The sequence below is a fragment of the Apium graveolens genome, chromosome 8, assembly GCF_009905375.1.
Source record: "Apium graveolens cultivar Ventura chromosome 8, ASM990537v1, whole genome shotgun sequence".
Classification (NCBI taxonomy): Eukaryota; Viridiplantae; Streptophyta; class Magnoliopsida; order Apiales; family Apiaceae; genus Apium; species Apium graveolens.
In genome coordinates, this window is record NC_133654.1 from 70,778,345 (window position 1) to 70,850,433 (window position 72,089).

Consider the following 72,089-nt stretch of genomic DNA (forward strand, 5'->3'; position numbering starts at 1 on the left):
ACGAGCCCAAGCTCATGGGTGGGGATATCGAATTTTATATTCCCGTAATTTTCTTGATGCGTACGCGAGTACCTTGTTGTGCTGTATAAGAGCACCCTAATTCCTTATGCGAAGCATCATTACAAATCACAAAATCTCCTTTTTCCATCCGGCAATGCCAACATAGGGGCCATCACCAATCTTTGCTTCAGTTCTTGAAAGCTGTTCTCGCATTTCTCTGTCCATTCAAACTTCTCAGTCTTACGAGTAAGCCGAGTTAAAGGGCTACTATCTTTACAAACTTGAACGCACCTCCGGTAGTGACCGACCAATCCTACCTCCGGTAGTCGCCCTAACCATTGTCATCAATTCCTCAGTGGTCCTTTATTCATTCTTGTCAGGATCCTCCACGGGATTCTTCTCAGCAACAATCCCTTCTAGGACAACATCCTCAACCGCTACATCCTCAATATGAACATCATCCGCTCCTACGTTAGGACGCTCTATCGGATCCACAATCTGATCTCCAATAAGTAATAAAACATCATCGCGTTGTTGCTCCTCAACCTCAGGGTTCGAAGTCCCGCTACCATATACGATAACGAACTACGCTTCTATCACGATATTTATAAGGGTTCCCATAAGGGTTTTAACTGTCAGTACTACGTTAGGTAGCCCGACTATGAACTTGGCAAGAGTTATTATTATCTTAGTGAACTTATTATCTTAACGTCACATCATCTCTGAGGTTTATAACGCTTAGCTCTGATAAATTTACATATTCTTTGCCATAATTACAATTCATAAATATACATAAGTCTGGTACAACAAAAGTTGAAAGCCTAGCCTATTGGTAGTTCCTACCTCAGCTACAACGACATCAACGCCTACAGAAAACTGCGGAATATTTCCTAACCCTCACGAATTGGGAGCTTGATCCTGTTCATCTTGTCTATCTGTTGTTGTGTGATGAAAGAAGAAAGAAAGGGTGAGCAACAAGCTCACCGAAATAATATGTATAATAATTAACAATATATGAGCATTCTCATAATACTCATGAAAGTCTTTGTCAAGAAGAAATGAACCAAGCTGATATCTTAGCGCGACCAAGTCGCAAAATATTTAGTATATATATACATATATACTTTTCACAATCTTCGAAATCCTCTGACATGTATAATATACACAGAGTTCCAGTTTATAACTGTATAAAAAATATCGTTGCAAGGTGATCTCATATATCTAACCTTGTCTCAACGTTTTTCCGAAAATCTTTGACATGCATAAGATAATCATTTACTAGATATAAGTTCAAAAGATGAAGTTACAAGATACTCCAATATACTTATATCTTTCGAAATACTACTTGAACTACCACCGTTCAAGTTATAATTAGTTTCAAAAGTTCATCACCTAGATGAGACTACAAGATAAGACTTGAATAGATTCAATCTTTGAAATATTATTGAATGAAATGAAGTTACGAGATACTTCATTAAGTCCCAATATATATCCATATATATATCTCTCATACATTTCCTGAAAACCTCTGTCATGTAAAGTATGAGCAGAGTTGTAATATCCAATGAATTTTGGAAAGAAAAGAATTTTGGCATAAACCCGATATCTTGCTGATCAGGCAAAGATACCAATAAGTAACCTTTTCTACTGTAGATAAATGAATTCCTCGCCGGCCATCACCCTGACCGCATTAGGACCTCGCGCTAGACCGTTACCCGGCCACTCACGCGTGGATGGACTGTCACCCAGCCTCTTACACCTTCATAGACCGTACCCCGGCCTGTCACTTATGCCGACTCAATTAGATGGACTTACTTCCCAAACGTTGGGCAAGTAATCAAATTGTTTTCTCAAAACAACAACCTCGTTGCGAATATAAAATACACCACAGAGCCGGATCCCTAAGATTTTTGAGCGAGTATTCAAGTCCCCTTCGAAAGGAAGATCTTAAATTTGAAAACGAGTTTTGGGATCCGCTCTAAGTTTTAAAATCATTTTGAAGACTCGAAAACATTTTTAAGAATGTTTAGAGTAATGCTGATTTAATGAAATAAATCAGTCCCAATATATTAGAAAATATCAGAATATTATTATTTAAATAATATTCCCATAAGGATAATCCTTATAAAAATAATTGAAGTAAAAGTTTTAAAACTTATACTTGAAATGAATAATAAATAACCAAAGATATACTTATACGAAAGTATGATCTTTATTTGAATAATCGAAAATAGGTTTGATTATCGAAACATTATTCTTTAATAAAATAAAGAATATTATTTAATAAATAAGCGGAGTCATAAGTCCTCAAATGAATATTCAAAATAATATTTATTAAATAAAATAAACGGAGTCTTAAGTCCTCGAATGAATATTCAAAATAATATTCATTAAATAAAGTAAGCGGAGTCATAAGTCCTCGAATGAATATTCAGAATAATATTCATTAAATAAAATAAAGTTATCGAATAAACCTTATGCGATTAATAGTTTTGAAAACTATATCAATATATATATATATATTATACTCGGGAACATCGACTCCCGGTTTAGAAAAATGTTCACCTTTGAGTCCCCTATACTAAGGGTATACGCAACTACTGCTTATCTCTAGCATAGGTATTATGCAACTTATAAGCAATTGAATCAACAATTAGATATCAAGATTACGAAACAGACATGCATATATACCATATCACATGCTCCAATATATCTCAAGATTTGCTAATAACAATCATGCACTTATCACAAGATAATGCATATACATATATTTACATCACAACAACAGTATAACGGGTAGAAAACTTGCCTGAGTGTTCCGGGGTAGACTTAAGCTTAGAGTGGGTCCGATAACCTATGAACAACAACATAAGTCGGAATTAAACCCTGGTCGCTTAAGAAACTAGACTTTAACCAATTGAACCCTAACGTTCACTTATGGTAACTTATACGCTTAACGAATCACATAAGTCATTCGAGTACCCTCGGCTCCACCATTTTTAATAAATTAACCATTAAGAGTTTTAAGCTGATTCTTTCGCGAACACCTTACCAACTTCCTAATACACTTTACATAAATGTTTCATACTCCAATTAATCATTTAAGGGCCTTAACCAAGGTTTCAAAGTAAGGCGAGGGGTAATGGTTCGGTCCCGAAACGCCGTTACTTAAAACGGTCGTTTCTCCTAAACCGTACATCGGATTCAAACAAATCACATATCAAAACGAAGCTCGTAACATGAGCTATCTAATCATGGCAATGGTCAAAACCTAACAGTGAGTTCACGGGTCCTAATGTTAAGAACAAAAACAGTCTAGGGTAATCGGACATTACGACGGCTATGTTTACGCCATTACCAATTTCGTACAACTCCAATTCAATTCACAAACAACCCACAATCATCACCATTCCACCATCATTCAACCACAATACAATATCATTAAATTATAATACAATGTCATTCAACCATAACTCAATATCTCAACTTATTCATCTAAACCAAGTCAAAAATGTGGCCAAGAACTTTAAATCCAACAAGTATCACTCCTAACTCCAAAATCAACAAAACCACTTACTAAACAAAGCTCTAAACATGATTACACAGCCATTACACTAACCCATCATCTAAACATTAGGAAATCCAAACAACAAAACTTAAGACTAAGATCATGAAGAGTTATACCTTCCTTGAAGCTTTTAATCCATGAAAGATCCTTGGAATGCCCACAGAAGCCTTAATCTAACCTCCTACAAGCTTGATCTTTCAAAAAAATCAAGAACACAAAAATTAATTTTAAGAAAGTACTATTCACCATTTTTTTGAATGATTTATAGGAAATGCTAGGAAAGGATTTTGAAGCTAAGATTCCTAGGAAGTATGTAACTTAACTAGGAGAAGCTAGGATAATTACCTTGTAAATTAGCAAGTGGAGGAGCTTGGACTTCCCATTTCTTAAGGAAGAGGCCGAGAGCTCTTGCTTGGAAAGGTGGTTTATTTGTGATTTGTTTGGTTGGTTGTTTTGCTTTTATTTTGTTTAATTATCTTTTAACCATGTAAAATTGTGTGGCTTGAAATCAACCACCATTCATTCCCTTTTTGTCATGCTTAGGTCATCAATCCTATGTCATCTTCCCATGCTTGTCCTCTTCTTATTGGTTTGATGACATCATCCTCACTAACCTCTTTGATTAGCTCCTAACTACTTGGCTAATGACCGCTGATCTGTTATGCGGTTCGCTTAACTTTCATTTTTGTTTATCGTTTGAGGGATCATACCCGGGATCTTATTACTTAGGTTTCCTTAACCTTTCTCAATACATTATATTCCTTTTATGATCCTCTCGTATAATCCTTGAATTTAAATCCTTTTTATTCTGTTACCTTATACTTAATTCTTTCTGTATCTGGTAGATTTCCGGGAAAAATCAAAGTGTTCGAATTTGGATTCTGACGATCTTTACATACATTTATATACCATTTTATAGAGTACTAATAAGATCTCAGAAGATCAATAAAAGAACCCCTACATAGTGTAGTATGAAAAGTTTTCTTATTCAGCATAATCAGCAAAATCACTATTCATAAGGGTTTCAAAAATTCCAAAAATTGGGGTTATTACAAAAGATGTTGTTCTCTGCTGGAGCTGAATGAGTATGAGTGTAGAAGATATAAGATAGTATTATTTCCAAGTCCAGGACATCAATGTTGAAAGCTGATTGAAGATTTTTGGTTATGGTTAGTTGAGTTATCCTCCAAATTGATACTTCTCTAATATAAATTTGACTGTCATGTTTAGCAGCCAAATAGGGGGAGATTATTGGATATAAAAGGAGTTAAAGATTAAAGATAGATTCATCTATGACAATAATGCAGAGGATGATAACTCAACATAGACAGGACTTGCAAATAATCCTATATCCATTGAAACTAGTCCGAAGATAGAAGACTTGTCATATACACAATGATCTGGAAAGCTACAGTGAAGAAGTCGTCAACAGAAGTTCGAAGGAAGTTCATTAATATGTTCATTCATCAAAGGAATAAGGTTGAAGATATTCGAAGTAGCAATCTGGATTGGTGTGAAGGTCATAAGGGTTTCAGTGAAGCTGATTTGATATGGTAGAAGACTTGACAGTGAATTGTATAGTCTAAAGTACGAAGGCCTGAGAGCGGAACTAGTCGTCTGTGAACCAGACCATTGCACTAGGCATCAGTGATCCGTGAAGGGAAACTAAGTACTATCATTCGAAAGACTGTCAAGTGAGATTCGTATTCAAGAAAACTGTTCGAAGATTGAAGACGAAGCTTAGAAGACAGGAAGACATGAAGTGGTATAACTCAGGGATTGCATAGATCAAGTTTAAGGAAGTAAAAGAGGTCATGTTCAAGTTCAAAGTGATTGTAGGTCAACTTCCATGAGTTGCAAGTCAACAAAATGGAAGTGCATAGCAAAGAGGAAGATTTGTCTAAGGATGGAAAAGTTTCTAAGGCAAAGAATTTATATAAATCGACTACTAAAAGGAAGAAATCGACTTCTGGCATTTCAACAAGCCAAAATCAAATTCTAGGAGTTTAACCAAGTCTACTAGTCAATTTTTATAGCTACTAGTCGAATTGTGCAAGGCAGAAAAGTTACTAAGGCATGGGAAGTGCAAAAATTGACTACCATATTCTACTAGTCGATTTTAGCATCTAAAAATCAACTAATAGCTACTTGGTATTTTAATCTAAGTCAAAATTCCCCTTGGCATGAAAATCGACTTGTGGAAAGCCTAGAAAGTCACTAGTCGAATTCCTTGAGGTACAAATCGACTTCTGAGGTGTTGGATTAGAAATCAAGGTAATTTCTTCTCTTGAACTCCAATTCGACTACTGAAAATCAAGGCAACTTTAATTCGACTTGTGGATTTCGACTACTGCACATGTTGAGATCTATTTACTTGGATGAGAGCTTGCCACATCTCCCAGTCTATTCACCTACCTATATCTATCAGTTCAACAGTGAATTGAAGATAACTAACAATCAATTAACAATCAGAAGCAATAGTGTTGCTCTCGCATTTTGGAGATTCGTTCTATCAAATCATCAATTTGCAAAGTGAAGTGCTGCTGAATTTTATACAGAATTCAAGTCTTACAAAGGAGCACTCAAAAACATTAAAGCCTTATATTAATAGGTTTTATTACATTTTAGAGTGATAGTGATACACATATTTGATAAGTTATCTTTTGTAGTGTGTAGAGTTATTGTAACACCCCCAAATCCGGGGTCGGGGATCCGGGTTGTCACGAGTTCCATTTCCCTTAATAACACCCAATCTTAACAATTACTCAACTACTCTGTACTGTGACCCCACAATAAACACACACACCACACGTTATAGTCTCAGAGATGAACATCCAAAAATAACCACAAGTCATTTTATTCCATAATTATCTGCCAATACACCTTAAAAGGTTTTCTGAATAAATTTACATTTCTTTGCCATTATTACAATTCATAAATATACATAATCTGGTACATTAGAAGTTGAAAGCCTAGCCTATTGGTAGCTCCTACCTCAGCTACGGCGGCATCAATGCTTCTAGAAAACTGCAGAACGTCTCCTAATCGCTTGCGAATCGGGAACTTGGTCCTGTTCATCCTTTCTATCTGTTGTTGTATGATGAAAGAAGAAATCAAGGGTGAGCAGCAAGCCCACCAAAATAATATGTATAATGATTAATAGTATATGAGCCTTCTCTTAGTACTCATGAAAGTCTTGGTCAAAAGAAATGAACCAAGTTGATATCTTAATGCGATGAAGTCGCAAAATATTCAGTATATATATATACATATATACTTTTCAAAATATTGGAAGTCCTCTTCCATGCATAATATACACAAAGTCCCAGTGTATAACTGTATAAAAAAAATATCATTGCAAGGTGATCTCATATATCTAACCTTGACTCAACGTTTTTTTGAAAATCTTTGTCATTCATAAGACAATTATTAATTAGATATAAGTTTAAAAGATGAAGTTACAAGATACCCCAATATACTTATATCTTTCCCAAATACTACTTGAACTACCACCGTTCAAGTTATAATTAGCTTCAAAATTTCATCACATAGATGAGACTATAAGACAAGATTTGAATAGATTAAATCTTTAAAATATTATCAAAATAAAATGAAGTTACGAGATACTTCATTTGATGTAAACATCATTTTGAAAACTTGACCCTGCCAACACTCAACAATCGCCCAACCGTAGCCTTTCTATCGAAGTGCTCTGGGTAGTGTTGCAGAAATTATCCAATTGGATGATGAACTCATTACGGGAGTTTGCCACGCCAGGAAGACCACTTACGATGATCAGTCGTAGTAGTACAACCCCACCATTTTCTACATGTAGAGGAGAACCTGTCGGATTTACTTGTCAACCAAACACTGAACTTCTAAGGAATGGACCGCCTTAGCGGAACTTCCAGGCCATTTGGGCCAATATAATAAGGCTGGGCCGGCGCTACTCGGCCACTTACGCCACTCCTAGTTCAGATGAAATCCATGACTCTGAAACGTAAAGCTTGTCCCCACTTTCCCCAAGTAGAAACTTGTTGATACGGCTCCACCAAGAAGTCGTATCTATTTGGAAAGGAGAACTCACCGATATTTCCCAGGCGATGCCTGTTAATGGATTAACTTGTTCCAAGAATTTTACTTCCCGAGTGTTGGGTAAGTAATCAATTCATTTATCAAAACAGCAACCTTGTTGCGAATATAAAACACACCACAGAGCCGGATCCCTCAGGTTTTGAGCGAGTATTTAAATCCCCTTCGAAAGGAGGATCTTAAAAAAAATGAGTTTTGGGATCCGCTCTAACTTTTAAAAAAATCATTTTGAAGATTCGCAAAACATTTTTAAGAATGTTTGGAGTGAAGCTGATTTAATGAAGTAAATCAGTCCCCAGAATATTTAGAAAATGTCTGAATATTATTATTTAAATAATATTCCCATAAAGAATAATATTTATAAAATAATTGAAGTAGAAGTATTATAACTTATACTTGAAATGAATAGCAAATTATCAAAGATATACTTATACGAAAGTAATATCTTTATTTGAATAATCAAAAGTAAGTTTGATTATCGACACCTTATTCTTTAATACAATAAAGAATATTATTAAGTAATAAGCGGAGTCATAATACCTCGAATGAATACTATAAATAATATTCATAAAATAAAGGAGTCATACATCCTCAAATGAATATCCAAGTAATATTCAATAATAATATAAACTGAGTCATAAGCCCTCGAATGAATATTCAAATAATATTCAAATAATAAAATAAACTGAGTCATAAGCCCTCGAATGAATACTCAAATTAATATTCAATTAAGTAAAATAAAGGTATCGAATAAACCTTATTCGATCCATAGTTTTAAAAACTATATCCATATATATAAATATATATATATATATATAATATACTCGGGAACATCGACTCCCGGTTTAGAAATATGTTCACCTTTTATCCCCTATACTAAGGGTATACGCAACTACTTACTTATTTCTAGCATAGGTATTATGCAACTATAAGCATTGAAATCAACAGATAGATAACCAGATTACGAAATAGACATGCATATATACCATATCAGCATGCTCCAATATATCGCAAAATTTGCTAATAACAATCATGCACTATCACAAGATAATGCATATACATATATTTACATCACAACAACAGTATATCGGGTAGAAAACTTGCCTGAGCGACTGGGGGTTACGAATGGCTCGGGACGAGTGTGGTAACCTATAAACAACAAGTAAGTTGGAATTAAACCAAAGTCACTTGTAAATCTATACTTTAACTAACTTAGACTCCAACGCTTGTTTTGCGTTTACTGATTCTCTTAAGTCACTCGAGTACCCTCGGCTCCACCATTTTTAATAATTTAACCTTTACGAGTTTTAAGGCGATTCCTTCGCGAGTGTCTTACCAACTGCCTAACACACTTACCATAAATGTTTCATACATTAATTAACCCTTTTTGGTCTTTAACCTATGTTTCAAAGTAAGGCGAGGGGAAAAGTTTCGTTCGCGAAACGCCGTTACTTGAAATGGTCGTTTCTCCTAAACCGTGCATCGGAATCGAACGAACTACATATCAAAACGAAGCTCGTAACATGAGCTATCTAAACATGGTAGTGGTAATAATCTAGCTGGGGGTTCTCGGGTCCTAATGTTATGCACAAAAACAGTCCAAAGAAAATCGGACGTTACGACGGCTATGTTTACGCGATTACCAATGTTTAAACTACTCCAATTAACCACCAACCAACTCATAACCATCAATACAACAAAACTTCACCTAAACCATACCACATCAGTCCATAATCTCCAAGGTTTTCAACTCAAATAACCACAATCAAGACCTATGAACTATAATCAAGCTTCAATTACCAAAAATACTTCCAAATCAAACCAAACTACTAATAATCACAATCCATGCTTCTCATTTCACAACACCAACCATTAAATTTACTAACAAATAAAGTAAAGGCTAGGGTTTGAAGTTTATACCTTCCTTGGGAGGTGTTAAGTTGCTAGGAAGCCTTAGGGAGCCTCCTACAAGCTTGATCTTTCCAAAGAAATCAAGAACACAAAGTTAGGCTTTGAAGTTTCTAAAAGTCCGATTTAAAGAACTGTAAAAATGAGGGTCTTACCATGATTATTTGGACGAGACTTGTGAACAAGAGTTGTAGACCATCTCAATACCTTTCCAATGAGCTATAGAACACAATATTTGAGTGAGAAATGAAGGAGATACAGCAGTTTTAGTGTTCTGGTTCTGTTTTGGCCGAGAGCATGAAGAACAATGCCTTGGTTTCTTTTTGATTTTGATGAAAAATGATTTGCTTGGCTTGGCTGGTTTGATTTTTGTGTTTGTTTTAGTAAATTACCTAGTTGCCCTTGATTTTGTGTGGTTAAAAAGCCACCACATCTCCTTCCTTCCCATGTCATGCTTGTGTCATCCTCATGATGTCATCCTCCCCTCCTTGTCCTCTTTCTATTGGTTGGATGACATCATCCCCACTAATCCCCTTGATTAACTTCCTAATCGTTTGCCTAATGACCGCTGATCTGTTATACGGTTCGCTTAACTTTCGTTTTCGTTTATCGTTTGAGGGATCATACCCGGGATCTTATTACTTAGGTTCCCTTAACCTTTCTCAATATATTATATTCCTTTTATGATCCTCTCCTATAATCCTTTAATTTAAATCCTTTTTATCCTGTTACCTTTTTCTCAAATCTTTCCGTATCTAGTGTATTTCCGGGAAAAATCAAAGTGTTCGGATTTGGATTCTGACGATCTTTACATACACTTATATCCCATATAAAGTACTAATAAAATCTCAGAATATCCATATCAGAACCCCTACATAGTGTGGCATGAAAAGTTTTCTCATTCAGCAAAAACACTATTCATAAGGGTTTCAAAAATTTCCCAAAAATTGGGGTTATTACAGTCTCCCCTCCTTAAAAGGATTCCGTCCCGGAATCAGATAGAAAGTGAATAGGGATACTCTCTTAGCATTGCACTTTCTAACTCTCGAGTAAATTTTCCCACATTGTGGTTCTACCATCAAACTCTTACTAGTTTGATAACCCTTCTCCTAAGCACTCGTTCTTTTTTACTCTATACCCTTCCTGGTTGCTCCATATAGGTTACGTCTGGTTGCATGTCTATGCGCTCATATGCCCCTATTTGTCTGGCATCCGAATTACACTTCCTTAACATTGATACGTGGAACACGTTATGAACTTGCTACAGGTTCGGGGGTAGGGCTAGCTCCTATGCTAACTTCCCAAACGTCTTAATATATCCAAGGGTCCAACAAATTGTAGACTTAGCTTTCCTTTCTTTCCGAACCTCATCAATCCTTTCCAAGGGTTTCCAAGGGGATACCTTTAACAACACTAGGTCCCCTACTTCCTATTCTTTGTTCTTTCGTGTCAAATCAACATACTTCTTATGTCCATCTTGGGCTACTACCAGCCGTCCTCTGATTAGATCTATTATATCCTTGGTCCTTTGGACTACTGCGGGTCCGAGCATCTTGCGCTCTACAACTTCATCCTAACATAAGGGAGATCGACATTATCTTCCCTCAAGGATCTCATAAGGCGATACCTCAATACTGACATATGATCTATTGTCGTAAGAAAACTCAACCCGTGTTAAGTGATCATTCCAATTTCTTTCAAGTCTATTGCACAGACTCTCATTATAGCTTTTAGCATTAGAGCTTTTGCTTCTCACTACCCATCCTTTTTCCCAGTTCGTAGTCGCTACTACCTTCCGTTCCTAATATTATACTAGTTATACTTTTGCTCGTTAGCGTTCTATAACCTTTTAATAACCACGACAACCTTAGTATCACGAATGTGTTTCCATTCCGCATATTACCACTACTTTATTACTCCTTTTTCAGTTGTTTCTATTTTCGAAAGCTTAATCCTTCATATAGAAGTAAAAGAATTTATTGAGAGATCACTATGATCATGAACACTTGTTATCTCGCATAGTTAGTACAGAAGGTGGCCAGCCTTTAGTACTTGACAAGCAATTAAACAATAGTTGGTATCCTACTAGGCTTCTATCACACAGATAGACAGTCATTCGGCAATACCTCCCCTTCTGGAAGGGTTGTTCTTCTCAACTTACATGAAATGTAAAGAAGAGAAAAGAACGAACTGAAGAGAATTGTATATATAAAAAAAATATACTGCCACAAAATATCTGGCTTGGAACCTACCTCTGAACTATAGAGGTTTGTCATAAGAGAACAAAACATATACGTATTTATATCAGCATCAAGTATTATAGCATCGTATTTCCCATGCCTAAATATTTCTATTCTGTCCATCATTCTATGGACCCATGCTCTTCCTCGAGCTTATACACAATCACCTTTGAAACTCCTTCGATTTCAAAAATCGAACCTGGGATCTCATTTTAGACATCACCGTTACTAGAGTTCTATGCTTGCACCGCAACCTTCCTCATATAGTAATACGACTCTCTTTTCATAAGAGGGAATAAATATTCAATAGGTAGATACTCTACTTAATTAGTCTATCAATGATAACTTATACACTACCACGACCCGTTTAGTGGTACTCAATCTCAACATCCATTCCAATACAACTCTCACGGTTGTAATCAGCTCGTTACTCGCAGAATCATTGCTGCCTTACTATGGTCCACCACTGACCCACTGTCATCATTCACTTTCCATGAAATCTTAATAGCTAACCATACGGAGTCCATACATGTCGTATCAAATCCTTCTAAGGAGGTAACATAATCACCATTTCTGATTCATGAAGAACACTCCTGATCTCAAAGGTTCGTTTAGTCCTTTTGAAACATGGTCCGGGCTCATTCTCAAGATAGTACCTTCTAAGATAGATAGCCCGCTCATGGCGATTACACGAATTAAACCTTTACCAACTACTATTACGACTGGGTATTGCACAGTCATCAGAAGGAATGTCAATCTTCCAAACCATAATACAACCTTCACAGTTTTAACCATCATCACTGTATTCTTTTGGCACAAGCGCCTATAATTATCCACTTACCTTTAAAGTGTCGGCCACCTCTTTGGCCTTTCCTGATAGTAAAATTTCCTTACAGTCAATGTCACTTTAACCATCTCCAAATAAATTTTCTACCTTATTTCAATCACAGCTTATGTGAAAATGCTTTCCTTAAAATCTGATGAGTAAAAAAAAATCACCATTTTTCCATAAGTTATTGCCTCAGTCTTTAGAGGTTAATCACTGTCATGACTGACTCTCAATCATAATTAGAACATCTTTTATCTTAAGTCCTAATTGCCCTGAATAATTTCGACCATTACTGGTTCGATCCATACTTTCTCGTGGTTTAACACGTGCCCCACTTGGCAACATTATAATTACGTCATATTTCCTTTATCAACATTTCTATTCTTGAAAATTTTGAATTTTACCTTTCTCCTTGTAAAACCTCTAAGGTTATCCTTCAATCATTCCTCCTGTATTCCCTAGATACAGGGCATATTAAAATACCATTTACTATTACTAGAACCATTGTCTATATACTTCTGAAAAATTTCTCCACTGATTCTTAAAGGTTGTTGCTACATTAACCCTTTCCAAATCATACTGTCAAAACTCATATTGTCCCTATTAAGGGTGAAATTCCAACCTTTATGCATTCCCCTAGGATTCATTTTAAGTTACAGATGTTCTATCCTTACTTCCACCTTTAAAAGGTACCTGCATCCTTCCATGGATAAATCAAGTCATATATCCCTGATAAGGGTGTCTTATTCAATCATTCCCACCTCGATAGTCTATACCTAACTTCATAATAGCATCCTTATTCAAATTGAGGTCAATCCATATGGCCTCCAAAAGATAACAATGGTCATCCACTTTTCTTTCTTGATTTGGTAATGATAACATGGATGTTCTGGAAGATATTGGTCATGTTCAACGTGAACTTCTTCTTAATAATTCCTTATTTACTTTTGTTGTTTATCTCAACAGTCATCTCAATGTTGGGATATCTTTCATATCTGGCGTCTCCCTTTCTGGGTATCATGCCACCGGTCTTACACTTTACCTTCTTGAAGGTCACTTCCTTCACCCAATTTTCTTAATTTCTTACTTTCTTGTCTCCTCAGTCTATCCGCGTCTCATTATTTATCCTTCGAATTATCTAAAGGTTTCCTTGAATCCTCCCAACTTAAAGGGGGTACAATATATGTATCTCTTATGCCTTCAACCATCAATTTTAACTCATGGTGGATCATCATCATCCTGACGATTACATACTTTTCTATTTCTATTGCTATGAGTCTTTAGGGTTTCCTCATACCCAACTCCCTTATCATTCCTCAAACTCTATTGCCTTTATATTCCTTTCCACTTCAATTTCTTTTTTTTTATTTTCCTTTCTCTTATCATTATTTCACAAACCAATCACAATATAAGCATTGATTTCAAACATCCCATCATTCTGGATTTGTGTCCTCAGAACGAATCTTGACAACTTTTACAACTTAGATTCATAATTTATCATACTTGTCTGCCTTTGTTCTGGCTCTAAAGCTTTTACACTATCTCCTTATCTTTGGGAATTACTTTCCCGAAAACAATTGACTGGACTTAAATCAGTTTATTATAATCTCTTGCTCCGTGCCTTCCTTGGTCTTTCACCAGCGGGTGGTCTATTTCTTAGGAGGGTAAGTGACAAAACAGTCTTTTGTGGTTCGTCAATCATTCAGAATCTCAAATGATTCCTCTATTTCCTTTAGCCAGGCTCTTGCCTCGACTAGGTCAACCTGTTCCTTGGAACTCTGAGAGCTTAGAGACTTACAGGTCCTGAAAGAATTTCCTATCGCATTGTTTCCTCAAGGTGGTGGTTGGGGATAATAGTCTAAGTTCTGTCTAGACAGGTCCATGAATTGCCGTATAGGAGTACCATCTCGGGTCTCCTTTCCTTACTCGACTTTCTGTTTCCTTAGTATGAAATGTTTCATCCTACTCCCCATAATTGGGGTCATCTTTTAATTTAAAATCCTCATTTTCCACTCCATTATGTCATGGGTTCCTTCTATCTTGATGGCGACCTCCCTGACTATCACGTTCAGGGTTTGCTCTAGATCTTATTCCTCAAACTATGGCTCTCATCTAAGTTCTCATCCTTACGCTCTTGAACTTTCGGAACCCAAATTCTATAGGAATATCTCATTATTCCCTTATCATCTTTCTCGGTATTAATCTCATATTTATTTGTTGGCTCTCTGCCTTCATTCATCACCTTTTTCTGGCACAATATGTTCTTTTTCGATAATTCGGTCTGTATTGGAATCTCAAACAGCTTTTCGGTACCGGCTCCGGTTACCTTCACTACTATTTCCATTTTCTCAAAATCTCTTATCAACTCTCCCAAAGACATTATCATCTTGAGTCTCTCCTTTTTACTAAGGGCATCAGCCACCACATTGGCTTTCCCCCGAATGATAAGGAATCTCATAATCATAATCCTTGATTAGCTCTAACCACCTTCTCTGGCGCATGTTGAGCTCTTTCTACGCGAAAATGCACTAGAGCACTTATGGCTTGTGTAAATCTCGCACTTCTCTCAATACAAGTAGTGCCTCCAATCTTTAGGGCAAAACTATTGCCACGAGCCTAAGCTCATGGATGGGGACATCGAATTTTATACTTCTTTAATTGTCTTGACGCGTACGCGATTACCTTACCGTGCTGCATAAGCACGCACCCTACGCCCTTGTGCGAAGCGTCACTACACTTCACAAAATCTCCTTTTCCATCCGGCAATGCCAGCATAGGGGCCATCACCAACCTCTGCTTCAGTTCTTGAAAGCTGTTCTCGCATTTCTCTGTCCATTCGAACTTCTCAGTCTTACGAGTAAGCCGCGTTAAAGGGGCTACTATCTTTACAAACTTGAACGAACCCCCGGTAGTGACCGGCCAATCCTACCTCTGGAAGTCGACCTAACCATGGTCATCAATTCATCAGTGGTCCTTTATCCAATCTTGTCAGGATCCTCCATGGAATCCTCCTCCGCAACTATCCCTTCTAGGACAACATCCTCAACCGCTACATCCTCAATATCAACATCATCCGGTCCTGCGTTAGGACGCTCTATTGGATCCACAATCTGATCTCCAATTAGTAATAAAACATCATCGCGTTGATGTTCCTCAACTTCAGGGTTCGGAGTCCCGCTACCATATACGATAACGAACTACGCTTCTATCGCTACATTTATAAGGGTTCCCATAAGGGTTTTAACTGTCAGTACTACGTTAGGTAGTCCGACTATGAACTTGGCAAGAGTTCTTATTATCTTAGTGAACTTATTATCTTAACGTCCCATCATCTCTGAGGTTTATAACGCTTAGCTCTGATACCATTTCTGTAACACCCCCAAATCCGGGGTCGGGGATCCGGGTTGTCAAGAGTTCCATTTCCCTTAATAACACCTAATCTTAACAATTACTCAACTACTCTGTACTGTGACCCCACAATAAACACACACACCACACGTTATAGTCTCAGAGATGAACATCCAAAAATAACCACAAGTCATTTTATTCCACAATTATCTGCCAATACACCTTAAAAGGTTTTCTGAATAAATTTACATTTCTTTGCCATTATTACAATTCATAAATATACATAATCTGGTACATTAGAAGTTGAAAGCCTAGCCTATTGGTAGCTCCTACCTCAGCTACGGCGGCATCAATGCTTCTAGAAAACTGCGGAACGTCTCCTAATCGCTTGCGAATCGGGAACTTGGTCCTGTTCATCCTTTCTATCTGTTGTTGTGTGATGAAAGAAGAAAGCAAGGGTGAGCAGCAAGCCCACCAAAATAATATGTATAATGATTAATAGTATATGAGCCTTCTCTTAGTACTCATGAAAGTCTTGGTCAAAAGAAATGAACCAAGTTGATATCTTAATGCGATGAAGTCGCAAAATATTCAGTATATATATATATACATATATACTTTTCAAAATATTGGAAGTCCTCTTCCATGCATAATATACACAAAGTCCCAGTGTATAACTGTATAAAAAAAATATCGTTGCAAGGTGATCTCATATATCTAACCTTGTCTCAACGTTTTTCTGAAAATCTTTGTCATTCATAAGACAATTATTAATTAGATATAAGTTTAAAAGATGAAGTTACAAGATACCCCAATATGCTTATATCTTTCCCAAATACTACTTGAACTACCACCGTTCAAGTTATAATTAGCTTCAAAAGTTCATCACATAGATGAGACTATAAGACAAGATTTGAATAGATTAAATCTTTAAAATATTATCAAAATAAAATGAAGTTACGAGATACTTCATTTGATGTAAACATCATTTTGAAAACTTGACCCTGCCAACACTCAACAATCGCCCAACCGTAGCCTTTCTATCGAAGTGCTCTGGGTAGTGTTTGCCGAAATTATCCAATTGGATGATGAACTCATTACGGGAGTTTGCCGTGCCAGGAAGACCACTTACGATGATCAGTCGTAGTAGTACAACCCCACCATTTTCTACATGTAGAGGAGAACCTGTCGGATTTACTTGTCAACCGAACACTGAACTCCTAAGGAATGGACCGCCTTAGCGGAACTTCCAGGCCATTTGGGCCAATATAATAAGGCTGGGCCGGCGCTACTCGGCCACTTACGCCACTCCTAGTTCAGATGAAATCCATGACTCTGAAACGTAAAGCTTGTCCCCACTTTCCCCAAGTAGAAACTTGTTGATACGGCTCCACCAAGAAGTCGTATCTATTTGGAAAGGAGAACTCACCGATATTTCCCAGGCGATGCCTGTTAATGGATTAACTTGTTCCAAGAATTTTACTTCCCGAGTGTTGGGTAAGTAATTAATTCATTTATCAAAACAGCAACCTTGTTGCGAATATAAAACACACCACAGAGCCGGATCCCTCAGGTTTTGAGCGAGTATTTAAATCCCCTTCGAAAGGAGGATCTTAAAAAAAATGAGTTTTGGGATCCGCTCTAACTTTTAAAAAAATCATTTTGAAGATTCGCAAAACATTTTTAAGAATGTTTGGAGTGAAGCTGATTTAATGAAGTAAATCAGTCCCCAGAATATTTAGAAAATGTCTGAATATTATTATTTAAATAATATTCCCATAAAGAATAATATTTATAAAATAATTGAAGTAGAAGTATTAAAACTTATACTTGAAATGAATAGCAAATTATCAAAGATATACTTATACGAAAGTAATATCTTTATTTGAATAATCAAAAGTAAGTTTGATTATCGACACCTTATTCTTTAATACAATAAAGAATATTATTAAGTAATAAGCGGAGTCATAATACCTCGAATGAATACTATAAATAATATTCATAAAATAAAGGAGTCATACATCCTCAAATGAATATCCAAGTAATATTCAATAATAATATAAACTGAGTCATAAGCCCTCGAATGAATATTCAAATAATATTCAAATAATAAAATAAACTGAGTCATAAGCCCTCGAATGAATACTCAAATTAATATTCAATTAAGTAAAATAAAGGTATCGAATAAACCTTATTCGATCCATAGTTTTAAAAACTATATCCATATATATAAATATATATATATATATAATATACTCGGGAACATCGACTCCCGATTTAGAAATATGTTCACCTTTTATCCCCTATACTAAGGGTATACGCAACTACTTGCTTATTTCTAGCATAGGTATTATGCAACTATAAGCATTGAAATCAACAGATAGATAACCAGATTACGAAACAGACATGCATATATACCATATCAGCATGCTCCAATATATCGCAAAATTTGCTAATAACAATCATGCACTATCACAAGATAATGCATATACATATATTTACATCACAACAACAGTATATCGGGTAGAAAACTTTCCTGAGCGACTGGGGGTTACGAATGGCTCGGGACGAGTCTGGTAACCTATAAACAACAAGTAAGTTGGAATTAAACCAAAGTCACTTGTAAATCTATACTTTAACTAACTTAGACTCTAACGCTTGTTTTGCGCTTACTGATTCTCTTAAGTCACTCGAGTACCCTCGGCTCCACCATTTTTAATAATTTAACCTTTACGAGTTTTAAGGCGATTCCTTCGCGAGTGTCTTACCAACTGCCTAACACACTTACCATAAATGTTTCATACATTAATTAACCCTTTTTGGTCTTTAACCTATGTTTCAAAGTAAGGCGAGGGGAAAAGTTTCGTTCGCGAAACGCCGTTACTTGAAACGGTCGTTTCTCCTAAACCGTGCATTGGAATCGAATGAACTACATATCAAAACGAAGCTCGTAACATGAGCTATCTAAACATTGCAGTGGTCATAATATAGCAGGGGGTTCTCGGGTCCTAATGTTACGCACAAAAACAGTCCAAAGAAAATCGGACGTTACGACGGCTATGTTTACGCGATTACCAATGTTTAAACTACTCCAATTAACCACCAACCAACTCATAACCATCAATACAACAAAACTTCACCTAAACCATACCACATCAGTCCATAATCTCCAAGGTTTTCAACTCAAACAACCACAATCAAGACCTATGAACTATAATCAAGCTTCAATTACCAAAAATACTTCCAAATCAAACCAAACTACTAATAATCACAATCCATGCTTCTCATTTCACAACACCAACCATTAAATTTACTAACAAATAAAGTAAAGGCTAGGGTTTGAAGTTTATACCTTCCTTGGGAGGTGTTAAGTTGCTAGGAAGCCTTAGGGAGCCTCCTACAAGCTTGATCTTTCCAAAGAAATCAAGAACACAAAGTTAGGCTTTGAAGTTTCTAAAAGTCCGATTTAAAGAACTGTAAAAATGAGGGTCTTACCATGATTATTTGGACGAGACTTGTGAACAAGAGTTGTAGGCCATCTCAATACCTTTCCAATGAGCTATAGAACACAATATTTGAGTGAGAAATGAAGGAGATACAGCAGTTTTAGTGTTCTGGTTCTGTTTTGGCCGAGAGCATGAAGAACAATGCCTTGGTTTCTTTTTGATTTTGATGAAAAATGATTTGCTTGGCTTGGTTGGTTTGATTTTTGTGTTTGTTTTAGTAAATTACCTAGTTGCCCTTGATTTTGTGTGGTTAAAAAGCCACCACATCTCCTTCCTTCCCATGTCATGCTTGTGTCATCCTCATGATGTCATCCTCCCCTCCTTGTCCTCTTTCTATTGGTTGGATGACATCATCCCCACTAATCCCCTTGATTAACTTCCTAATCGTTTGCCTAATGACCACTGATCTGTTATACGGTTCGCTTAACTTTCGTTTTCGTTTATCGTTTGAGGGATCATACCCGGGATCTTATTACTTAGGTTCCCTTAACCTTTCTCAATATATTATATTCCTTTTATGATCCTCTCCTATAATCCTTTAATTTAAATCATTTTTATCCTGTTACCTTTTTCTTAAATCTTTCCGTATCTAGTGTATTTCTGGGAAAAATCAAAGTGTTCGGATTTGGATTCTGACGATCTTTACATACACTTATATCCCATATAAAGTACTAATAAAATCTCAGAATATCCATATCAGAACCCCTACATAGTGTGGCATGAAAAGTTTTCTCATTCAGCAAAAACACTATTCATAAGGGTTTCAAAAATTTCCCAAAAATTGGGGTTATTACAGTTATTGTTGCTTTTTATGTTTGTAACAAAGTTTGTAAGCAAACCACTCGGAGATTTTTCTTAATAATATAAGATCAATCCCCCGAAGCTCTTGTGTTTGTGTTTGTTTTTCATAGTATCTTTATTCGCTGCGAATTTATTTGAAAAACAAACGATAATACATTCACCCCCCTCTGTATTAACCTAGTGGACCTAACAAGTTAAATATAAGCACTGCATATCATCCTCAGACAGACGGTCAGAGTGAGCGAACTATACAAGCAATTGAAGACATGTTGCGCAGTTGTGCAATCGATTTTGCTGGAAGTTGGGATGATCACTTACCACTAGTTGAGTTCTCGTACAACAACAGTTACCACTCCAGCATCGGAATGCCCCCATATGAAGCCTTATACGAAAGAAAGTGCAGATCTCCGACAAATTGGGACGAGGTAGGAGAAGGAAAAGTTCTTGGCCCTGAATTGGTTCAGCAAATGAAGGAAACAGTCGCCTTAATTCGGAAGAGACTAGTTGCTGCTCAAGACAGGCAAAGAAAGTACGCTGATCCTGCCTGAAAGGATGTAAGTTTCCAAGTGGGTGAAGCTGTATTGCTAAAAGTGTCACCATGGAAGGGTTTGACTCGATTTGGGAAAAAGGGGAAATTGGCACCGCGTTATATTGGTCTTTTTGAAGTTCTAAATCAAATAGGAAAAGTAGCCTATGAGTTGGCACTACCGCCTCAATATCAGCATGTTCATAATGTATTTCATGTGTCTTTGCTCAAAAAGTATAATCCGGATGTCAATCATGTGATAAAGTATGAGCCGTTAGAAATTCAGAAAGATTTATCTTACGTGGAGCAACCTATCAAGATACTCAACTAGCAAGAGAGGATTCTTAGAAATAAGTCAGTAAAATTGGTAAAAGTACTTTGGAGGAATCCCAAGGTCGAAGAATCGACATGGGAGATAGAGTCTGATATGCGTAATCGGTATCCTCACTTGTTGTCCTAGATTCTGAGGACAGAATCCTTTAAGGGGGAGAGGATGTTACAACCAGTATATTTTTAGTTGAATTATATGTATATATGTTTATATATCAAGAGTGAGTCAAATATGTGCTTTTATGAGTCTTAAGGGTCATACTTTATGAGTTGTAAATTAAATATTTATTTGGAAATTTTTTTGAGAAAAGAAATGCATTTATTTGAGTAGTTTGTGATATATTATTAAAGATATTAGTTTATGGAAATTCTTTATATAAAAACTTGTTTCCTTTAAATTTTTGAAAGTGATCTCAAAAGTTTTTAAAATCCTAAAATATTTTATGGTACGACTTTTGTGATATAAAGACTTATATTTTTATTTATAAAACTCTTTCTCTAAATGATATTTGATTAATTAGATTAATAATTTGCCATTTACCATGATACCCTTGCATGCAAAAATCCACTCAATTGAAGGGAGAGGTATTATTGTCAAATCCAACCCCACTAACTTCACTTTAACAAGTTAATTTCTTAAGTTGCCCTTGCATGAAAACCTTATTAGTTTTAGAAGAAGAATAAAAAGGTAAATTGAGATTCCACTATCATCAAACCTCCACCATATCATCACTATGTGTAACACCCCCAGATCCGGGGTCGGGGATCCGGGTCATCACGGTCTTTCTTTCCACAATATCACTTCACTTAATTAATAATAAATAACCTTATGCTGTGACCCCACACTAACACACACCACAACCCGTTATAGTCTCAGAGATGAAATTTAAATAAGTACAAGTCTTTGAATCCACAATTTAAAAGTTATTACATCCCAAAATGATTACTTGATAAATTTACAGTTAATTGCCATTATCTGCCACAAGTTATTATTATACATAATTGATTCTCAAAAGTAGATGGTCTGATCTACAATAGATCTACCTCTGCAGCTATAGCAGCTACAACATCAACGGGAAGACGCGGGACGCTTCCCACGCGCTTGCGCTGGGTCTGCTGGAGTCTGGCCATCTTTCCTAACTGTTGTTGTGTGATGAAGAAAGAAAGCAAGGGTGAGCAGCAAGCCCACCAAAATAATATGTATAATGATTAACAATATATAAGCCTTCTCATAGTACTCATGAAAGTCTTGGTCAAAAGAAATGAACCAAGTTGATATCTTAATGCGATGAAGTCGCAAAATATTCATTATATATATATACATATATACTTTTCAAAATATTGGAAGTCCTCTTCCATGCACAATATACACAAAGTCCCAGTGTATAACTGTATAAAAAAAATATCGTTGCAAGGTGATCTCATATATCTAACCTTGTCTCAACGTTTTTCTGAAAATCTTTGTCATTCATAAGACAATTATTAATTAGATATAAGTTTAAAAGATGAAGTTACAAGATACCCCAATATACTTATATCTTTCCCAAATACTACTTGAACTACCACCGTTCAAGTTATAATTAGCTTCAAAAGTTCATCACATAGATGAGACTATAAGGCAAGATTTGAATAGATTAAATCTTTAAAATATTATCAAAATAAAATGAAGTTACGAGATACTTCATTTGATGTAAACATCATTTTGAAAACTTGACCCTGCCAACACTCAACAATCGCCCAACCGTAGCCTTTCTATCGAAGTGCTCTAGGTAGTGTTGCAGAAATTATCCAATTGGATGATGAACTCATTACGGGAGTTTGCCGCGCCAGGAAGACCACTTACGATGATCAGTCGTAGTAGTACAACCCCACCATTTTCTACATGTAGAGGAGAACCTGTCGGATTTACTTGTCAACCGAACACTGAACTCCTAAGGAATGGACCGTCTTAGCGGAACTTCCAGGCCATTTGGGCCAATATAATAAGGCTGGGCCGGCGCTACTCGGCCACTTACGCCACTCCTAGTTCAGATGAAATCCATGACTCTGAAACGTAAAGCTTGTCCCCACTTTCCCCAAGTAGAAACTTGTTGATACGGCTCCACCAAGAAGTCGTATCTATTTGGAAAGGAGAACTCACCGATATTTCCCAGGCGATGCCTGTTAATGGATTAACTTGTTCCAAGAATTTTACTTCCCGAGTGTTGGGTAAGTAATCAATTCATTTATCAAAACAGCAACCTTGTTGCGAATATAAAACACACCACAGAGCCGGATCCCTCAGGTTTTGAGCGAGTATTTAAATCCCCTTCGAAAGGAGGATCTTAAAAAAAATGAGTTTTTGGGATCCGCTCTAACTTTTAAAAAAATCATTTTGAAGACTCGCAAAACATTTTTAAGAATGTTTGGAGTGAAGCTGATTTAATGAAGTAAATCAGTCCCCAGAATATTTAGAAAATGTCTGAATATTATTATTTAAATAATATTCCCATAAAGAATAATATTTATAAAATAATTGAAGTAGAAGTATTAAAACTTATACTTGAAATGAATAGCAAATAATCAAAGATATACTTATACGAAAGTAATATCTTTATTTGAATAATCAAAAGTAAGTTTGATTATCGACACCTTATTCTTTAATACAATAAAGAATATTATTAAGTAATAAGCGGAGTCATAATACCTCGAATGAATACTATAAATAATATTCATAAAATAAAGGAGTCATACATCCTCAAATGAATATCCAAGTAATATTCAATAATAATATAAACTGAGTCATAAGCCCTCGAATGAATATTCAAATAATATTCAAATAATAAAATAAACTGAGTCATAAGCCCTCGAATGAATACTCAAATTAATATTCAATTAAGTAAAATAAAGGTATCGAATAAACCTTATTCGATCCATAGTTTTAAAAACTATATCCATATATATATAAATATATATATATATAATATACTCGGGAACATCGACTCCCGGTTTAGAAATATGTTCACCTTTTATCCCCTATACTAAGGGTATACGCAACTACTTGCTTATTTCTAGCATAGGTATTATGCAACTATAAGCATTGAAATCAACAGATAGATAACCAGATTACGAAACAGACATGCATATATACCATATCAGCATGCTCCAATATATCGCAAAATTTGCTAATAACAATCATGCACTATCACAAGATAATGCATATACATATATTTACATCACAACAACAGTATATCGGGTAGAAAACTTGCCTGAGCGACTGGGGGTTACGAATGGCTCGGGACGAGTCTGGTAACCTATAAACAACAAGTAAGTTGGAATTAAACCAAAGTCACTTGTAAATCTATACTCTAACCAACTCAGACTCTAACGCTCGTTTTGCGCTTACTGATTCTCTTAAGTCACTCGAGTACCCTCGGCTCCACCATTTTTAATAATTTAACCTTTACGAGTTTTAAGGCGATTCCTTCGCGAGTGTCTTACCAACTGCCTAATACACTTACCATAAATGTTTCATGCATTAATTAACCCTTTTTGGTCTTTAACCTATGTTTCAAAGTAAGGCGAGGGGAAAAGTTTCGTTCGCGAAACGCCGTTACTTGAAACGGTCGTTTCTCCTAAACCGTGCATCGGAATCGAACGAACTACATATCAAAACGAAGCTCGTAACATGAGCTATCTAAACATGGCAGTGGTCATAATCTAGCAGGGGGTTCTCGGGTCCTAATGTTATGCACAAAAACAGTCCAAAGAAAATCGGACGTTACGACGGCTATGTTTACGCGATTACCAATGTTTAAACTACTCCAATTAACCACCAACCAACTCATAACCATCAATACAACAAAACTTCACCTAAACCATACCACATCAGTCCATAATCTCCAAGTTTTTCAACTCAAACAACCACAATCACGACCTATGAACTATAATCAAGCTTCAATTACCAAAAACACTTCCAAATCAAACCAAACTACTAATAATCACAATCCATGCTTCTCATTTCACAACACCAACCATTAAAATTACTAACAAATAAATTAAAGGCTAGGGTTTGAAGTTTATACCTTCCTTGGGAGGTGTTAAGTTGCTAGGAAGCCTTAGGGAGCCTCCTACAAGCTTGATCTTTCCAAAGAAATCAAGAACACAAAGTTAGGCTTTGAAGTTTCTAAAAGTCCGATTTAAAGAACTGTAAAAATGAGGGTCTTACCATGATTATTTGGACGAAACTTGTGAACAAGAGTTGTAGGCCATCTCAATACCTTTCCAATGAGCTATAGAACACAATATTTGAGTGAGAAATGAAGGAGATACAGCAGTTTTAGTGTTCTGGTTCTGTTTTGGCCGAGAGCATGAAGAACAATGCCTTGGTTTCTTTTTGATTTTGATGAAAAATGATTTGCTTGGCTTGGTTGGTTTGATTTTTGTGTTTGTTTTAGTAAATTACCTAGTTGCCCTTGATTTTGTGTGGTTAAAAAGCCACCACATCTCCTTCCTTCCCATGTCATGCTTGTGTCATCCTCATGATGTCATCCTCCCCTCCTTGTCCTCTTCTCATTGGTTGGGTGACATCATCCTTTCTAATCCCTTTGATTAACTTCCTAATTGTTTGCCTAATGACCGCTGATCTGTTATACGGTTCGCTTAACTTTTGTTTTCGTTTATCGTTTGAAGGATCATACCCGGGATCTTATTACTTAGGTTCCCTTAACCTTTCTCAATATATTATATTCCTTTTATGATCCTCTCCTATAATCCTTTAATTTAAATCCTTTTTATCCTGTTACCTTTTTCTCAAATCTTTCCGTATCTAGTGTATTTCCGGGAAAAATCAAAGTGTTCGGATTTGGATTCTGACGATCTTTACATACACTTATATCCCATATAAAGTACTAATAAAATCTCAGAATATCCATATCAGAACCCCTACATAGTGTGGCATGAAAAGTTTTCTCATTCAGCAAAAACACTATTCATAAGGGTTTCAAAAATTTCCCAAAAATTGGGGTTATTACACTATGTGTCATTTCACCACTTACACACACAAACTCACTCTCCTCTCTCCTCTTTTTTCTCTCTCGGCCGAAGCCAAGCCCCCCCCGTTTTGTTCATTTTCTTTCATCTTTTCTTCAAAATTCTTGCTAGAAATCATTCTCTAAGCCTTGATCACTTGTTTAGTAATTTAAATATTAAGTGTACTACTTGGTTTAAGCTTGCATGTTGAGTTTTGAGTGAAGCCTAATGTTGAAAACCTTGATTCTTGTGAGTTTAAGGTTCAAAACAAAGGCAAAGAATCAAGAGTGGAATTGATCAATGGTTGAGGGTATTCCTTGCCATTTTGTATGATCATTTCACTCTTTTCCATTCGGCAATGACTCTTTAAGAGCTGAATGGATTAGAGTTTTGTGTTCTTTATTTGTGATTAAATGTTATGTGAAGAAGTCTTGATTGCATGTTGCTTTAAAGCTTAATTTTTGATGGATCGTGATCTTTAAAACCCTTGCATGTCATGAAATACTTGGGATATTGTATGTTAAATGATTTCATGTGGGATTTACACTCAAAATCTTAGAGTACTAGAAGTGCATGTTGGAAACTAGACTATATACTTGATTTTGGCTTTAAATTCGATCATATGCCTTAGATATAACTTGATTTGATAAAAAAGAGTATACTTTTCTTGACAAGTGCTTTATTATGAAAAAATATAGTTTTTACAGTGGGTTAATGAGTATATTCAATTATTATTGTGTTTGCATGTTTTTATGGATATTCGTTTTATGCATGAGTACTCGAAAACATGATTTTAGTGTTAGTCTTGCTACTTTATTTGTATTATTTGGTCATGGTGCATTAATGTATGAATGATCTCCACCACGTGTTAGCGGGATAGATGAAGTATTAGGTTAGTATTTGTGCTTGGTTACAGATTAGGTTCATGGTTTATAAATGGGAATTAAGGTGCAAGGTTAGTGTAAGGTTTGTCTTTTTCCAGAATGTTGCACTAGTTTGTAGGAGGTTTTGAATGGGCATTCGTTGGGCATTTGTAGGCCCAAGCCACCAGAATTTAGGAATTGACCTATAGTTGATCCCAGAAGCTTTAAATGTAAGAAATTAACTCACTTAGTTAGGTGCACAAGTCGAATCATGACTTCTGGTCAGAACATAGTCAGTTTCAGTGAGGAGCACTTTTAAGATTAGAAAGTGGTGTCATTTGTAGGACCTCATTAGGCCTTGCTTAGCCTTGATACTAGGGAGTTTTTGGGAGGTTTTTCAGGCCATATTTCAAAGGTTTAGAGTTAAAACCAAGAGTATAAAGTGAGTTCAAATCAGGGCAGTTTGAGTGTCACTAGGACAGGAGAGAGCCATCTTTGAGAATAGGCCCAAGGAGGTCTAGGTTGAGCCTTGGTGTCATTACAAGTGCACAAGTAAGATTTAGGACTTGAGATTCCATTGTAGTAATTTGAGTGTCAAACCTTGAGTGGAAAGGGATTCATTGTCGCATAGTACCATTCGGTGTCACCTAAAAGTTGCACTTAAGAATACATTATCCTTGCACTTACATTTTTGCATCCTTAGAAGTGAGGCCTGAGTTGACCATTGAGTTTAATTGTTAGTAAGAGGTCAAAAGAAGGTTAGGCCATAGGTGTGGCTAAATGAAATGGAGTTTGGCTAGTAAAGGCACTTCAAAACTTGGAGAGCTAGTTGGGTTGCACTAGACTAGGTAGCACTTCGAGTCAATCGTGTTGGTTGAGTGAGATCATTCAATACTCAATAGTGCACAATTATATCAATGTTGTATATTATGTGATTAAATGTGTTATGTGATCTTGAATGATTATTTGAACATAATAAGTGATTAGTAAAGAGTCGAATGTGTAGTTAGGCCTAAATGCCAATATGATTTGAAATCTTTAAGTAGGATGAAGTTTTTGTGAGAGTGTATCTTGATGAGGTCTAATATTTTTGTGTAGGCTCAGGAGAAGATAGTAAACTTGTCGTCAAAGTCGAGTAGTGCTCCCGGTTGCTTCTACGATCAAGACGAGAGTTAGTCCAACCTTCTTAAGGCAAGTGTTTTTGACCTCACTTATCGTTCTAGTGATGTTTTCCTTAAAATATATATTGCAAGTGTTTTACCCTTGTCAATTCTATATGTTACAAGTGTTCCCGTACTTCTTGATATGTTGCAAGTGTCCTTTGACCCTCTAGAGATATATATTGAGATTTATTCTGAACTATTATGATATATTGCAAATGTACCGAACCACTCCTTTGAATTATGATAGCACGTTCGTATATTGATCTTTTATTGTTGTCACCATGATATATTGTTGCAAATATTCTGATTTTGGATTGAGATTTTACAAATGCTGTGTATACGCTTATGAAAAACATGCCCTTATAAACTATAAAACCTCATATGTTATCTCTCTTATTAACCGCTATTCTTTGTACTCTTACACCTCCGAGTTACCAACTCTTTACATAAATCCTTACAATCATACCCAAAGTTTGTCACTAGACATATCTGAAAGGCATATGTAATAGCCTATTTGTTTATTCGAGGATTTAACTCAACTCAAATAAGAGTGTAACAAGTAAATAGTGGTTCTATCGTCATAGAGATCTCTCAAAGTAACATATGTCAAAGGATTAAGTAACATTGTTCATCTATAGTCTTGGGGACTTAATTCACTGAAAGAAGCTCAAGAAATTGATCAAGCCTCAGTGATATAAATCAAGATTGTGGATTTAATCAAGTGACAGAGATCTCGTCAGGGTATCAATTAATTACAAGGATTTAGTCTGAAGAAAATCAAGAGTATCAAGGTCAAGGCATGAAGAAACGTAACGGAAGTTAGTCACTCATGAACCAGACAGTACATCGAGTGTCAACATTGAAGTGGTGGAATTGATTCGTAATTGATAGTGATTTTCAGAAGATTTTCAGAAGAATGGTTGCTGTTCAAGATTGGTATTAATTCTCTATTAATTAATTAAGTCATATAATTTAATTAAGAAAATAAATTAAATCTGCAAAGATTAATTCATTGATTAATTGAATTAATTGATTAATTAATTCAGAATTATTATTTGATTAAAATCTGTTTTAATCCAGCAAGACTATCTTTTGTACTAGCAAGACAATCGATATAACAATCAATAGTCATACCGAAAGTCATATCAGTTCAATTGATAGTCCTACCGAAAGTCTTACCAGTTAAAAGGATTGTCATGCTGATCCAAACGGATTGTCTTGCCGAAAGTCTTACTGATTAAATTGAAGTGGTTTTTTTACAAAACCAATAGAAGCAGATCATTTTAAATGAGTGCATTGAATATCATACAGAAGAACACAGAACAAAAAGAAAACCTGTAGAGAACTTATTGCAAATTCTCAGATCATTTATTTCTAGTATTTATTGTTAAATCCAATCCACTAGAAATACCTTTCTTGTTCTTGTGTAACTATCTAGCGGATTGAAATCCCAAGAACTTAATCTCAAATCGCTTTTAGCATTTGATCTTTTTATTGCAAAAATAGAAAAAGTTCATGTCGAATTTATTCTAGATTTGTGATAATTGATTTGAGATTAATCCCTTGTAAACGATACCGTTGTTGTAACACCTTTCAAGTTTAATAATAATTTTATTTAACTTGAATTTTGTTTCACTTTTTTATTCCGCATTTTATTCGATTAAACGGTATTGTTTGTATTCAACCCCCCTTCTACAAACATATTGAGACCTAACAATATCCCTTATTTATAACCCTCAAATTTGAGACCTTTATCTTGTAGAATAACGTTATGACTATTTTTCAATACTTTTTTCCTTGTTATTAAAGCATTGCTGACTATCCTTGAATACCCTGCTAGTGAGAAGTCACATCATTCTGATAAGAGTTTTTTAACTCGAAATTCTTGATTGATGATTTAAACCCCTTTGTATAGATCTTTGTAAAGTTCTCCTTGGCATCGGTTTTATAAAAGTTAATTGCTCTTTAAATAAAAGAATGTTTTCTTGAGATTGGTGAACTGGAGTAAGGCGCAAGTCCCTTTCACACTTATTATGTTAGGCTTAAAAGATGCCTAGAGATCCCATTAAATTATTTAGAATCCAGCGAGGTTCGGGATTGCTTCACGGCTGATCACCGGCTGTAATCCGTAACGTCTTAAAATTGATTTTGAGCAATGATTCGGTTACAAATATTTTGACTTGAATAATGATGCCATATACCTCAATTTCCAGATATAAATTGTTATGATGTTAAATTATGTTTTATGATATTCCTTGCTGAGCGCTCGACTCACTTCTTGCTTTTTATTTATGTCATTTCAGCTAGCATTTATGGTTAGATTCAAGCAGACTGCTCATAAGTCTACCGGTAGAGATGCTGAGGCTTATGTTAGAGTTAAGGTAGTATAGTTGGCGTTTGTGTGAGGACCGGTAGCTTTAAATATAAGTTGTAATAGTTGTAGTATGAGACTGTTTAAACCCTGAACCTTTGCGATCTTGGATTCTGTTGTTAACATCCGTTTGTAATAACTTTGTATTTATTCAGTTATATTTTGTTAATGTTATTTTGGGGTTGTGACAGTGCCCGCCATCTTGAAAGATGATTCCCCGGTGCTTGTTTGCGCACATGTGCGGTAATGCCAATTAATATGTGGAATTTCTTGAGGCCATTCTTTTTTTGATCATGTATTAATACGAGTTTTCTCATGAACAATCGAATTGAGCTGAACTCGAGTCGATTTCGAACAAAGTCGAGTTATCTACTAATAGTTCACATATACTCCGCCTGCCTCAATTTATCTGTTATGTTTGAATTTTTATCTTCAAACTGACCAAATTTTGACTGAAATATATATAGTATATAATCAAACATAATTATAAAAATTATATATATGCTTTAATATGTGAGTTTTAGTTTTTCAATATAATGAAAAATTAATTTATAATATATGGTCAAAATTGAGTTAATTTGACCACAAAAAAAATCAAACAAAAGAGAGAACTTGGACAGATGGAATACTTTTCAGTCGACCAACCTTAGAGTATAATTTATAGTTTTATATGTTATATTGCGAGTAAATAGTAGTCTTTATCTTTAGACACTTGCACCCTCCACTTATTTCTTATTAATCAAAATCATTTTATTAAGTCGAGTTCTAATAAAATATCAAATTTCATTTTAAATTAGTGAGGCATTTAGAACTTTAGAAATCGTACATTATTTTTCAAATTGTCGATGGCGAAATTTCATTATTTTTCATTTTTTAATTTAATTTATTTTTTACAAATTATAATTTATTTAATGTTGTTTATGAAAATGTGAATAATGGGAGACAACTAGATCAAGATAACAATGTTTTTGATAGTTTACTTAAGAAAAGATTAAATGTGTAATTTAGAAATATAAACAAAATTTCTAAAACAACTTAGTTATAAATAAATAACAAGAAAATTATAATAATAAAAATATTTAAGTGATTAGTAATAATTATTATTTTTAATATATATAAATTTTATTCGAGCCGAGTTGAGTTAGCCGATTCCGAGTCAAACAAACTCGGGTATGCTCGTTTACTTATCCGAACTCATTTTTATGTTAAGATGAGCTTGTTTAAGAAAACAAATTGAACCGGTTTCATTTCAACAAATTGAATCCGAGTTTTATTAACGAAGATCTCTGTTCATTTGTAGCCCCATTTAAAATACAAAAATATCAACGAATTTCCGAATAAAATCACATACTTGTACCAAACATATAGCATATATACCCATACTAAAAGTCAGAAGAAAAGAATAAAAAAATACGAGTATAAAAAATTAAAAAAAAAGAACTGTTTTTACAAGGAGATGTCCTGTTCGAGGCGCAGACTATACGTGCAACATAGTTATTAGTTACACTAAAATATAGAGGACGGTTCTTTTCCTGTTGAAAAATATGGCCCGCAAATTTAATAGTTGATACCCTTAACAGCCTAGTTTTCCTACATTAACGGTTGGTCCGTGACTGACAATTTTCCATTTTCATAACAATATATTCCCCCATACCATGTAAAATGAACACTTGTCTCAACTCATAAATCTCTCAACCCCATTTATCGTCAAACCCAAACTTAATCAGTCAAGCATCAACTTCACATATCTGCATTGTATGTACATGACTTTTTCCTCCACTTGTTCATCTTCACACTACATCACTTTTTCTGCCCGTCATTCACGGTCACACAATCTCTTTCACGGGTATGAAACATTTGAACTTTTTGTATGTTATGATTTTGTTATTTAGATTGGTGAATTCATGTTGATGTTCTGGGGATTTTCATCAACTGTGATGGCCTAGTTGGTAGTTGAAAAATCAAGTTCCTTGCTTTCTTTTATCTAATGTATAGTTCTTCAACTACCATGTTCTCTGTTTTCTTCATTGTTAGTCAGTTTAAGTGAATGTACTGAAGTTGATGGATTTCGTTTGAAGTTTCTTATTCTTGAAATGTGATTTCTGTATGTGGATACTGTTTAATCTAAGTGGTAGTAGTATTTTTTGTGTGTGCGTCTATAGATATGACGGTGATACGAGAGTTTTGTGTACTGACTTGCTACGAATATTTATTTTTATATTTCCCCCTTTGTTCTTTGAGGGTAAGTTCTGCCGACAAGAATTTGTTGACATAGTTTAATGGTAAATGTCTATCTTTCAGTCCTCTCTCAAGACAAGGTTAAGTATTCGTGAATTTGATGCTTGCGAGGTAGGCTGCCTTCCAAAAAATAAATAAACTGTTGCCTGTTTTCGGTTTTCAGAGAATTTTAAGTGCGAGTGAACCCTGTAAATGTTCTAAGATGATTGTGGTGAGGGAAAACATTGAAATCATATGGTTGTTCATCATTATTAAGTTCTACTCATTGAAATTATAAGCTTTGCTCCGTTGTTTAGTCACGCATATGGATGAAATACACACTAACTTTTGCTTTTTGTTGCATCTTTATTGTAGTCTAAAATATTGAAATAACAATTGAGCCAACAGAGTACAGGGAGCAGAGAAGATTTAGAGAATGGAGGGAAAGAAACTAGATTTTAATGCACCACTTCTATCTGTGAGAGCTAAAAGGAAAGATGTAGAATCTTCGCCCCCATGTAAGCATCTTTCTAGTTCTGCACGGAAATCAGTGTCGGAGTTAACGGAGGTGAGTAAGCCAGCTGCAGTTCCTTTTGTGTGGGAACGTACTCCAGGAAGATCCAAAGTGGAAGCAAAAGTTGAGCCTTTACCTCAAGAAGAACCTTCGACTACTCCTAGATTTCCTCCGGGAAGAGCATTCGATATTAGAAAGCGTGTTTCGGGTGAACTACTGAACCATCAATACGTTTTGAGGCTTCAAATGGAAGCATCTCCTTCAAATGAAAGCGTGAGTATCACTGGTATGGATGAAGGCTCTGCTTTAGAGGACGAAGATAATGCCGTCCTAGAATCACTTGACGCGTTATCACAAACAGAGTCGTGTTCTTGGAGCTGCAGTATCAGTGGTTCAACAGGCAGTGAGGGTTCATTTACACAATCATCCACAACCTTCAGGGCTGATCCGCAAACTCTAGATCTTATGATGGCTCGTTTCTTGCCTGCTGCAAGGGCTATGATTATAGAGACCCCAAAATATGTTAAGAAAAAGAAATCTGTTGAAAGTCAATCACCGAGGAATGTTAAGAAGGTTGTCAGTGGAGAATTAAGGCCCTTCTTAGAAAGATATGGGTCAAACACAGCATCACATTATAGTCCATACAAAAGGAATGCATCAAGTGAAGTCGAGGATGACGAGTTTGATAATCATCACAGAAAATATGGCATAGCATGTGGATTGTTGCCTCGATTATCTGTAAAAAAATCTTTGCATTTTTTTGATCCAGTGCCAAGGATAAAATCCAGGCCTCAAAGTCCCATTTCATCTGCTCCTGAGGTTCGAAGAATGGCTAGAACAGCTTATAGTGGGCCTTTACCACAAATTCAGCATGAGAAGGTGATAATTTAGACATCATTTTTGTTGTGCTTAATGGTCAATTATATTAACAATTTTGTAACTTTGCAGCAGAATTCAAAGGACAAATACTGGGATGATATTAAAATTGGAGTTCGGCAGCAAGAAATTATTGAGAAAAAGTTGCTCGGTGTCAATCTTCGTCATTCCACCGACTTGTACAGAAAAGAAAGTGTACTCCCTCGTACACGGTCAAGGAGTGCTTGTATATCTCCATACAGGAATGAAAAGCCTCGGTCTCCGTTTCATGATGGAGCAAGGTTTCTTGGTGTACCAAAGATGGTTAAAAATACAGGATCTGGTAATGTCACTTTAACTGGCAAAGAGTCTGATAAATTTTCGGATTTCTCAGCATATCAGATGTATAAACGGGAATCGGATTTGTTAAGTAGTTTAGCTGAAAAAATATTGTATATTGATTTGGTAAATAATACCGAAGTGCCAATTTTGGATTCAGAAGATCAAATGCTTAAGAAATTTTCTGCGAATACTGTGGGCGAAAGCAGAGGAACTGAAGAATCAGCTTTTAAACCAAAGTATCTAGATACAGCCGAGATGATCAAATCTACTGCTCTTAGGTCAACAGCAGCAGCATCTGCATCTTCTCGTTTCAAACTGAATCACGAGAGTATAGCGGACAACATAAAAGTCTTGAAACAGGATCAAGATATTGATCAGGAAGACAGGTCTGTACAATGCTCTGCAATTCATCCTGCTAAAATTTTAGCAGCACAAAATAAGAATTCCGAAGAAGTAAATGATGAAGAAAACGCCAGTGCTGGATTTCCTCAATCGCCTCTACCCCCACCTCTACCAAAATCACCTTCTGAGCCTTGGCTATGGCGTAATCTATCTTCCATTTCCTTACGGAATCCATTTTCGCATGGCCAACATAAGAAGAAAAATTCGAAGAAATCCTCAACTAGTTCCAAGTGGGAGAACATTGTAAAAAGTTCTAACGTTTCGCATGACCATAAACGTTATTCTGAGGTAATTTAACAATCTGCCTTCCATTTTTCTTATTGCAATAGATTTTATATTAACAAATAGATAAGTTGTAGAAGAAATTCACCAACTGTTACTGATTTTCTCGTAGTTCAAAACTAAACTGATCTCACTTTGTTCATTGCTATGACAGGAACTCGTCTCTCATGTTTCTAAGCAGTAGCAGTTGAAGCAAGCAATAGAGCTGGAGGGTCTGCTCCTGCAATATTAACTCTGGTTGTGCCTCAAAACAACTTTCAAGGACTGAAAATCGGTACAAAAACATAGATGCGTTCAACTAAAATTTGGTTAAGACGGCTGAATGTTTTGTTAAACACAAGACGAAGACGGATTACACAGTTATAGCCCGTCTCTCACATATCTCGAAAATGTACTTTTCTTGAATACAGTTTGCGTAGTGTCGTTCCGGTGAACTTTGTGATCTCTCATAGAAATCACAAACCGGAATGTGAGTGCCTATATATAAATGGAGGAAGAGCTGAGTGCTCACCCTAAATTTTTTCCAAATTTTTTTGTTAACTTGAATTCTTACTTGCACGCATTACATAATTTCCATTCGTGCAAGACAACCCAAAACCAGTATAATATATGTCCCACGGGAGAAACTGTTCTGGTAAAGATTCTTAAATCTCCCAAGTCTGTCGATTAAAAAGCAAAAAATGCAATATTTTATAAATGTAACTTGCAAATAATAACTTTGAGAAATTTGTTTATGATATATTGATCACCAGAAAAATGTGTTATACAGAGAAGTACAAATCAACCAGAAAGCGATGACACAGATATACTAATAACTAGTCACATGAATACTGCTCATTTGAAAACAACTTAGTTCTTAACTTTTGTAGGCCCTTTAACCTTATAATTCACATGTATGTATGGAATATCACTTCAGTACAGCGAACAGACCTGGATGTTTTGTCTAGCTACAAGTCACATACCGGACCAAACCCAGCTTTTTTTCTAATTTTTTTTTGAAGGTTTGAATACTGACACGATGTAGTCACTGATTGAAGAATCAAAAAAGGATTCGAATGCTCAATAGGACTGTTGGCTATGGGGTCAATAAGGTCCACCGAGTGAAGGCCCATTGGAAGATTCAACTATTGGGCCGAAGGTCCACCAGGCCCCTAAGCTGAAGGCCCACGAAGAGCCTTGGCCGCAGCCCACCTTCACCCTAAACGTTGAAATACAGAAGGGATATAACGCCCCCTTTTCACTCCCTCCTTAATGATAAGTAACGTAAGGTGCAATCATGGTGAGATTGGGTATAAAGCCCCTTGAGAAGTAAGATAAAACACACACAGATTCTCACAAACACTCTGCTTTTCTTGTATTATTTACCACACCTTTACAACCAGATTCTTATTCTCACACCGGAGGTGAATCGGGGGTACAAACCCTCGCATTCTCTTCATTTTCAGGTATCAGCCGAAGTCACCTACAAGACAACCGAAGCCTGGTCAAACACAGGAAGGAATTTGGGCGTAACATTGGGAAGTACGAGAGTTACAAGCCGAGATAACGAGAACATGGCAAAAATAATCCATGAGCATTCACCGCCACTTGGTTTTTCCGACAAGGGACAACCATCCACCCTAGGGGACGAAGATGGGGTCATCACATTGACTCCTGAAGAAGAGGCCTTACTCCTAAACATCCGGGCAGAAAAGGCCGCGGAGAAGGGCAAGGCCAAAAGTGATCAAGCTGACAAGGAAGCAGAAGCCCGAGCGAAGCGAAGAGAGGCTGACGCGCTCCGGCTGAAGGCCCTGCAGCTGTAAAGAGAGGAGATTGAATTACAAGAACGAGCTTTGTGTGAAGCAATGCGGGCCGACGAGCACGACAGAACGAATAAGGATCGAAAGGAACGTAGGGTGCATGACGAAGAAGATGAGTCTGACTCTGATTCGCATCCCCGAAGGAAAAGGACCAAATAACCCCTTTCTTCTGATTCGGATGAAGAGCCCGATGGATCCCGCCTTAGGCTCAATCACCTAGAGAAGGCCCTGTTCGGCGATAGGAGGGCCGATAAAGAACCGGTCGTGACACAGGAAATTAAGCAATATCGACCCCCTCCAGGCGAAGAAAGGCAATTCCCTAAGATGAGCGAGTTCAGTGGGAAAGGAGACCCTGAGGACCACTACGAAAAGTACGAACTCCTAATGGTTGAGATGGGTCACAATGATATCATGTTATGCAAAATGTTCAAGACCCACTACTAGAAATAGTAGATACGACATCGGTGTTTAGACGTCGGCATGTAATGCACCCGATGTTAAAATACAGTTTAACATCGGTTTTGTAAAAAGCGATGTTGAATACAAATACTGACATCGGTTTTACTTAGTAGTCGTTGTCTATGTTCAGAAATTAAAAAGGCCACAAATATGCTTTTAACTTTGAAATCGGTTGATTTTGTTAAACGTTGTCTATGGCCTTTTTAAAAAAAAAATAAAAATTACTTGTCTTTTTCTCCCCCGATTTCAGTACACTTTCCCCCTTTTAATTTTAACAAAAAATTCACTAACCTCTTATTCCCCCCTTTTCCAAAATAACTCCCGCGACCATCTCTCCCCCGACCCTCATCTCGCTCGTCTCTTTCGTCTCTCTCTTACCTCTCATATCACTCTCATCTCTCCCCTACTTCTCTCTTAGTCTTCTCTCATCTTCTCACCGTCTCTTCTCTCTTTTCGCCAAAACCCTAATTTTAGCCCCAATTCTAGTTCAAGATTTGGAGCTTCAAATTAGAGCAAATTAAACTTGAAATTGAGCATCTGGAGGTTGGAGCATCTGGAGGTTGGAGCATCTGGAGGTAGACACTTTAGAGCATCTGGAGGTTGGAGCATTGAGGTTTTGGAACATTGAGGTTTTGGAACATTGAAGAGCATCTGGAAGTATATTCTTCTTTACGGTTTATCTCCCTCATTTTTACGTTTAATATCCTGTTTATCTTCTTTGTGCATGCAAATGTTTTATATTTTTGGGGGGTTTTATGTTTGTTACTTTTTGGGGGTTTTATGTCCTATTTTTTGGGAATTTTACATCGTGTTAAATATTTTAGGTACACTGATGTAAATCAATGTTTTAGGTACATTGATGTAAATGTAAATGTTTCTGTTCTGTTTTTAATTATATATTTTCTAGGGGTTGTTCATACATATTAGTGTGTTTTGGGGGGTTTTGGGGGCTGCATTTGAACAAGTCTCAGATATGAACAAGTCTCTGCATTTCTTGTTTTGTATAATAGTCATTTTTCTAATATGAACAAGTCTCTGCATTCCTGATATGAACTATCTGTTACTTGTGTTGTATAATAATAATTGTTTTGTATAATTATCCTTCTCACAGATACGAGTAACAAATAATTTTAATTTATTTATTTATGGACTGAATTTGTTTCAATACTCAAGTTCTCACTGAGTTTTATTTATGTGAAGGAAATTTAACAATTGTCTGGGCTGTGAATGTTGGAATTATTGGTTTTTAATTATGTGATATTTTCAAATATCTTGGTTCAATTTTTTTTAAATATCTTGGTTTAATTTAGTCTAGTTTATAAATTTAGTCTAGTTTTGTAATTAATTGGGTATATGTGTAGGATCTTAGAGTAATGAATTAGTACTATAAATTATTAGGATATCAAGGTATTTACTCCTTTCTAAGTTTATATAATTAATCCCTACAGTAACCAACGCAAATTTGATATACCTTTTATTAAATAATTATAAATAGGTATGTGTTGGATTTTTAATATTTATAGTGGCTATCAGGTAGGGAAATTTGATGGATAAGACATGGATTTTGCAAGATAGGGATTCTTTAGCATTTGAAATGGGGGTGGAAAACTTCTTGATATATGCTGAAGAAAATTTTGAAGATCGTAACAAAATTCCTTGCCCTTGTGGACGATGCACCAATTTTAAAAAATTCTCTATAAAAACAATCAGGGGCCATATCTATGACAATGGCTTTTGTCTAGGTTATGTGCATTGGGTTTGGCATGGGGACACTGCTTCTACGGGTCCTAAATCTTCAAGTGCTAGTTGTCCACCTGAAGAGCAAGCTCCAGACCCACCTCCTGAGCAAGCCTCTGATGAAGCGTTAGAGCAAGATGAGGAGCATGTCGCTGCTTCAGAAACTGTTGATGTTTGTGAAGCGGCATATAACTCGGGTCAATATGATAATGATTCATATCAGTTTAGGAGGTTCGTAGCCGATGCTGAGCAACCTCTATATGAGGGTAGTGACTGTACTAAGTTAGAGTCGATGTTGAAGTTGCATAACTGGAAATCTAGGTTTGGTATTACCGATAGTGCCTTCACTGACCTCCTTTCTTCTGTTGGGTCTCTACTTCCCAAAGATAATGTGTTACCTAGTAATGCATATGAAGCAAAAAAAACCCTCTCCAATTTAGGTCTAGAGTATATAAAGTTCCATTCATGTCCGAATGATTGTGTACTGTACAGGGGTGTACATGCTGATGCAACCAAGTGTCCTAAGTGTCGACTTTCTCGGTGGAAGTTGACAAAGAAAGGTGAAGAGAGTGTTAATCTTCCAGCCAAAGTCATGTGCTATTTTCCAATAATTCCTAGATTTAAACGTATGTTTAAATCTCCTTCCACCGCTGAACTAATGTGTTGGCATGCGCAACGGCGGACACAAGATGGTAAAATGCGACATCCAGCCGACTCTCCATCTTGGAAAAATATAGATTATAGGTGGCCCTCCTTTGGTAGTGAACCGAGAAACCTTCGCTTGGCTTTATCGGCGGATGGTGTAAACCCGCACAATAATGGCCTATCTAATAGATATAGTTGCTGGCCAGTCATATTGGTGACTTACAATCTTCCTCCCTGGTTATGTATGAAAAGAAAATTTAGGATGTTGTCGATATTGGTCCCTGGCCCGCATGAGCCTGATAATAACATCGACATCTACTTACAACCGATGATTGATGATTTAAAAAAGCTTTGGGATGAAGGGGAACCAAATGTGTATGACACGTATAACAAATCATTTTTCACTTTAAAAGCAGTTTTAATGTGGACGATAAATGACTTCCCTGCTTACGGAAATTTATCCGGATGCGTCAATAAGGGTTATAAGTGTTGTCCAGTTTGTGGAGATGACACCGTAGCTAAATATTTGACTCATAGTAGGAAAATGTGCTACCAAGGGCATCGCCGATATTTACCTCTACATCATCCTTATAGAAGGCAGAAGGCTGCTTTTAATGGACAACAAGAGTTTGGGCAGCCGCGTCGAACCCTATCCGGAGAAGAAGTGTTAGCAGAGCAAGAACAAATCAAATTTGAATTTGGGAAGAAAATGAAGAAGGCAAAGAAGGTTGAAAGTCCATGGAAGAAAAAGTCAGTATTTTTCGAGTTAGAATACTGGAAATTTCACCATGTTAGGCACTGTATTGATGTCATCCATGTCGAGAAGAATGTATGTGATAGTCTGACTGACACATTACTAAATATGCGCCATAAGACAAAGGATAGTGCGGAAGCCCATCGTGATATTAGATCTGATTTGGCTCCCCAAGTAGGAGTAAAGAAAACCTATTTGCCTCCTTCTCCCTTTACTTTGTCAAAGGCAGAAAAAAGGACTTTCTTGTCATCATTAATGTCGATGAAACTTCCATACGGACATGCATCGAACATAAAAAATTGTGTTTCCATGCCTGATTTGAATATTTACGGGCTGAAATCACATGATTGCCACATCCTTCTCCAGCAATTACTCCTGGTTGCAATACACTCCGTTCTTCCGAAGCATGTTAGGGTCACAATTATTATATTGTGTTTCTTTTTTAATGCTTTGTGCAACAAAGTAGTAGATGTGTCAAAACTGGATAAGCTGCAGTCAGATGTCATACTGACCTTGTGCGATCTAGAAAAGGTTTTCCATGCGTCATTTTTTGATGTAACGGTACATATAGTAGTCCACTTGGTTTAGGAACTACGCTTATGTGGACCAGTATTTTATAGGTGCATGTATGCGTTTGAACGGTTTAATAAAGTACTAAAGAGTTATGTTCGAAACCGTTATTATCCTGAAGGTTGTATGGCAGAGAGTTACCTCGGAGAAGAGTCCGTAGAATTCTGCACCGAGTTTCTTAGTCAGAATTACTCCACTGCCGGTCTTCCAAAGGACCAAGATAATAAGATATCAGGTCCATTATCCGTTGTGATAATAAAATCAGTGGAAGAGAAGGAGCGAGACGAAGCACATCTACATTTCCTTCTAAACAACGCTGAAGTGTTTCCATATATTCTGTGAGTTTATACACTTTGTTGTTTTCAATTCCTCATTATCCAGTAATTAGTCTTGTAATGTGTCTTTAATATATCATTCCATATGCATTTTTCAGAATGCATAAGGAATATCTTGAAGAAATTCACCGAGGGAAAAGGAAAAGCTTAAATTGGCTCATGAGAGAGCACAATCGGCTCTTTGCTGATTGGTTTCAAAACAAAATCAGTGTTGTATTAGGTTCTTTGATTTGTAGTGTAATGACGACTATTAGCTATTTAGGATTTAAAATTTCTTATCATTTTTGTAGAGGTGAATGATGAACTAAGGGAGAACAACAAAGGTGTTTCAGATACGATAAGATGGCTCGCTGCCAAGCCATCATTTTCAATACTAACTTATCAAGGTTATCTAGTGAATGGAGTGTGATATTTTACAAAGGAACGAGATGACATACGTGTTGTTCAAAACAACAGGGTGTCTGTCATTGCTAAAGCGGTCCAGGTTTCTAGTGCCAAGGACTTGAACCCCGTAGAAAGTGATTTGACATTTTACGGTATCATACAAGAGATATGGGAATTAGACTACCATGCATTCAAAGCTCCCTTGTTCCTGTGTAAATGGGCAAGTAATGATAAAGGAATAAGGGTTGATGATCTTGGGTTCACACTTGTGGATTTTAGTCGACAAGGTCACAAAAAAGATAAATATGTTTCTGTTGACCAAGTCAAGCAAGTGTTTTACCTTGAAGATCCCGTTGATACTACCTGGTCTGTTGTACTGTCCTCCACAACTCGAGACTACCATGAATTGTATAATGAAGATGACTTAGGAGACACAACCATGGAACATCCCCCATTCTGCACTGAAATCCCCGCAACTGATGTCACTACTGATGATGTCGCTCATACTGCTAGACCTAATGTTGAGGGAATTTGGATTAAAAATACTGCTACTAAAACCCCTGCACCTAATGTCGTTACTGACTGATGATGTAGCTTTATGTAAAATATATATCTTAATGGGAATTTGGATGACTGAATAAACCATATATATTTGCCTTTAATTGTGTTATAATGTGTAAAATATATTGTTAATTTTTTTTTCTTTTGTTTTGCATTGTTATAATCATATAAGTAATTCATCCATAATTACTGATTGATGGCATTATTTTTTTCTTTAATTATTTTGCATTGTTTAATTGTACTTCTATAAAATGCTTTAGAGTTATTTCGGATGTGATTAAATACTGATTGCAGTTTAGGTAAATTATTGCTCTTGTATAGTTGTATTCGTACTTGCTGATTTTACAATTTATTATTTATGCTTGACTGTAATTAATGACGGACTGAAAATATATTGTTCAACTGATGGCTTTATTATTCAATTTAATGCAGACTAAGGGAGCAAAATGGTAAAGAAGCAAAAAGCCAAGAAAGTAATTTTCGAAGAAAATGACGGGAAGAATAACTCTGAAAAGGTTGAGAATGAGATGGTTCCTGATGTCAAAACTTCAGAGACTTGTAATGATAAGTTGGTTCAAGTCCCTCCACAATATCAAACTCAAAGTAGTGGTGAAGAAACGATGACCACTTCTGTATCTGCAAAAAAAAAGGCTAGGAGGTGCGCGTGGTGTTTCAGCTCTTCACAAAGTAGTGGTGAAGAAAGCTCGGGGAAAAAAATTTAAAGTTAGATACAATGAATTTGGAATGAATTTGGAGTTCCCATCGGAAATACCAGGCCTACTTTACAGTCTTACATAGGAATGCTCGCAAGGACAATGATTCCAATCGACACTGAAAACTGGCCAAAAGTGGATTGTGATCTAAAAGCAAAATTATGGGATGATGTCCAGGTAAATTATATCCCTTGTTGACTTCTTCATTTTATTTAAATTGTGACTGTAAATTATGTGGCTAATTTATATTATGTGGCTCTTTAGGACATATTCAAAATTGCCCCAGAAAGTGAGAAGCTTGTGCTACAATTGGCAGGTGAAAAATGGAGGCAGTTTAAAGCTGATTTAACTGCAAAATATGTGATGGCATTTATTGCAAAAAAGAAGAAATTGATGAAGCCTCCGAAGAAGTATGCATTTGTTGGTAAAGAACCTTGGAAGAAATTTGTTGCAAAGAGGACGAGCCCCAAATGGCTGGTATGAATATATTCTACTAATAAAATATACAGGATTACCATTTTACTTGCTAAATGATTAAATACATTTTGGTTAAATAATATTTATTAATTTTTACTAATTTATTTTGGTGCAGGAACAACGTAAGTTACAGAGCAATAGAGTGGGTAAACGGAAATATCATCACAGCTTGTCAAGGAAGGGGTATATTGGTTTGCGAGAAGAAGAAGTAAAAACCTATATCTATTTGGCTTTGCAATTCTAAGTTTTAAGGGAGTTTAAATATTTTCTCTTTTTTAACAGATAAAGAAAGGGAACTTAATGCGGAAAGAGAAACCTGATCGTGCAATTTTTTGGTGGAAGGCTAGGATGCCAAAGAATCCTGATGAACTTACTGAAGAGCAAGCGGAAATAAATGCGAGAATTGTAAATGATATTTTTAATATTGCATTCCCTTCAAAGATAATTGCGTCATAAATAATGCACTAATTGTTTGCATTAATTTTACAGGTTGAGTTACTTGAAATGAAGGAGAAGGGTGAATTTGTTCCACATGGAACAGAAGATGTGTTGACTACGACACTTCAGACTCCTGAGCACGCAGGAAGGGTTCGAGGGGTTGGCGGCTTTGTCACTCCAACAGCATTCTTCAATTTGCCGAAAGCAAAAAAGACTAAAATTACTAAGGCAGAGTTGTTGGATCAGTTGGAAAGAAATCAGCGGGAGATGGCTGAACTTAAGGCCTTGGTTAATGCTTCAAATGGTCACTCTCCTATGTTCTCTGACAAATCAAGTTATCAAGTACCTGTTAATAAAAGAGGGAGCTGCTGATAAGCGGAATATTGGAGTTGTTAAACCGCTGAGTGCCAAACAATTGTTGGTAAATGATGAAGACTTTGTTGGTTTTGACCCCTCTCCTCCGAGCGGAAAGAAGGTAAAATATTATTAAGATCTACTAGATATATGCCTACAGACTTGGGATTTATGCAATAAAATTAAATTGATCCCCCACTATAATGTAAGGTCCACAGTCATGTGAGCTTGCACTGGATTGCATAGAGAACAAGGTTGCTTTTGGAACAGTTTTTGATGATCACGAAGAGATGAATGTTTCAGTACACGGAGTGCCTCTAAAGCCCGGACATGTTCGTGTGTCGGTTGACGGACACATCCAGCCAGAGGCATCGGTTCCAGTGCCCATACTTGGTGAAATTGAGGTTGTACGCCAAGCAGTTGGCTCTCACGTAGCATGGCCTCATAAATTGATCATATACCCAACTATGGCGGTATGTTATATAAAAATTATGTCAATATACTCTGAATTGATTGTTGCATTCTATAGTAGTTATGTTAATAATAACCGATTATTCTTGTTTTATTTAATTCTGTGTAGAAAAAGAAAAAGGAAGTGTTGCATGGGCAGTCTATGCGGAAAGATGAGTTACAGAAACTTCAAGATGATTATAGCAAAATGAAGCTAAACAAGAATGTGCCAAAGCAGTACAAGGTGTTATACAAACATGCTGTAGTCTTCATGAAAGCCACTGGGGAGTCAATACCAATTCCGTGTGATTCGGACGTGTTTGGGACTGAGAAAACAATTTATATATTGCATGAAAATGTGAAAGCATTGTTGGAGTTCGATATGATTGGCCAAGCTGCAATATCTGCTTATATGGCGTAAGTTAATTTTTTATCGTTATATATTCAATATTCATGTTTTATACGGATATTATAAGTAATGTAATTCACTCCCTGGTAGGCTCCTGCAAAGACTGATTAAGATTGAGAGGAAGAATGATGATGTAGTCTTATATGGATTTTTCGATCCAGGAGCTACATTTACGTTGAACAAATCTTTTCATTCTTATTTTATTAATCGGTTGAAAGAGAGTAGTCCCTATCGCATGTACTTCATGCCACATAATCATAAGTATGTATTTTTAATTTAGACATGCTTTTACAAATTAATATATTTAGGTAGTTTTTTTAAAATTTCTGACTTGTGTTTTTCTTTTTTCTTTTTTATAAACATAGTTGCCACTGGATTTTGGTTGTAATTTGGGATGGTGACATTTATATTCTGAACCCTCTGCCACGTCCAACACATTTTGACGAGTTGGAAAAATCATTAACAGAGTAATATATTTCTGTTTACTATATATAAATATATATATATAGTAAATATTCTCCCTTTTGAAAAATAATCAGGTATATTATTGTTGTTCTGCAATGTAGAGCGATGAAATCCTACAATGCTCAAACTGGAAGGGGAAATAAAGCTCCTCAGATAAAGAATCTTCCTGTAAGTTTTTTGTATTTTTTTATCACTTTGTAATTTTAATTAATTTCTGGAGCTAATTCAGATTTTATATTGTAACAGGGATCTCCCAAACAACCAGTAGGGGTTGAATGTGGCTATGTTATAATGCGATACATGAAAGATATCATTGCTGATTAGGAGCTATCTTTTACTACCAAGGTATATATGCAAATCATTTCCGATAGATGGCATGTAGAATTTTTTTGTGTAGTTTTTCAGAACAGATAAATATGAGTGCCATTTTTATTATCAGTTTTTATTATTAGTGATTTCCAGATGGATCTTGTTTTTATTATTAGTAATGATAGATAACTATTAGTGATAAGGAACTATCTGGTATAGTTTTGGATTGACGAAGAAAATTACGGTTAAATATAGAAAAGGTCCTCTTCTGGTTAAATTATAAATAGTTGGTTCTGTTTATATTTAATTATACATATGGCAATTCTGGTTAATAATATTATGGTTGCTAATTTTTACTTGTGTTTTATAGTGGGCAGCCAAAACTCGAAAGTCCTACACAAGGCAGGAGCTGGATGAGGTGCGGATGGAGGTGCTTGAATTTATCCAAGACAAGATATAAAAATGCTAAGTATCTATATATATAGCTTTCCTCTGAACTATGTGAATTGATGTTGTGTTTGCTGGTGGTTGGTGGTTAATTAACGGATGTTTGGTGACAATTACATCCATCATTTTGATTTATGTTTGGAATTGTCAAAATTTGACAAGTGGTACATATTAACTAGTCAAATATGTTTAGAATGTTGGATGTAATAACTTTGGAATTTGGGTTTTATTATTTTTAGTTGGGATGTTTATTTTAGACTTGGAAAGTAATGTCCGAATTGAGCTCTTGTTGGATTGAATGTTAGTAAATTTGGTATCAATGTATACCTCTATGTTTTTACAAATTTGGTTGGATGTATTGCATATTGTTGGTATTTTTCTGGTTGAAAATGCAATTGGTTCCCTGGGCTATTAATAGTACCAGGATGGCATATGTAATTTACAGTACATTAACATCAGAATGGTAATTTAAAACCGATGTAAAAATGAGCAAAAACATCAGGTGAAACAATATTAAAAGAAAAAGAACTACAAAAACCAATGTCAAATAGTCATTTGACATCGGTTCTGTAAAAAAATCAATGTATTTTAAGCCAAATAACATCGAATTTTCAATAGCTGATGTCTTAAATTATACAATATTAAATATTAAACAACGGTTAGAAAAAACACTGATGTTAAACAAAAGGATTTAACATCACCAAATGAACGAAACCGATGTCTAACCCAGTATTTTACATCGGTTGATAAAAGTACCCGATGTCTGATGGACCATTTCACATCGGTCAGACAACATAACCGATGTCTGATCTAGACTTTCACATCGGTTTTTTGAAAGATTTTTAAGAAAATTTCTTTTAGAGCTTGTAGGTTTCATGTTTTAATGGATAATTACCCCATAATATACTCATATTAACCTAGAAATACTGTAATGTAAGCTGAAATTTATTGCAAAGACATCACTATTATTCTTAAAACTGATGTATAGCACTGTAATAGACATCGGCTGTGAACCGATGTCAAAGGCTGATGACATTTAACATCATACGCGAAGACATCGGTTCAGAACCGATATCTGATCCCATATTTCTAGTAGTGACCTACCTGAAGGGGTCGGCTTCGATGTGGTACAAATCCCTCAAGCCCAGGTCCATTGGATCTTACGAGCATCTGAAGAGGAAATTTCTGAAATGCTACTCACACCTGTGCCGAAAGGCGAAAGATACTGAAGTCCTGGTTCACTGCAGGCAAAGGGTGAACGAAGAGATGGGGGACTATCTCGCTCGGTTTAAGGAGGAAGCTGGAATGGTCACTAATCTTGATAAGGTCAAAGCAATGGGCTTCCTAACGGCGGGGCTGGACCCCTATAAAGGTAAGAAGCTTCGCTCATCTCTTTACGATTTTCCCTCAAAATCCCTGAATGATATCTATGTGAGGGGCGAGAATATTTGCCGGAAGATGGAAAGTATTGGGGGATATAAGAACTCCCGTAGGGATGACCGATCAAAGCGAGCCGACAGATATGAGGGCTCAAGATCAGGCGCTGAGTGAAGGGATGGTAGGAAAGAAGAAAGAAAAGAAGCAGATCGTGGGGCCGAACGACGACGAGATAGAGATTCAGCCGTTGATAAGTGGATTTTCTATCCACTTGGAATGCTTCATTACAAGCTTAAATTGGTGTTTTGGCCTCAAGTTGTTGGTATTTTGATGTGTTTTTGTGTTATTGCATTTCAGGTATCAGTTATATGAAGAAAAGAGCTTTTAAAGGAAATATTATAAAGAGTTATCAGAATTGGAAGCCAAGGCCATTCTTATGTTGTAGAGAATCTCAATATCTTCGCGTGGGCAGTTGAATCGCCTAATTCTGACGGGTAGAACTCAAGTTATGGCCAAAACAAGATTCATCAGAAATTTTCCCAGTCAGTAGCTGAGCGCCCGCTCAGGAGAGCTGAGCGGCCGCTCTGAACAACTCCGAAAAAAAGAAGATCTTGTTTTCAACTTATGATTCTGTGAATTAGTTGTAACTTTGGATTCTCGTTTTCGTTCTTGTTGAACCTAGATCTCGTTTATTCATACTTTAATTATTATTCAGTTTATTAAGACCTTGTTTTATACCATGCTTTCATTGAAACCCATGGTGATGATGAGTTCAATTATGGGCTAATCTTTGTCATGGGGTTCTAGCGGATTTACTTATGGATTTCAATAATTAATTTGTTTTGATATCTTGGTGTGTGGTGATTGTATGATATCCTAGTATTGGTTGTGCTTATTCGTCTTATGTGCGTAGATAACATATAAGATAGCGTGTTAATTTCTATTGAAGCGACAGTGAATATAGAGGTTTAGAACTTGCCATGCTAGCATAGATTCATGTATGTGTATGCATAGTTCGTAGGTAACTCTAACCATTTTACTTGCCCTATATAATCATTATGGATAACTTGTGCTTAAACCATTATGTTGTCAAATTCTATAGACATATAGGGTCTCAATATAATTGGTGCCTATTCAGCTTCTATCTCTTTTGTGGATGTCTGGTAGAATGGTACTCGTGCAACGAAAGTTGGTATTTATCAGTTTCGTGTTATTTGATTAGTGTCATCACCATCACATGCTAAGGTTAAGAATGAAAAGGCTATTGAATGAAGTATTTAATGAAGTTAGAATCCCATATTTGTCATATATAGTAATTCAACCTCAATTCTCTTAGTTATTGTTATTTAGTATAATCTCTTAGTTTAATGAAAAACCAATTTGTTATTTGTCTTAGCATTGAGCAATAACCATACATTGTTGTATAGGTGCATAAATTGAACTTAACCTAAACCAGTCTTTGTGGGAACGAATCTGATTTATATCTTATACTACTTGCGAACGCGTATATTTGCGTAAATTTTAGCGCGTATTTTCGCCCTAACAAGTTTTTGGCGCCGCTGCCGGGGACTCGGTGTTAATTTTTAGTTTATGTGCTTGTCATCTGTGGTCGTTAAAGTTCACTGACTCGGATTCTTTTACTTTCACGTTTTATTTGTTTGTGTTTCAGGTACTCATTACAATGGGAGATCCACGAGCACGAACGAAAGCCTTGATGGATTTTTCTCAACCCAAGATCAATGACATTCAATCTAGCATTGTCCGGCCAGCTATCATAGCTAATACCTTTGAGATCAAGCTTGGCATAATTCAATGGGTACAGACTTCAGTCCAGTTTGGGAGTTCTCCAACGGAAGATCCCAATACACACATTGGGGAATTCATAGAGATATGCGACACCTTCAAGTTCAACGGTGTTTTTGAAGATGCTGTGAAGCTGAGACTGTTCCCATTCTCTCTGAGGGACAAGGCTAAGAGCTGGTTACACTCTCTACCAGCTGGTTCAATTACTACTTGGGAAGATCTTGCTCAGAAGTTTCTTACTAAATTCTTCCCTATGGCGAAGACAGCTGCACTCAGGATTGCTATTACTCAATTTATGCAGCAAACGGGAGAATCGCTAAGTGAAGCTTGGGAGCGCTACAAGGAGATGCTTAGGAAGTGTCCTCATCATGGAATTCTGATTGAATGATCATCACTTGTTTTTACAATGGTTTGGGAGCACAGTCCAGACCCATGATCGATGCAGCATCAGGCGGAGCATTATAGGCAAAGAACTATGAGGAAGCTTATGATCTAATTGAACTGATGGCTGCTAAATAATATTAGTATCCAACCCAGAGATATCCACATGGAAAGGTATCAGGAGTTCTTGAAGTGGATACAGCTACGGCTATCACTGCTCAACTAAAGGCGTTGTCTATGAAGATCGATTCTCTGGCTAACTATGGTGTTAAACAGATAAATAGTGTTTATGAGCTGTGTGCCGGTCCGCATGTGACGGAGCAATGCGCTATATCTAGTGACTCAGCTCAATTTGTGAGCAACTTTCAGAGATCGCAGCAACCAGTTCTAGACACTTATCATCCTGACAACTGGAATCATCCTAACTTCAGCTGGAGCAACAATCAGAATGCGATGCAACAGCCGTTCCAGCAGTTTGGAAATAAGCTATTCAACCCTCCTGGTTTTCAGCAACAAATTGCACCAAAACAACAACTCCAAATTCAACAACAAAATCATGATACAGGTCTATCTTCGAATGAAAAATCTGAATTGGAGGAGTTGCGGCTTATGTGCAAAAACCAGGCTCTTACATGCCAAAGCCAGGCTATTTCTATCAAGACTCTGGAGAACCAAATAGGTCAAATTGCTAATGCCTTATTAAATCGGCCACCAGGAATGCTTCCTAATGATACAGAAGCCAATCCAGGCAAGAGGGAAGTTGAAGAACAGGTGAACGCCATCACCTTAAGGTCTGGAAAGGTCGCAAGTCCCCAAATTCAGCAAGACGAAGAGCCTGAAAAATCTCAAGTTTCAGAAAATGCAGTTGTTGCTGAAGAAGGTGTGCAGAAGGAAGCAAGGTGGAACCAAGGAAGACTACTGTGGAACACACTCCTCCTGAGGGTAATACAGGGGAGAAACAGATCTATCCTCCACCTCCTTTTCCTAAGAGGCTGTAGAAGAAAAAGCCGGATAAGTAGTTTGAGAAGTTTTTGGAGGTGTTCAAGAAACTTCATATCAACATACCTTTCGCTGAAGCTCTTGAATAGATGCCTATCTATGCGAGGTTTATGAAAGGTATTCTCTCTCGGAAAGTGAAGCTCGATGACTTAGAGACAGTTTCTCTAACGGAGGAATGCAGTGCTGTGCTGCAACAGAAGTTGCCTCCGAAGCTTAAAGATCCTGGAAGCTTCACTATTCCTTGCACCATCGGAAACTTGTCGTTCGACAAGTGTTTATGTGATTTAGGAGCTAGCATCAATCTGATGCCCTTATCTATCTTCAAGAAGCTTGGTCTACCTGATCCAAAACCAACATACATGTCATTGCAACTAGCTGGTCGTTCCATCGCTTATCCACGAGGTATAGTAGAGGATGTCTTGATCAAGGTGGATAAACTCTTCTTCCGTGCTGACTTTGTAATTCTTGATTTTGAGGAAGATAAGAAGATTCCCATCATTTTGGGAATACCATTCTTGGCTACAGGCCGAACTATGATCGATGTGCAAAAATGAGAGCTTATGATGAAGGTTCATGATCAGAAGGTCACTTTTAATGTGTTCAAGGCAATAAAGTTACCCACAGAAAAAGAAGAGTGCTTTAAAATAGAGCGGGTCGACTCAGTTTTTGAAGATGAAGGAGGAGTAGAGCAACTGCAGGTTTTGAATGCACCTCCGTGGGAGAAGAAGTTGGATATGCCATTCGATTATCTTGGGTTAGCAGAGCTGAAAATTTCTCAGGAGCGTCTTGAGCCGTCTATTGAAGATGCTCCCACACTTGAGCTCAACCCACTACCCGATCACTTGAGTTATGCATTCTTAGGTGCACCACATGATAAGGGCTTGGGATATATTTTTGATGATGTAAAGAGTGGCTGGACGGATCTTCCAATGCTTACAGAGGGTTCTTCTCATGCGCCACAAGTAGTTGATAGGACTGGTATTGGTGATGCACAGTATAGAAGATTGACTAGGCGTATGGAGGCCATGCATGTCATCCATCAATATTTTGCTGAAGATTTGACACAAGCTTTCGGTACTGTTGTTCGAGACACTGGTGGCGAGGTTGATTGGCCACCTGATCCTCCACCCGACGAGGGTGACTCTCCCGCTGACTAGGTATGCCTGAAATCCTTATTATTACCTTCAATGAGGACATTGAAAATTTTAAGTTTGGGGGTGATAATGTAAGGATTAGTAGTGTGTGTCCATATAGATTTATATAGATTCATATTGCATGTTTAGTTGTAGTTCATTCATATTTTTGCATGATTGTTCATTTAGGACATATTTATTTGTTTTTATGTGATTTCATATAGTTGCATTTGCATGTATATTTAGCATGATCCTTTAAGATGAACTATGATATTTGATAAGTTGATGTTGATTTCAGTGTGGTGATGACGAATAGAGGGATGTTTAAGTCTTAATGAATTGATTTGCATGCCTGAAATAAATATTTTCACAAAGTCTTATAGGGCTGCTTTTGATCTAGATCATGATCATACTTGTTTGTTGTTGAGATTTAATCACTTGGTTGTATTTAGAATTTGTGATATTCTAGTAATGACGTAAAAACACTGATTTTTTTTATCTGGAGAAAAACTTGGATTTCATTGCTAGTTGTTGTAAGGCTAGGCATCAAATGGCTAGTAGCCAGCTCATATTTTTATGAGTAGTCTAGGGATGAATGAGATGGAGCGAAACACACTCATTCAGAAATTATTGAATAAAAATAGAAAAGAAAAAAAAGAAAGAAAAAAGAAAGAAAAAAAAAAGTATGTGTTTATGCATAATTGATCAAGAGTGAGCTCTTTAATACTCGAGTTATTAAGTTCTGGGGGACTTTGTGCCTAGTGACCTAAGGATTTTATAGTCTGGGATCCGCTAACCTAACGCTCGCTACATGGGTATTATTGCATAAGTCTTTTGAGACCTCATTCATTGCACGGTCAAATAAGCATCTTTGCTATGTATTCAATAATAGTGTGAATCCTTGTATAAATCTAGTAGAAAGGAGGTGTTGTGAGTCATAATGCGTTTATTGTCTATTCTGTTTATAAAATTTTGATTGTTTGGATGATAGATAAGTTATGGTTATTGATCTCGTATCGAGAGATATCTGTTAAGCATTCCACACACCCACGTTTCTGGTTTGTGAGTTGGTTTGTGGGATTTATTCGAGCTCTGTTTAAAGTCATTGCATTCTTAGAGGCATTGGCTTATTCATTTGGTTTTGGTTATTCTGAGGGGATCGATTGCATTATCATTTAGTTATATTCATGCATTAGGTTGTTTTGTAGTTTTGAGTCTGTTTATGCTTGAGGACAATCATCGATTCAAGTTTGGGGGTGTGATAAGTGGATTTTATATCCACTTGAAACGCTTCATTACAAGCTTAAATTGGTGTTTTGGACTCAAGTTGTTGGTATTTTGATGTGTTTTTGTGTTATTGCATTTCAGGTATTAGTTATATGAAGAAAAGAGCTTTTAAAGGAAATATGATAAAAAGTGATCAGAATTGGAAGCCAAGGCCATTTTCAAGTTGTAGAGAATCTTAATAGCTTCCCGTGGGCAGTTGAATCGCCTAATTCTGACGAGTAGAACTCAAGTTATGGCCAAAACAAGATTCATCAGAAATTTTCCCAATCAGTAGCTGAGCGCCCGCTCAGCAGCGCCCGCTCAGGAGAGCTGAGCGGCCGCTAAGGGCGCGGTTGGTCCCTGATTTCGCTGAAAAAGCCTTTTTTGAGTGGAATTTGACGATTTTAAGGGTCCAGGTCCACTAGGGGCGTATATATACTTAAAAAAAGAGTTTTCATCATCCGGGAAGATTGGGATACCAAGGAGAAGACCTAGAAGCACAGAAAAACTCCGAAAAAGAAGATCTTGTTTTCAACTTGTGATTCTTTGAATTAGTTGTAACTTTGGATGCTCGTTTTCGTTCTTGTTGAACCTAGATCTCGTTTATTCGTACTTTAATCATTATTCAGTTTATTAAGACCTTGTTTTATACCATGCTTTCATTGGAACCCATGGTGATGATGAGTTCAATTATGGGCTAATCGTTGTCATGGGGATTTAGCGGATTTACTTATGGATTTCAATAATTAATTTGTTTTGATATCTTGGTGTGTGGTGATTGTATGATATCCTAGTATTGGTTGTGCTTATTCGTCTTATGTAATAACCCCAATTTTTGAGAAATTTTGAAACCCTTATGAATAGTGTTTTTGCTGAACGAGAAAACTTTTCATGCCACGCTATGTAGGGGTTCTGTTATTGATCTTATGGGATATTATTAGTACTCTATGAAGTATATAAGTGTATGTAAAGATCGTCAGAATCCAATTCCGAACACTTTGGTTTTTCCCGGAAATCCACAAGATATAGAGAGAATTGAGTATAAGGTAACAGGATAAAAAGGATTTAAATTAAAGGATTATAATAGAGGACCATAAAAAGGAATATAATGTATTGAGAAAGGTTAAGGGAACCTAAGTAATAAGATCCCGGGTATGATCCTTCAAACGATAAAGGAGAACGAAAGTTAAGCGAACCGTATAACAGATCAGCGGTCATTAGGCAAACGATTAGGAAGTTAATCAAAGGGATTAGTGGGAATGATGTCATCCAACCAATAGAAAGAGGACAAGGAGGGGAGGATTACATCACGAGGATGACCTAGGCATGACAAGAAAGGAAGGAGATGTGGTGACTTTTTAACCACACAAAAACCAAGGGCAACTAGGTAATTCACTAAAGCAAACAACAAAAATCAACCAACCAAGCAAATCATTTCATTTCACCAAGCAAAACACAAAAATATCTCTTCTTCTTCTTCAAGCTCTCGGGTTTTTTCTTAAAAAATGAAAGTCCAAGCTCCTCCACTTACTATTTAGCAAGGTAATTATCTAAGCTTCCCCATGGATAGTTACATACTTCCTATAAGTTTAAGCTCCTAATTCCAAGCCAATCTTTTTCTATAAATCATGAAAGAAGATGGTGAATAGTGTTTTCAAGAACTAAAATTTGTGTTCTTGAAGTTTTGTTTAGATTAAGCTTGGATAAGGGCTTTAAAGGTGATTCCAAGCCATTCTCTTGATTCTCCACTCTCCAAGGAAGGTATAAACTACAAACCCTAGCTTTAGTTTTGAGTAATTAGGATTGAATGTGTTTGATATAGCATATGTGAAGCATGATGCTTGATTGGTTGAAGTTTGGTTGAGTTTGTAGAGATTAGTTGGTTTTGTTGCATTGTTGGAGTTGTAAATCTTGGTAATTAGTTAAAGAACCTAAGTAAGGCTTTTAGTTCATGTGAGGAATAAGTATAAATGGTTAATGTGGATTTGTTGGGGCTGTTATGATGTGGTTTGGAGGGATATTGGTTGTATGATTGATTTGGGGTTGATTTGTGGTTGGTATTGAATGGTTTAAAATTGGGAAAACGCGTAAACATAGCCGTCGTAACGTCCGATTTTCTTTAGACTGTTTTTGTGCATAACATTAGGACCCGAGAACCCCCTGCTAGATTATGACCACTGCCATGATTAGATAGCTCATGTTACGAGCTTCGTTTTGATATGTAGTTCGTTCGATTCCGATGCACGGTTTAGGAGAAACGACCGTTTCAAGTAACGACGTTTCGCGAACGAAACTTTTTCCCTCGCCTTACTTTGAAACATAGATTAAAGACCAAAAAGGGTTAATTAATGTATGAAACATTTATGGTAAGTGTGTTAGGCAGTTGGTAAGACACTCGCGAAGGAATCGCTTTAAAACTCGTAAAGGTTAAATTATTAAAAATGGTGGAGCCGAGGGTACCCGAGTGGCTTAAGCGAATCAGTGAGCGCAAAACAAGCGTTAGAGTCTAAGTTAGTTAAAGTATAGATTTACAAGTGATTTTGGTTTAATTCCAACTTACTTGTTGTTTATAGGTTACCAGACTCGTCCCGAGCCATTCGTAACCCCAGTCGCTCAGGCAAGTTTTCTACCCGTTATACTGTTGTTGTGATGTAAATATATGTATATGCATTATCTTGTGATATTGCATGATTGTTATTAGCAAATTTTGCGATATATTGGAGCATGCTAATATGGTATATATGCATGTCTGTTTCGTAATCTGGTTATCTATCTGTTGATTTCAATGCTTATAGTTGCATAATACCTATGCTAGAAATAAGCAAGTAGTTGCGTATACCCTTAGTATAGGGGATAAAAGGTGAACATATTTCTAAACCGGGAGTCGATGTTCCCGAGTATATATATATATATATATATTTATTTATTTATATATATATATATATATATGGATATAGTTTTTAAAACTATTAATCGAATAAGGTTTATTCGATAACTTTAACTTTATTTTATTATTGAATATTATTTCAAATATTATTCGAAGGCGTATGACTCCTTTACATTATTTATTGAATATTATTTGAATATTCATTTAAGGATGTATGACTCCTTTATTTTATTTAATGAATATTATTTATAATATTCATTCGAGGTATTATGACTCAGCTTATTTTATTTATTGAATATTATTTGAATATTCATTTGAGGATCTATGACTCCGATTATTTGCTGAGATATATTCTTTATTTTATTAAAGAATAAGGTGTCGATAATCAAACTTATTTTTGATTATTCAAATAAAGATATTACTTTCGTATAAGTATATCTTTGATTATTTGCTATTCATTTCAAGTATAAGTTTTAATACTTCTACTTCAATTATTTTATAAAGATTATCTTTTATGGGAATATTATTTAAATAATAATATTCAGACATTTTTCTAAATATTCTGGGGACTGATTTACTTCATTAAATCAGTTTTACTCCAAACACTCTTTAAAGTGTTTTCGAGTCTTTAAAATGATTTTCAAAAGTTAGAGCGGATCCCAAAACTATTTTTATATTTAAGATCTTCCTTTTAAAAAGGGGATTTAAATACTCGCTCAAAACCTGGGGGATCCGGCTCGGTGGTGTGTTTTATATTCGCAACAAGGTTGCTGTCTTGGTAAAAGAGTTTTTGATTACTTACCCAATATTCGGGAAGTAAAATTCTTGGAACAAGTTAATCCATTAACAGGCATCGCCTGGGAAATATCGGTGAGTTTTCCTTTCCAACTAGGTACGACTTCTTGGTGGAGCCGTATCAACAAGTTTCTACTTGGGGAAAGGGGGAAACGAGCTTTACGTTTCAGAGTCATGGATTTCATCTGAACTAGGAGTGGCGTAAGTGGTCGAGTAGCGCCGGCCCAGCCTTATTATATTGGCCCAAATGGCCTGGAAGTTCCACTAAGGCGGTCCATTCCTTAGGAGTTCAGTGTTCGGTTGACAAGTAAATCCGACAGGTTCTCCTCTACATGTAGAAAATGGTGGGGTTGTACTACTACGACTGATCATCGTAAGTGGTCTTCCTGGCGCGGTAAACTCCCGTAATGAGTTCATCATCCAATTGGATATTTCTGCAACACTACCCAAAGCACTTCGATAGAAAGGCTACGGTTGGGCGATTGTTGAGTGTTGGCAGGGTCAAGTTTTCAAAATAATGTTTGCATCAAATGAAGTATCTCATAACTTCATTTTATTTTGATGATATTTTAAAGGTTGAATCTATTCAAGTATTATCTTGTAGTCTCGTCTATGTGATGAACTTTGGAAACTAATTATAACTTGAATTGTGGTAGTTCAAGTAGTATGTGGAAAAGATATAAGTATATTGGAGTATTTTGTAACTTCATCTTTTAAACTTATATCTAGTAAATGATTATCTTATGCATGACAAAGATTTTCAGAAAAACGTTGAGACAAGGTTAGATATATGAGATCACCTTACAACGATATTTTTATACAGTTATACACTGGAATTCTGTGTGTATTATGCATGGAAGAGGACTTCCAATATTTTGAAAAGTATATATGTATATATATATATACTGAATATTTTGCGACTTCATCGCATTAAGATATCAACTTGGTTCATTTCTTTTGACCAAGACTTTCATGAGTATTATGAGTAGGCTCATATATTGTAAATCATTATACATATTATTTTGGTGGGCTTGCTGCTCACCCTTGCTTTATTTCTTCATCACACAACAACAGTTAGGAAAGATGGCCAGACTCCAGCAGACCCAGCGCAAGCGCGTGGGAAGCGTCCTGTGTCTTCCCGTTGATGTTGTAGCTGCTATAGCTGCAGAGGTAGATCTATTGTAGATCAGACCATCTACTTTTGAGAATCAATTATGTATAATTATAACTTGTGGCAGATAATGGCAATTAACTGTAAATTTATCAAGTAATCATTTTGGGTTGTAATAACTTTTAAATTGTGGATTCAAAGACTTGTACTTATTTAAATTTCATCCCTGAGACTATAACGGGTTGTGGTGTGTGTTAGTGTGGGGTCACAGCATAAGGTTATTTATTAATTAAGTGAAGTGATATTATGGAAAGAAAGACCGTGACGACCCGGATCCCCGACCCCGGATCTGGGGGTGTTACAGAAATGGTATCAGAGCCAAGCGTTATAAACCTCAGAGATGATGGGACGTTAAGATAATAAGTTAACTAAGATAATAAGAACTCTTGCCAAGTTCATAGTCGGACTACCTAACGTAGTACTGACAGTTAAAACCCTTATGGGAACCCTTATAAATGTAGCGATAGAAGCGTAGTTCGTTATCGTATAGAGTAGCGGGACTCCGAACCCTGAGGTTGAGGAGCAACAACGCGATGATGTTTTATTACTAATTGGAGATCGGATTGTGGATCCGATAGAGTGTCCTAATGCAGGACCGGATGATGTTGATATTGAGGATGTAGCGGTTGAGGATGTTGTCCTAGATGGGATTGTTGCTGAGGAGGATCTCGTGGAGGATCCTGACAAGAATGAATAAAGGACCACTGATGAATTGATGACCATGGTTAGGGCAACTCCCAGAGGTAGGATTGGCCGGTCACTACCGGAGGTTCGTTCAAGTTTGTAAAGATAGTAGCTCCTTTAACGCGGCTTACTCGTAAGACTGAGAAGTTCGAATGGACAGAGAAATGCGAGAACAACTTTTAAGAACCGAAGCAAAGGTTGGTGACGTTCCCTATGTTGGCGTTGCCGGATGGAAAATGAGATTTTGTGAAGTGTAGTGACGCTTCGCATAAGGAATTAGGGTGCTTCTCATACAGCACAGCAAGATAATCGCGTCTGCGTCAAGACAATTAAGGTAATATGAAATTTGATATCACCGCCCATGAGCTTAGGCTTGTGGCAATAGTTTTACCCTAAAGATTGGAGGCACTACTTGTATGGAGAGAAGTGCGAGAATTACCTAAGCCATAAGTGCTCTAGTACATTTTCACGTAGAAAGAGCTCAACATATGCCAGAGGAGGCAGTTAGAGCTAATCAAGAATAATGATTGGGAGATTCTTTATCATTCGGGGAAAGCCAATGTGGTGGCTGATGCCCTTAGTAAAAAGGAGAGACTCAAGATGATAATGTCTTTGGGAGAGTTTATAAGAGACTTTGGAAATAGTAGTGAAGGTAACCGGAGCCGGTACCGAAAAGCTGTTTGAGATTGCAATAGAGACCGAATTATTGGAAAAGAGCATACGGTGCCAGAGAGAAGTTGTGAATAAAGGCAGAGAGCCAACAATTAGATAAAAGATTAATATCGAGAAAGATGATAAGGGAATAATGAGGTATTCCTATAGAATTTGGGTTCCGAAAGTTCAAGAGCGTAAGGATGAGATCTTAGACGAAAGCTAGTTTGAGGAATAAGATTTAGAGCAAACCCTGAACGTGATAGTCAGGGAGGTCGCCATCAAGATAGAAGGAACCCATGACATAATGGAGTGGAAAATGAGGATTTTAAATTAAAAGATGACCCCAATTATGGGGAGTAGGATGAAACATTTCATACTAAGGAAATAGAAAGTCGAGTAAGGAAAGGAGACCCGAGACGGTACTCCTATACAGTAATTCATGGACCTGTCTAGACAGAACTTAGACTATTATCCCCAACCACCACCTTGAGGAAACAATGTGGTGTGAAATTCTTTCAGGACCTCTAAGTCGCTAAGCTCTCAGAGTTCCAAGGAATAAGCTGACCCAGTCGAGGCAAGAGCCTGGCTAAAGGAAATAGATGAATCATTGGAGATTCTAAATGATGGACGAATCACAAAAGACTGTTTTTGTCACTTACCCTTCTAAGAGAGAGACCACCCATTGGTGAAAGACCAAGAAAGGCACGGAGCCAGAGGTTAGAATAAACTGATTTAAGTTCAGTCAATTGTTTTCGGGAAAGTAATTCCCAAGGTTATGGAGATAGTGTAAAAGCTTTAGAGCCAGAACAAAGGCGGACGAGTATGATGAATTATGAATCTAAGTTGTAAAAGTTATCAAGATTCGTTCTGAGGACACGAATCCAGAATGACGGGATGTTTGAAATCAATGTTTATGTTGTGTTGGTTCATGAAATAATGATAAGAGAAAGGAAAATTAAAAGAAATTGAAGTGGAAAGGAATATAACGGCAATAGAGTTTGAGGAATGATAAGGGAGTTGGGTATAGGGAAACCCTAAAGACTCGTAGCAATAGAAATAGAAAAGTATGTAATCATCAGGATGAGGGTGATTCACCATGAGTTAAATTGATGGTGGAAGGTATAAGAGATACATATATTTTATTCCCTGTAAGTTGGGAGGATTCGAAGAAACCTTGAGATAGTTCGAAGGATAAATAATGAGACGCGGATAGACTGAGGAGATAAGAAAGTAAGAAATTAAGAAAATTGGATGAAGGAAGTGACCTTCAAGAATGTGAAGTGTAAGACCGGTGGCTTGATACCCAGGAAGGGAGACGCCAGGTATGAAAGATATCCCAACATTGAGATGACTGTTGAGATAAACAACAAAAGTAAATAAGGATTTATTAAGAAGAAGTTCACGTTGAACACGACCAATATCTTCCAGATCATCCATGTGATCATTACCAAATCAGGAAAGAAAAGCGGATGACCATTGTTATCTTTTGGAGGCCATATGGATTGACCTCAATTTGAATAAGGATGCTATTATGAAGTTAGGTATAGACTATCGAGGTGGGAATGATGAATAAGATAATCTATCAAGGATATATGACTTGATTTATCCATGGAAGGATGCATGTACCTTTTAAAGGTGGAATTAAGGATAGAACATTGGTAACTTAAAATGAATCCTAGGGGACTGCATAAAGGTTGGCATGTCACCCTTAATAGGGACAGTATGAGTTTTGACAGTATGATTGGGAAAGGGTTAAGGTAACAACAACCTTTAAGAATCAGTGGAGAAATTTTGCAGAAGTATATAGACAATGGTTCTACTATTAGTAAATGGTATTGTGATATGCCCTGTATCTAGGGAATACAGGAGGAACGATTGAAGGATAACCTTAGAGGTTTTATAAGGAAAAAGGTAATATTCAAAATTCTCAAGAATAGAAATGTGGATAAAGGAAATATGACGTAATTATAATGATGCCAAGTGGGGCACGTGTTAAACCACGAGAAAGTATGGATCGAACCAGTAATGGTCGAAATTGTTCAGGGCAATTAGGATTTAAGAAAAAAAAAATGTTCTAAGTATGATTGAGAGTCAGTCTTGACAGTGATTAGCCTCTAAAGAATGAGGCAATAACTTATGGAAAAATGGTGATATTTTTTTTTCTTCTTTCCCATCTGATTTTAAGGAAAACATCTTCACTCAAGCAATGATCGGAAATAAGGTAGAAAATTTATTTGGAGGTGGTTAAAATGACATTGACTGTAAGGAAATTTTACTATCAGGAAAGGCCAAAGAGGTGGCCGACACTTTAAAGGTAAGTGGATAATTATAGGCGCGTGTGCCAAAAGAATACAGTGATGATGGTTAAAACTGTGAAGGTTGTATTATGGTTTGGAAGATTGACATTCCTTCTGATGACTGTGCAATACCCAACCGTAATAGTAGTTGGTAAAGGTTTAATTCGTGTAATCGCCATGAACGGGCTATCTATCTTAGAAGGTCCTATCTTGAGAATAATCCAGGACCATGTTTCAAAAAGGACTAGATGAACCCTTGAGTTAATTCGTCTATTTAGGGCGTATGATTAAGAATGGTATTAACCTGCTATCGTTGCTTTGATTGAAACTCTTCTGCACTTTTATCTGCTTCATGTCATGAAAGTACGTCAGAGTTTGGAGTGTTCTTCATGAATTGTGATTGGTGGTTATGTTAACTCCTTAGGAGAATTAGATACGAGATGTATGGACTCCGTATGGTTAGTTATTAAGACTTCATGGAAAATGAATGACTACAGTAGGTCAGTGGTGGACCATAGTAAGGCAGCAATGATTCTGCGAGTAATGAGCTGATTACAACCATGAGAGTTGTATTGGAATGGGTGTTGAGATTGAGTACCACTAATCGGGTCGTGGTAGTGTATAAGTTATCATTGATAGACTAATTAAGTAGAGTATCTACCTGGTGAATTATTATTCTTTCTTATCAATAGAGAGTCGTATTATTATACGAGGAAGGTTGCGGTGCAAGCATAGAATTCTAGTAACGATGATGTCTAGAATGAGATCCCAGGTTCGATTTTCGATGTCGAGGGAGTTTCAAAGGTAATTGTGTATAAGCTCGAGGAAGGGCATGGGTCCATAGAATGATGGACGGGATAGCGAAAATATTTAGGCACGTGAAATGCGATGCTATAACACTTGATGTTGATATAAATACATATATGTTTTGTTCTTCTATGACAAACCTCTATAGTTCAGAGGTAGATTCCAAGCCAGATATTTTATGGCAATAAAATTTTTTTTATGAATATACAATTCTCTTCAATTCGTTCTTTTCTCTTCTTTTCATTTCATGTAAGCTGAGAAGAACAACCCTTCCAGAAGGGGAGGTATTGCCGAATGACTATCTATCTGTGTGATAGAAGCCTAGTAGGATACCATCTATTGTTTAATTGCTTGTCAAGTACTAAAGGCTGGCCACCTTCTGTACTAACTATGCGATATAACAAGTGTTCATGATCATAGTGATCTCTCAACAAATTCCTTTACTTCTATTTGATTGATCAAATTTTGGAAAATAGAAACAACTGAAAAAGGAGTAATAAAGTGGTGGTAGTATGCGGAATGGGAACACATTCGTGATACTAAGGTTGACGTGGTTATTAAAAGGTTATAGAACGCTAACGAGCAAAAGTATAACCCGTATAATATTAGAAACGGAAGGTAGTAGCGATTACGAACTAGAAAAGAATGGGTATTGAGAAGCAAAAGTTCTAATGATAAAAGCTATAATGAGAGTCAGTGCAATAGACTTGAAAGAATTTGGAATGATCACTTAATTCGGATTGAGTTATCTTACGACAATAGATCATATGTCATTATCGAGATGTCGCCTTATGAGATCATTGAGGGAAGACAATGTCGATCTCCCTTATGTTAGGATGAAGTTGTAGAGCGCAAGATGCTCGGACCCGTAGTAGTCCAAAGGACCAAGGATATGATAGATCTAATCAGAGGACGGCTGGTAGTAGCCCAAGATGGTCATGATAAGTATGTTGATTTGACACAAAAGGATAAAGAGTATGAAATAGGGGACCTAGTAATGTTATAGGTATCCCTTGGAAAGGATTGATGAGGTTCGGAAAGAAAGGAAAGCTAAGTCTACAATTTGTTGGACCCTTGGATATATTAAGACGTTTGGGAAGTTAGCATATGAGCTAGCCCTAACCCAGAACATGTAGCTAGTCATAACGCGTTTCACGTATCAATGTTAAGGAAGTGTAATTCAGATGCCAGATAAATAGGGGCATATGAGCGCATAGATATGCAACCCGACGTAACCTATATGGAGCAACCAGGAAGGGTTATAGAGTGAAAAGGAACGAGTGCTTAGGAGAAGGGTTATCAAACTAGTAAGAGTTTGATGGTAGAACCACAATGTGGGAAAATTGACTTGAGAGTTAGAAAGTGCAATACTAAGAAAGTATCCCTATTTATTTCTATCCGATTCCGGGACGGAATCCTTTTAAGGAGGGGAGACTGTAATAACCCCAATTTTTGAGAAATTTTGAAACCCTTATGAATAGTGTTTTTGCTGAACGAGAAAACTTTTCATGCCACGCTATGTAGGGGTTCTGTTATTGATCTTATGGGATATTATTAGTACTCTATGAAGTATATAAGTGTATGTAAAGATCGTCAGAATCCAATTCCGAACACTTTGGTTTTTCCCGGAAATCCACAAGATACGGAGAGAATTGAGTATAAGGTAACAGGATAAAAAGGATTTAAATTAAAGTATTATAATAGAGGACCATAAAAAGGAATATAATGTATTGAGAAAGGTTAAGGGAACCTAAGTAATAAGATCCCGGGTATGATCCTTCAAACGATAAAGGAGAATGAAAGTTAAGCGAACCGTATAACAGATCACCGGTCATTAGGCAAACGATTAGGAAGTTAATCAAAGGGATTAGTGGGAATGATGTCATCCAACCAATAGAAAGAGGACAAGGAGGGGAGGATTACATCACGAGGATGACCTAGGCATGACAAGAAAGGAAGGAGATGTGGTGACTTTTTAACCACACAAAAACCAAGGGCAACTAGGTAATTCACTAAAGCAAACAACAAAAATCAACCAACCAAGCAAATCATTTCATTTCACCAAGCAAAACACAAAAATATCTCTTCTTCTTCTTCAAGCTCTCGGGTTTTTTCTTAAAAAATGAAAGTCCAAGCTCCTCCACTTACTATTTAGCAAGGTAATTATCTAAGCTTCCCCATTGATAGTTACATACTTCCTATAAGTTTAAGCTCCTAATTCCAAGCCAATCTTTTTCTATAAATCATGAAAGAAGATGGTGAATAGTGTTTTCAAGAACTAAAATTTGTGTTCTTGAAGTTTTGTTTAGATTAAGCTTGGATAAGGGCTTTAAAGGTGATTCCAAGCCATTCTCTTGATTCTCCACTCTCCAAGGAAGGTATAAACTACAAACCCTAGCTTTAGTTTTGAGTAATTAGGATTGAATGTGTTTGATATAGCATATGTGAAGCATGATGCTTGATTGGTTGAAGTTTGGTTGAGTTTGTAGAGATTAGTTGGTTTTGTTGCATTGTTGGAGTTGTAAATCTTGGTAATTAGTTAAAGAACCTAAGTAAAGCTTTTAGTTCATGTGAGGAATAAGTATAAATGGTTAATGTGGATTTGTTGGGGCTGTTATGATGTGGTTTGGAGGGATATTGGTTGTATGATTGATTTGGGGTTGATTTGTGGTTGGTATTGAATGGTTTAAAATTGGGAAAACGCGTAAACATAGCCGTCGTAACGTCCGATTTTCTTTAGACTGTTTTTGTGCATAACATTAGGACCCGAGAACCCCCTGCTAGATTATGACCACTGCCATGATTAGATAGCTCATGTTACGAGCTTCGTTTTGATATGTAGTTCGTTCGATTCCGATGCACGGTTTAGGAGAAACGACCGTTTCAAGTAACGGCGTTTCGCGAACGAAACTTTTTCCCTCGCCTTACTTTGAAACATAGATTAAAGACCAAAAAGGGTTAATTAATGTATGAAACATTTATGGTAAGTGTGTTAGGCAGTTGGTAAGACACTCGTGAAGGAATCGCTTTAAAACTCGTAAAGGTTAAATTATTAAAAATGGTGGAGCCGAGGGTACCCGAGTGGCTTAAGCGAATCAGTGAGCGCAAAACAAGCGTTAGAGTCTAAGTTAGTTAAAGTATAGATTTACAAGTGATTTTGGTTTAATTCCAACTTACTTGTTGTTTATAGGTTACCAGACTCGTCCCGAGCCATTCGTAACCCCAGTCGCTCAGGCAAGTTTTCTACCCGTTATACTGTTGTTGTGATGTAAATATATGTATATGCATTATCTTGTGATATTGCATGATTATTATTAGCAAATTTTGCGATATATTGGAGCATGCTAATATGGTATATATGCATGTCTGTTTCGTAATCTGGTTATCTATCTGTTGATTTCAATGCTTATAGTTGCATAATACCTATGCTAGAAATAAGCAAGTAGTTGCGTATACCCTTAGTATAGGGGATAAATGGTGAACATATTTCTAAACCGGGAGTCGATGTTCCCGAGTATATATATATATATTTATATATATATATATATATGGATATAGTTTTTAAAACTATTAATCGAATAAGGTTTATTCGATAACTTTAACTTTATTTTATTATTGAATATTATTTCAAATATTATTCGAAGGCGTATGACTCCTTTACATTATTTATTGAATATTATTTGAATATTCATTTAAGGATGTATGACTCCTTTATTTTATTTAATGAATATTATTTATAATATTCATTCGAGGTATTATGACTCAGCTTATTTTATTTATTGAATATTATTTGAATATTCATTTGAGGATCTATGACTCCGATTATTTGCTGAGATATATTCTTTATTTTATTAAAGAATAAGGTGTCGATAATCAAACTTATTTTTGATTATTCAAATAAAGATATTACTTTCGTATAAGTATATCTTTGATTATTTGCTATTCATTTCAAGTATAAGTTTTAATACTTCTACTTCAATTATTTTATAAAGATTATCTTTTATGGGAATATTATTTAAATAATAATATTCAGACATTTTTCTAAATATTCTGGGGACTGATTTACTTCATTAAATCAGTTTTACTCCAAACACTCTTTAAAGTGTTTTCGAGTCTTTAAAATGATTTTCAAAAGTTAGAGCGGATCCCAAAACTATTTTTATATTTAAGATCTTCCTTTTAAAAAGGGGATTTAAATACTCGCTCAAAACCTGGGGGATCCGGCTCGGTGGTGTGTTTTATATTCGCAACAAGGTTGCTGTCTTGGTAAAAGAGTTTTTGATTACTTACCCAATATTCGGGAAGTAAAATTCTTGGAACAAGTTAATCCATTAACAGGCATCGCCTGGGAAATATCGGTGAGTTTTCCTTTCCAACTAGGTACGACTTCTTGGTGGAGCCGTATCAACAAGTTTCTACTTGGGGAAAGGGGGAAACGAGCTTTACGTTTCAGAGTCATGGATTTCATCTGAACTAGGAGTGGCGTAAGTGGTCGAGTAGCGCCGGCCCAGCCTTATTATATTGGCCCAAATGGCCTGGAAGTTCCGCTAAGGCGGTCCATTCCTTAGGAGTTCAGTGTTCGGTTGACAAGTAAATCCGACAGGTTCTCCTCTACATGTAGAAAATGGTGGGGTTGTACTACTACGACTGATCATCGTAAGTGGTCTTCCTGGCGCGGTAAACTCCCGTAATGAGTTCATCATCCAATTGGATATTTCTGCAACACTACCCAAAGCACTTCGATAGAAAGGCTACGGTTGGGCGATTGTTGAGTGTTGGCAGGGTCAAGTTTTCAAAATAATGTTTGCATCAAATGAAGTATCTCATAACTTCATTTTATTTTGATGATATTTTAAAGGTTGAATCTATTCAAGTATTATCTTGTAGTCTCGTCTATGTGATGAACTTTGGAAACTAATTATAACTTGAATGGTGGTAGTTCAAGTAGTATGTGGAAAAGATATAAGTATATTGGAGTATTTTGTAACTTCATCTTTTAAACTTATATCTAGTAAATGATTATCTTATGCATGACAAAGATTTTCAGAAAAATGTTGAGACAAGGTTAGATATATGAGATCACCTTGCAACGATATTTTTATACAGTTATACACTGGAATTCTGTGTGTATTATGCATGGAAGAGGACTTCCAATATTTTGAAAAGTATATATGTATATATATATACTGAATATTTTGCGACTTCATCGCATTAAGATATCAACTTGGTTCATTTCTTTTGACCAAGACTTTCATGAGTATTATGAGTAGGCTCATATATTGTAAATCATTATACATATTATTTTGGTGGGCTTGCTGCTCACCCTTACTTTATTTCTTCATCACACAACAACAGTTAGGAAAGATGGCCAGACTCCAGCAGACCCAGCGCAAGCGCGTGGGAAGCGTCCTGTGTCTTCCCGTTGATGTTGTAGCTTCTATAGCTGCAGAGGTAGATCTATTGTAGATCAGACCATCTACTTTTGAGAATCAATTATGTATAATTATAACTTGTGGCAGATAATGGCAATTAACTGTAAATTTATCAAGTAATCATTTTGGGTTGTAATAACTTTTAAATTGTGGATTCAAAGACTTGTACTTATTTAAATTTTGGGTTGTGGTGTGTGTTAGTGTGGGGTCACAGCATAAGGTTATTTATTAATTAAGTGAAGTGATATTGTGGAAAGAAAGACCATGACGACCCGGATCCCCGACCCCGGATCTGGGGGTGTTACATCTTATATGCGTAGCTAACATATAAGATAGCGTGTTAATCTCTATTGAAGCGAAAGTGAATATAGAGGTTTAGAACTTGCCATGCTGGCATAGGTTCATGTATGTGTATGCATGATTCGTAGGTAACTCTAACCGTTTTACTTGCCCCATGTAATCATTATGGATAACTTGTGCTTAAACCGTTATGTTGTCAAATTCTATAGACATATAGGGTCTCAATATAATTGGTGCCTATTCAGCTTCTATCTCTTTTGTGGATGTCTGGTAGAATGGTACTCGTGCAACAAAAGTTGGCGTTTATCAGTTTCGTGTTATCTAATTAGTGTCATCACCATCACATGCTAAGGTTAAGAATGAAAAGGCTATTGAATGAAGTATTTAATGAAGTTAGAATCCCATATTTGTCATATATAGTAATTCAACCTCAATTCTCTTAGTTAATATTATATAGTATAATCTCTTAGTTTAATCAAAAACCAATTTGTTATTTGTCTTAGCATTGAGCGATAACCATACATTGTTGCATAGGTGCATAAATTGAACTTAACCTGAACCAGTCTCTGTGGGAACGAATCTGATTTATATCTTATACTACTTGCGAACGCATATACTTACGTGTATTTTAGCGCGTATTTTCGCCCTAACAGCCGTATTCACCCCTTTGAATGCGCCGATCTCCAAGATTCTCCATGAGATTAAGGGCAAACCCAGATTCCTCCGTCCAGCCAAAATGAAGGTCCCAAACCACAAGAAGAACCCCGATAAATACTGCGACTATCATAGGGACAAGGGGTATAACACCGATGAGTGCTATCACCTCAAAAAGCTCATTGAGCGTATGATCAAAGACAGCGAACTTAATCCGTTCGTCTGAGATCTAAGAGACAGGCTTGGGCCGAAGGAGAATCAGGAGGAGGAAATAGAGGCCGAGGAGCCAGAGGGAAGGGATAGGATAAGGGGCAAAGTAAAAACTATATCTGGGGGCAGCATCCTGGATAAGGATAGTAAGACAGCCAAGAAGAAATACGCCCGACAAGTGTACAATCTATATCAGTTAGGACATGCAAAGCCCCATATGCCCATGACCTTCAGCATAGAAGACTATGAGGATGTCATTCGCCCACACGAGGACCCTCTTATTATAAATCCTATCATCGGGCAGAATAAGATATGGAAGGTAATGGTAGATACCGGAAGCTCGACGAACATACTGTTCCACAAAACCTACTGCAAGATGAACTTGGCTGGAGAACAGTTAGAGCCCTGCAATGAGGCTCCCCTTTACGCCATTGGAGGACATCCCATTCAGTTTGAAGGAACAATTACTCTCCCAGTCCTCCTAGGCAAATTTCAATATACTGTTGAGAAGCAAGTGACGTTCTATGTGGTTCGGATCGAAAGCCCGTACAATGCAATATTTTGGAGGCCCTTCTTGTCAACCTTTGAAGCGATGGAGTCTATACCCCATCTTAAGCTGAAGTTCCCAACTGAGAAAGGGGTAGGAGAAATGAGAGGCGATCAGAAAACCGCCCGAATCATAATGCTAGAAGATCTCGAGAAGGATCAGGAATACGAAGGGCCGGACGGAACTGGAAAGAGAAAGCGGGCTGAACCCGAGCCCAGCGGAAGCCGAGAGACATTAAATATTGAGTTGGAAAAATTTGGGGCGGATCTCTCGAGCCCGATAGCCGAACCCGCAGCGGAAACCGAAGAAGTGAAATTGTACGCAGGTCATTCGGGAAAGATGGTTCAGATTGGGAAAAACATGGGGGCAGATCTGAAGGCAAAGGTAATAGCTGTCATTCGGCAATACCATGATGTGTTCTCCTGGGGGCCGGAAGACATGCCCGGCTTGGATCCCAAGACGGCAAAACACTTCTTGAATGTGCAGCCCGAGGCCAAACCGGTGAAGCAGAAGAAGAGGACATTCACAGTCGAACAGCAGAAGGTCATAAAGGACGAAGTAGAAAAATTGTTGGAAGCCAAATTCATCAAAGAAATTGAATACCCCGACTCGCTAGCCAATATGGTGGTTGCCAAAAAGTCAAATGGGAAGTGGAGGATGTGCGTGGACTATACGGACCTCAATAAAGCATGTCCAAAGGATCAATACCCCCCTGCCCAGCATCGACCAACTGATAGACGCTATGGCAGGATATGAGGTACTTAGTTTTTTCGATCTTTTTCTAGTTATCATCAAATTACTGTGAATGACAAGGACGTGCCCAAGACAGCGTTCATAACTCTGAAGGGGACTTATGCTTACATCAAAATTCCCTTCGAACTAAAGAACACTGGAGCCACATTCCAACGAATGGTAAACAAGGTCTTTAAAGAGCAGATCGGTCGGAACATGGTGGCATATGTGGATGATATGATTGTAAAATCACTATTCTAAGATCATGCCGAAGACTTGAAAGAGTGCTTCGAGACACTCCGGAGGAACAACATGAGGATCAATTCGAACAAATGCACCTTCGGAGTCTCTAGTGGCAAGTTCCTTGGCTATATGGTCAGTGCCCGGGGGATAGAGGCGAACCCCGAGAAGATCGAAGCGGTCATTAATATGGAAGCCCCTAAATGCATCAGAGACATCCAAAAGCTGACGGGTCGGCTCGTCGCCCTTCGGCGTTTCATCTTTCGATCAGCCGAAAAGGCACTCCCTGGGTCAAATAATTTTTTGAGTGGGGGCCCGAGTGCCAAAAGGCATTCGAAGAAGTGAAAGAATACCTTACCAAGGCACCACTCTTAATGAGGCCCGATCCGAAAGAAACTCTCCAGCTTTATCTGGCCGTGTCCGACAGGACCCTAAGGGCAGTGCTTGTGAAAAACTACGAAGGCAATCAACACCCTGTGTACTACGTGTCCCATGTCCTCAAAGATGCAGAGACAAGGTACCCCAATGCTGAAAATTCGCATATGGGTTGGTTATGGCCTCCCGAAAATTGTGACATTACTTCCAAGGCCGAACGATTCAAGTTGTCACGAGTCAACCTCTGAAGAAAAATTTAACAAGGCCCGAAGCCTTGGGAAGAGTAGTGGCCTGGTCCATCAAACTTGGAGAATTCGATCTCGAGTATGTCCTCAGGACGACGATCAAGGCTTAAGCGCTGGCCGACTTTGTGGTCGAGTGCACCTTCTCGGGGCTGAAGGATCTTACGCCCGATGAACAGCTAATCCAGATCCCTGGGAAGTGGAAACTTTTTATAGATGGGTCGGTAGTCGGAAAAAAGTGTGGGGCCGGCTTAATTCTCTCCAGCCCCGAAGAATTCGAGATATGCCAGGCTATAAGATTCGACTTTCCCTTAACGAACAATGAAGCAGAGTACGAGCCACTCCTCGCAGGGATGGAGCTGGCCCGAAGCCTTGAGGCGAAGCATCTAAGGGCCTTCAGAGACTCCATGCTGGTTGTGAAACACTTCATGGGGGAATATGAGCAAAGAGACCCCCGAACGAAAGCCTATACTGCCAAGGTAAGAGATGCTTCTTTGTCATTTGAAACCTTTGAGCTAAGTCAACTTGGTAGGGAGAACAATGCACGGGCGGATGCCCTTTCCAGGCTAGCTTCGGCCGAGACACAGAACCTAACTAACTCTATTTACCTCACTGAAGCCAAGATGCCTT

General features: G+C 36.8%; 3 protein-coding genes, 1 long non-coding RNA gene and 1 other non-coding gene across 10 annotated transcripts; 4 read left to right on the top strand and 1 right to left on the bottom strand.

Annotated features, from left to right (window-relative positions):
* Window positions 1-32,196: 32,196 nt before the first annotated feature.
* Window positions 32,197-35,713, top strand: LOC141677817 (uncharacterized). Of its 6 annotated transcripts, XM_074483890.1 has the most exons (5): window positions 32,197-32,401; window positions 32,857-32,904; window positions 33,148-34,165; window positions 34,235-35,173; window positions 35,322-35,713. In XM_074483890.1, the coding sequence occupies exons 3-5, from the start codon at window positions 33,209-33,211 to the stop codon at window positions 35,349-35,351; spliced, it is 1,926 nt and encodes a 641-aa protein (XP_074339991.1). In that variant the 5' UTR covers window positions 32,197-32,401; window positions 32,857-32,904; window positions 33,148-33,208; the 3' UTR covers window positions 35,352-35,713. The 6 variants fall into 6 exon arrangements, with proteins under 6 accessions (XP_074339991.1, XP_074339988.1, XP_074339989.1 ...); XM_074483887.1 differs by having other exon boundaries at window positions 32,857-34,165; XM_074483888.1 differs by lacking the exon at window positions 32,857-32,904.
* A 3,306-nt stretch (window positions 35,714-39,019) lies between these two features.
* On the top strand, window positions 39,020-42,436 carry LOC141679681 (uncharacterized). The gene is made up of 3 exons (XM_074486115.1): window positions 39,020-41,122; window positions 41,222-41,469; window positions 41,923-42,436. Exons 1-3 carry the CDS (start codon window positions 39,020-39,022, stop codon window positions 42,434-42,436), a joined length of 2,865 nt encoding a protein of 954 aa, XP_074342216.1.
* Window positions 42,437-45,825: 3,389 nt separating this feature from the next.
* On the top strand, window positions 45,826-46,653 carry LOC141677390 (uncharacterized). The gene is made up of 3 exons (XR_012557415.1): window positions 45,826-45,885; window positions 45,964-46,062; window positions 46,397-46,653. It is a non-coding gene; the product is annotated as an uncharacterized LOC141677390 (long non-coding RNA).
* Window positions 46,654-49,921: 3,268 nt separating this feature from the next.
* On the bottom strand, window positions 49,922-50,028 carry LOC141682073 (small nucleolar RNA R71). The gene has a single exon (XR_012559477.1). It is a non-coding gene; the product is annotated as a small nucleolar RNA R71 (small nucleolar RNA).
* A 19,518-nt stretch (window positions 50,029-69,546) lies between these two features.
* LOC141679683 (uncharacterized) lies at window positions 69,547-70,626 on the top strand. The gene has a single exon (XM_074486116.1). The coding sequence runs from the start codon at window positions 69,547-69,549 to the stop codon at window positions 70,624-70,626; it is 1,080 nt and encodes a 359-aa protein (XP_074342217.1).
* The last annotated feature ends 1,463 nt before the right edge of the window (window positions 70,627-72,089 follow it).

Bases quoted from the DNA above. Each gene is read 5' to 3' on its own strand.
- LOC141677817 (XM_074483887.1), top strand. From the start codon at position 33,209: ATGGAGGGAAAGAAACTAGATTTTAATGCACCACTTCTATCTGTGAGA. The intron at 34,166-34,234 runs GTGATAATTTAG...GTAACTTTGCAG, and splicing joins CACAAATTCAGCATGAGAAG to CAGAATTCAAAGGACAAATA. The intron at 35,174-35,321 runs GTAATTTAACAA...TTGCTATGACAG, and splicing joins ACCATAAACGTTATTCTGAG to GAACTCGTCTCTCATGTTTC.
- LOC141679681 (XM_074486115.1), top strand. From the start codon at position 39,020: ATGGGGGTGGAAAACTTCTTGATATATGCTGAAGAAAATTTTGAAGAT. The intron at 41,123-41,221 runs GTACATATAGTA...AAAGTACTAAAG, and splicing joins CGTCATTTTTTGATGTAACG to AGTTATGTTCGAAACCGTTA. The intron at 41,470-41,922 runs GTGAGTTTATAC...TCAAAACAACAG, and splicing joins GAAGTGTTTCCATATATTCT to GGTGTCTGTCATTGCTAAAG.
- LOC141679683 (XM_074486116.1), top strand. From the start codon at position 69,547: ATGACCTTCAGCATAGAAGACTATGAGGATGTCATTCGCCCACACGAG.